Genomic DNA, 61,305 nt, shown 5'->3' on the forward strand with positions numbered 1-61,305 from the left:
TTTTATATATAGTCTAATTCTTTGTTATTAATTGTGTTACAGGAGCATATAGAGGTCTCAACTAAGGTGCTGTGTCATTGGGCTAGGTGCTATACAAACATATGGTAACAGACAGTTCCTGTCCTGAAGACCTGAATATTAAATAGACAATGGGTTGCACTGTTATCCCCATTTTACAGCTGGCTAGCTGAGGCACAGAGCTAGAAACGGAACAGATCCATTCCAGTTCATTGCTTTCACCACACACCCGACCTCCTTGGTTCTTTTACTGTGCCCAAAACTGGGGTGTTTTAGCACCTAGCTAACATGAAAAACAAAAAATGGAACTGTCAAAAATCTTGAGTCTTTAGGTTTAGTTAGGTTTGTGTTATGAATAGCTGTAGGCGGAATGACTTTCATTTTTCTTTTTGAAAACTTTCATTAGTTTGACTTGTGAGTCATGAATGACACCTATTAAGTTTGAGAAGACTGGGCTAAAAAAATTGGGGAATCACTGGCTTGCATGCTTTCCAGCCTGTTTGAAAATAGAGGAATCAATCTCTTATTAAATGAAGAAATGTTTGCATGCCTGTTGCTGTGCTTTTTGTAAATGGCCTATTTTCAGACTATTAAGTGCTTTGACACCTCGTGATTTGTGAAGTAAAGCATTTCCAGAATTTTGTTATTAGTTTGTAATTTTCTTTCTAGGTATGTAAAATATCTATATCTATATCTATCTATCTATGTATATATTTCCTGAAGATCAGAGCATGTGCTGAACATCATGGTGGCTTGCCAACCCCAACATTAAAAAATCATGAATTAGGCCCCAAACATGATGAGACTGTCTTAAAAATCATGTTTTTGCATAGAATATATTTTGGATTCTTTTTATTTACCTCTTGGTTTTGAGGGGTCACATATTCAAGCTTTTCTATGCAACCAGGAGGGCTAAAATTTACTTTAAAAAAAAAATTAGAGTGTTTCACATAATCACATGACTTTACAACTGAGGAGTTAAGAAAAACACCAAATATTGTGAGACTCACACTAAACTAACTGAGTTCACAGCATTGTGTTTAGGATTGAAAAAAAAAATCACAACCGTTAAATTTCTATACAGCACAGAACTAGACGGAATACCTGGGTTATCACCCTGACAGTACCAAGCACTGAAATTTTACTCTTCCTGTTTTGGTATAGCTTTTATTGTCCTATAATTGCATACAGACCTTATTTATGGCATAATTTATAGCCAGAATGTAGGAATATAGACAGATCCAGTAAAACTGAAATGCAGACAGTACTGCAGCGGGGTGAGATACTCAACTGGCATAAAACACAGCTGCATTTGGCAGGCAGGGAAAAATCTAGGCCATGGAGACATAGGGAACGCCATCTCTTATGAAAAATTCCACGGGATCTTTAATGTCACACAAAACAGGCAGTCTCATCTTCAGGCAGCAAAGTACTCAGAAGTGGAACTGGTATTCAATTTTGCATGCTGGTAATATATTTGTGTTTTGGGATTAACTGGTGAACACACCTTAAACTCTAGAACCACTACTTTTACATTTTTTCTTGAATTCTTTTGTTATATTCATGATGTTGGAAAGCATTCCTGTTACAATGTGGGTGCCCTCCAGTGGTCTAAATAGCTGTCAATTCAGTGACAAAGAAAGAATAACCCAGTGATGGGCCATGCTTTCAGAAATACATGTCTAAATTGTGTGTAAGAAGAGATTGAGCACATATGTGCTGCTGGGTACACGTGTCTTTCAGTGGCCCCTGGTATCCTTATGAGGAGTCCCAGAAGAGATGCAGAGTCCACTCAGGGGATACTCTTAGCTGACTGCCAAGTCGGTTCATCTGATCGTAGCTTGGCTTCACACGGGAAAGATGGGCTGGGTTACTTCCACTGGGCTGGTGGTGGGGAGAGAAAGATGGGTTTTACTGACTGAAAGCCAGGACATGGTGTTCTAAGGAAACATAAGACATACCCTGTTTGTTGATTTCTATATTTGTTTTGTGTTGGACTGTTTACAGGCTGTAAAGCTTCATGGAAAGAATTCAGCCAAGTGTGTCTCAGTTTGGTTAACTAGCCCCTCCCCGCACACCCAAAATAAACCTGATTCCCCAGAAATGTTTTTTGTGTGGGAGTGTTTTAAACCTGAGTCGCTGTTGAAATCTACAGATTTTCTGTTAATTGTGTATGCAGCCATCCCGCTGCACTGGTAGGTACCCATTTTGTGGATTTCACAGCATGTTGTGTAGTCACATTTTGTATGCACTCATATTTTTAGGCATCTGCTTTTAAAGTCTTGGTTCAGAGTGTTCGCTTTGTATTGCAAATCCTTTTGGAACTGCATTTTAATTCTTTATATTCTTTTTTTTTTTTTTCTATACTAAAAATGTCCAGGCTGATGGCTGGCAGAAATGAACAATTTTACTATTGTCATTTATTTATTTATTTATTTATATACTTTAAAACATGTTTGTGGTGCTTTTCTTCTGTATGAACTTGTGCTTTACTCTAGGCATTAGATGGTGTGGGGAGGAAATTATTAAAAAGCTTCATCTTATGACAAAATGCTGGCTTCCTAGAGATCCCCTGATCTGCTTACATAGATCCAGTAAAGGATCTACATTTTAAACAGAACAATACATTCATTTCTTTTTTATTGTTAGCAGCAAGACTTTGTATTGTCCATTACTGGAAAAATGTGATCCCTCTCCTCCCCCATCAAATTCTGGTATAGTAAAATCTGGAGTGTCCTTGTAATGGAAAAACTTTCACACCAAGATCTAAACATTTGATAAGAGACATTGGACCTGTTATCCTCTGTTGTAAGCCAGTGTAACATCCCCTAAATCCTAAGTGGTCTACTAAACACCTAGTTTCATATATTAGCTACTGAAGTTCTTATTATTATAAAAATAAAAAGGTGCAGCTGAACTGCTTTTATTCTCCTATATGTGACTCTGTTTTTACTTTTATTTCTGTTCATTGGTATTCCTTTAGAATGATCTGTTTGTTAGGACCTTTGACAAGCTGTGAGCTTCCTGACACAGAAATCAGCAACCCGTCTGAAAGAAACAAATATGAAAATCAGAGTCAAATGGTAATTCAAGAGTCAAAACTCAGCCAGGGTCAGTGTAGAGGAAGAGTGAATCCTTTCAGTGCAACTGTCTCATTGCACAGATTCACATCTCTCAGCACAGAAGATCCTGAGCAAGAGGTAATGAGCACATGGTAACACTGAATATTAATGTATTCTTCTTCCTTGTATGCATACTGCCATCAGGAGGTGCTCTCGCTGTGCAGTTCTTCAGTGACACAGGACAAGGGCAGCAAGGAGGTGACACGTAGAGGTGGATGAAAAATAAAACATCCATTTTCACAAAATCATCGGAAGTTGTTTTAGAGTTTCAAAGTGTGTGAAACAGAACCTTTTTAAAAATTATTTCCTAATATTCCCCCCTTACCCAAATTCTTACTGAAAAAATTATCATATGTTTTGATGATGTTTATCAAACTATTTCATGTGCAGAAAACCTGGATTTCAATAAATAATGTTTTAGAATTAAAAAAAATTGAAAAAAGTCACAGCTTTTGGTGAAAAGCCAAACATTTGGACAATGGTAGCAATATTTAATGAAAAATGTTATTTTAGAAAAAGCAGGGCAAATTTTCAATGGAAAAAACATCTATTCGTTCAAAATATTTTGACAAGCCCTACTGCTCTGCTTCTGATTTGGTTGGTGGTATAGACATTGCACAGCCTTTTAGAAGACTACTTTGGCCAGCTTTTCATTTTGACCCAGTTACTCAGCGGTGTTTAATTCCCATTTATTTCAATAGGAAGTAGGCACCAAAATACCTTTGAGGATCTGGCTGTCAAGCTGTCTGGAGCGGCTCAGGAGCGTGGGTACCAACCTCAGGACAGACTGTTAAGAAGCAGGGCACACACCCAAATTGGTTGATTGTTCTGTACTTAGATTTCACCAATCAAGTAACAAGTGTGAACTCCTCAGGCACTACAACAGCCTTAACATGGCATCACAGACAGTACCCTCAGATACTCTGATCTATCTTGCCACTCAGGTAAGCTTAACTATGTGATAGATGGTCTTTTACAACAAAAATTACAACAATATTCAGGTCACGCCCAGTCCCAAAGGACTGTCGCTTACCCCAGGTCAATTACACACTAGGTCCTACACCAAAGACAATGCTTGCAGCCAATCCTATAATAAGTTATTTAGAGATTTATTAATTAAGAAAAAGAATTGAGAGTTATTTACAAAGTTAAAGAAAGTAAACATACACACAAAAATGAGTTACAGTCTTAGGTTCCAAAAGGTAATAGAAGTTGCTGTAATATGTAAACTCAATAAATCCTGTAGGATTAACCCATGCCACGCATGGGGGATCCCTTGCTATACTTAGAAATCTTGCCCTTGTGAAATCCAAGCAGCATAGAGATACAGTTTCTTCTTGTCAGGGTTTTCGCCCGCCCTTTTCTTAGAGTTCAAGTTGATGGAACTTGTCCACCTGCACGTCTCTTCTTCACAGGTGTGGGACATGGAGCAACCCAATAGTGTCTTTGTTCTTTGATGTTTAACAATGGTTCATTTGGTTTCAATGGGCCTTTTTGGTGGGTAGGACCTAATTCATTCTGTAAAAAGCAAGCATTTTACATTATTTAATGCTCCTTTCCTGTTTGATGAAAATTACAGAGGATTACAATGCAAACACTTAATATAACCTTAGAACAAGGAGTACAGATGTTATAAATTAGATTAATACATGCGGCAGCCTACAAACATTTCATAAAGTCTAAACACTAAACACATTCTTATCAGGTTAACATCTCTTTTAACAATACTAACACACGGGTGTGCCAGACTGGTTTCCAGTTATGCATTGGTCACTGTTCATTAGAGGCCTCAGGGCCTTGGCATGAGCTGGCACCTGGCCTGCCAATGTCACACTGGCCCTTTGTCCTATTTGCTTTCGCACTGTATTTGAGACTGGGCTAATCACAGAGCTCTGCCCTGGCTTCATGCCTGCTTTCACACCTTTCTGGTCTGCCCCTGACCCAGTTCCATTACATTTTACCCCGTAGCATGCAGCAAAGGTTCAGATAGCTCCCATCATGCTGGGACTACACACGCTGTCAGATGAGAGGATTTTTGGGGCCCTTTGCACTATGGCAATTGGCGGCCTCCCTATTTCAGGGGGTGGGTAGGAGGCCACAGTGGAGGGAAGTGTTCAGGTCCTGTCCCCATGGGGTGGGAGGCACTGGGAAAGGAGTTCAGGACCTGCCCCTGTGAGAGCGGGGGATTGAGTGAGGGAGCGGTTGAAGAGTGAGTCCAACTTGCACACCCCTCAGTGTCCACCCCCCCCCACTTAGTGGCTCCTGTCCTACAGAGCTGGCCCAGCTCTCTCCTCTGACCCACTGGTTCTTGCCACAGCATGCAGGCAGGGCCCTCCACCATTCCTTATCCTGGCTTGTTTTGTGTGTGTGTGTGTGTGTGTGTTTCCTCTCTTCTGCCCCGCTCCCCCTCCCCTTCCCACTTGTGGTCAAGGGCTCCGCTGAGATGGCAACCCCAAGTGCACATTGCTTAATCTGGACCTGATTACACAAAGCTCATGTAATTTCTTTGCCAGGCCATCTGTCAAATCATAATAACATATTTGGTGTTGCCACATCTAGTGTTTAGATTTCAAAGGCAAGCTCCTGCAACTGTAAGCTTTTGTGGCATCTTTCATGCCTATTAATGCCATGAAAAGAAAGTGGCATGCAAGCAGTTAGTGGAAATCATGATTAAGTGGGCATGAGTTAGCTGCAGTGGATTGAGGATAATAATTATCATCACCTATTCATGATGCTGACACAAAAAGTACCAACAGTATGAAAGCAAAGACCAATGTTGTGGGGGGCATTTAACTATGTCTAATAGCACACTTTTTCCATTTTGCTCCTCAGTAAGATCTGAATTTGTAAGGGCTGATGGTGAGTAACTTGAATCACTGTTTCTTCATGCTAAAAGGTGAGTCTCTGGTCATTTCTGAGTGCTGCTGTGGTTTTGTTATGGTTCTGCATTACACTTGTCAGAGTAGCATTATGTCTTTCATAAACTGACAAAACAATTTAGTGGTTTCTTGGAGAACATAACCCTTAAAGGATTGTCCATAACTAGTCTGATGGGCAAGGCTGCTAATGTTTGCTTTGTGAGCTTTATATTAGCAGGGCTACGTGGGTGTATTGATTTATCTGCCTCATGCACCTGATTCTGTGGTGTCTGGTGCACATCAGTGACACTACCCAATACTAAATGTAAGCAAGGTCTGAGTGGCACTCTCTTCTGCTCAGTCAGCTGAAAGGGGGGGGGGCACTTTATTTGCATGGGCTTTGTATTTGCATGAGTACAATTAAGTATTTAGCATATTTTCACTGTATATAGATAAGCACACCTATGTGCTGTGCATAATGGGAAATGGTTAGCAGGGCTGGTTTTGGGCTACAAACCACTTTTGTGTTAACTGCTGGGTTAATGAAATGTTGTCCTTCAATTGTATGAACAGATGTCAGCAGAACTGTGCTTAGCCTGTTATGATAAAATATTTCACCCCAAACTAAACAGAGCCCCACAAGGTGGCGGACAGATGTTTCAGCATTGTAAAGGGGGGGGAAGGGGGTGAGGAGGCTCTTATTGGGATTGCGCTGGCCCTGGCAAAGGGCTACCCCTAGGCATAGAGTAACTCTCTCCTTCCATTGTTAAAAGGTAGAATTAATGACTCCTCTTGGAGTCTTTTGTTTCTTGAAAGCAGGGACATTGCCTTGGTGTCAGCAGAAGGTTTACCCATGAACTGAGAAATTCACTAAGAACTGAATCACTAAAGAGCTGAAATTCACTAAGAGCTGAACCAGTAGAGGTCCTGGGAAACCTTTCCTGACAACTGACAGAGCTCAGTCAGCAACAGTCAACTCCGGCAGAGAGGCCGGCACAGTCGGTGCCAGTCTGGTGCAGTCGGTGGGAGCCAGACGTGGTCAGTGCCAGGGTCAGCGGGAGCCAGGCGCAGTCGGCAGTTGGCGGGAGCCAGACGTGGTCAGTGCCAGGGTCAGCGGGAACCAGGTGGGTTGCTGTCAGCCGTCGGGGACTCAGCAAGGCCTGAAGGCGGTAGGAGACAGCAGCAGAGGGGGCTTGGTCAAGCCTGTGTCGGACAGCAGCCTGCATAGGGGGATGGGTGGAGCCACAACCAAGAGGTGAACATTGCAACTACGACGGTCAGTACAGAGGAAAGAAGGAAGGGAGAGGTGAAGGGTTACATAAATATAAATATTAATAGGTGATCTGTCTGATATAGCTTCATTTCAAGACAGTAAAATCCCTATTTATGGTGAATTGGGCTAAAAATATCCATTTAGCCAGACTACATTCCCTTTTGGTGATCCATTGGGTTAATTGCAGAGGATGTGTGCAAGCTTCTCAAATCCTTGTTAGCATCTGGAAAAGCCATTTGTTCCCTGTGCAACACAGGTAAATTGTTATTCTGGCTCTTTGCTCCAGATCTTTATATACAAAAAAAAAAAAAAAAAAGGCGAAACTTTGCTTTATTATAATGGTGTAAACCCAGAGTAACTTCCCTGACTTTCATTACTTCAGCGGAAATGAGAACAGAATTTGGGCCAGGGAAATTAATCCAGTGTAAATTTTTCAGTCTATTAAGCTAACTTGGTTATAGCCACTTTTAAACTGATTTCAGAGTCTCTACACAAGGGACTTGTACTGATTTAAATACTTTGATTTTGAAACTGATTTCGTTAAATTGGTGCAGTTTCTATGTGTAAACAAATGATCGGCTAGACACTGCTACATCAGTTACAAGAGTCATATTTTCTTCAAAACCATGAGGACTAGAAATGTAATTTAAAAAAAACATCTGCTGTAGTTACATGACTCCAGGAGCTGAGGCTGATCCTATAGTGCATAGGTCTGGCCTTGATCGTGTGTGCACACAGGTGTCACTGACTTAAAAGAACATGTAGAGGTAGTAGTTGTGTGTGACCAAAGGCTTGATGGGTTAAGGCCTCTTTGAAAAGGCCCTTTTTGTTAAGTGTAATAGTAGAAATCTAAGAACCCTGATTTACGTGACTACTCTGGAATAGAGAAAATGCTGTAGGCAAAATATATTTTGATTAATGAAATTATTAAAGAACAGTTTGTGTTAACAGGATGGTGAATAGCCCTTTTTGTGTGAAAAACTGTAAATCCTTATAATTTACTTCTTGGCCATTATAAAACAAGACACTCACCTTCCTTTGCATTCTCTGACTGCCATAATACACTGACTAGAATGGTTTATAAAGATGAACATCTCCAACCCTCGCTGCTTGACATCTCTAATCTGACCAACTATTACCCATATTGAAAATGTATCAGAGTTTGAAAGGAGAAAATGCAGAGAGAGAGTCATTTTCTTTCACTTGTCACATAGGGTATATTTACACTGCAGTTCAAGGTGTGATTGCCGCATGGACAGGCATGCATGCAAGATTTAATATGGGGAGTCTGGCTAAAAATAGCAGTGGAGACCTGGCAGGATTGTGAGTGCATATCCACAGTTCTGGGAAAGCGTCTACAACCCTGGCTGAAGCCTGTGCCACCGTGTCTTCAGTGCTATTTTTAGCCGTCCTAGTTAGATTAAGCTAGTGTGAATAAGCCTAGCCAGGCTCCAATCACGTGGCCTTTGGAACACTCCTGAACAATACAGGGAAAAAAAGGTCATGTGTTCGTGACAAAAGCCGTGGGCCTTTGTCTTCAGATTTTTCAAGAATAACCATTCTGGAAACAAAAATCTTACTTTTTAGGATTAAATTTCAAATAGAAGAGATAAGTTTGTCACATGAATCAGGCAATACTTCCTTTCCATTACTAAACTGTAATATTGCCTTTGAATGCAATAAGCTTTTGTTGCCTTGTGGTTAATACTATTCCATCACTCTCAGCATGAACGCCTTCTTTTTTATGCTTTACCCAGGTGGTCCCCAGTGTCTTTCAGCTTGCTGGGCTCACCATTTCTGGAACTCTATGTTTACATGTTTAATATTTGATATTCAAACAGATGACATGAATGCTTTTGTTTTTGCTGCTTCTGAAGAAAATTTTAACCCATAAATGGGAGCCAGCTATCTGAGATCTATTTGTTTTCAGTCTGTTTTGCTAATTTCATACTTGGTGTGTTTATTTTTCCATTACCACTCCTTCCGATAGCCTATTGTACCATTCACTAATATTTAGGAGAGGTTTTCTTTTCTTCCATCAGTTAGCCAGTGATAGCCTAGCAACCACCAAGCATGTGATGAAGGAAGTTCTATTTTATCTGCATTTTTACAGCCCTGTACAGATAATTCTCCTTTCCACAGCACCATCTCATAAAAGAGAGAGATTGCTTGAGAGAATCAGCCTCCATTGTTTGATACGACTTTGTCCAATTGCCATTCCACTACCCAAAATATGTGTGGCAAAGCGCTGATGCTGTTTGAAAGGTTTCCCAATTACCTGATAAAATGCATGAATTGCCTCCTCCAGACCGACTATGGAAACACACAGCAAAGGCAGGTGTATCACATTCCTTTTTATCAGAACTATATTATAATTTCTACTCCTATCAATGATGATAGCTCTCCATAACCTGCCCCAAATCCCGTGCATCCCATAGTGTCTGAAAATAACCTGTATTACATTGCTTACCATGAGGTGGACAGATCTCAGTAACATGAGCATTTACAACCTTTACACTATGGACAAAAATCAGTGGAAAGGGTGACTTCCTAGGTTATATTTTGTTTTTCCTCCGAATATTAATTTCAGGTTCCATTGTTTAGAAGATTGCAATTGAACAGGATAATGAATGCCACATCCTTAGTGCCACCTTGGCAGGAAAGAGATTGTGATGGCACCTGCTTGAGGTTCTCCAACCTCGCCAATAGTACCACGTGCATTCGTATCAATGACACAATCGGAAAAAAGGATCAGATAACTTGGACTGGGTTTATGGACACATTAGCCTGACTATCTATGTAAAGCAACCTCTGAAATAGGGATGCTGTGTTTACTTCCAAGGGATGTCAGTGACAGTGTATTTCTTTCTCATGCTCAGTATCATGTTGCAGGCTCCATATTGCATTTAATTATACTGCTATTACATTGGCTGGCTGGTCAAAGTACAGTCTGAGTTGTGCTCCTGGCCAGACCATTGATGACAACAATGCCTGTGTTGTTCTGTGGCTGTTCACGAAGGGCTAGACTGTGTCTTTATCTTACTCAGATGAGCATAGGAATAAAAGGGAGCAAAGCCCTGCCTCTCCACCCCCTTGCTTGGTTTAGATCTTGAATTCAGTGTGGAGCACAAGTCTCTGTTTTCTGGATGCTCCTCAATGCAAGCAAATGGGTGAAAACAGCTGAAGGGAGGAGTAGAGTCTTGGCTTCATCTTGCACCAGATCAGCTTCTCTGGCCAGCAAGCAGAAAAGTAAGCTTCATCCTCCCAAGGACAGCAGCAACTTCCTTCCTTCCCATCCCTGAGCAAGAGGCAAACAGGGCAGGAACTGCGCAGAGCAATTGTAGCTATAACATAGATTTTAATCCCACATTAATATCACAATGGCTTGCTCAATGAACGTCTGAATTTCAATCTGGGTTCTGCCAAACAGCTGGCCACCTTGACTGACAAACTCCAAACCTGTCAACCTTCATAGTGATAACTGGGAATTCTTAAGTAATCGATATAATTAATACATGATCTATAGATCCAGCTATACAGGTATGGGCTGCCACTTTCTCTGGGCTGAGCCTAAAGACTCAGTCTAGCGTTAATTGTTCCAATGGTTCTGGTGTGTCCACACTGCAAAAAAAAAAAAACAAAAACAAAAAACTTGGCAGGGCTTCTCAAAGCCCAGCTCAACTGTCTCAGGCTTGTGCTATGGGGCTGAAAATAGCAGTTGACCCAGGCTCTGAGGCTCACTGCTGAAGATTTATTTATTTGAGTTTTTTTTTTCTTCAGTTTTAAGAGTATTTTCTTGGGCTTGCAATCAGCCTGGTGTCACTATTGAATTTCCACCATTGGCCATTGTTTTTCCCCACTGTACACAGTGCCTTCTCTCTATTTTCAGTAATACAAAAGCAATTAGATATGTAGGAAGAACAGTATCACAACCATATATTTCCACCAAACCTATGGTAAAGAGTTGATGGTACCAATTTAGTCAGCCAAATCTGACTTATGCTGAGTAGCTCCAGACTCAGGAAATAATTCTATGGAAGTCAATGGAACTACTCAAGCAATACAGTGCTACTCAATGTGAGTAAGGGTGGCAGAATCAGGCTCTAATTTAGGATTTTCTATAGCACCCATTAGATAGTTTCTAAGCCCAAAGTTGCTAATGTGTAAATCTGGGTAATTCAGTTGAGGGTTAATAAATTTCTACATACGTAACTGAATAGTCCAGGTTGCATGTTTGTAGTAAATTAAAGTGATTGGTTGTATCCTCCTCTGGTGTAAATCTGTGTAGCTCTATTAACTTCAAATTCCCAGATATGTAAATATGTTGACTTCAACAGAGCTATGTTGATTTACATATCTGGGAGTTTGTATGAAATTTTCTTTTTAATATCAGGTTTGCACGTTTGCAACATTGTGGTTTCTTACTGGAAGCAGAAAACAGATTTTTGCATTGTTTATTGCTTGGACAGCAGCAGTTTTGTGCCATCTAGTGGGCAGTTGATAGAGTATACCAGATGTGTATTCAAAACAGAATACTGCACAAATATATCTAATATCACAGGGCCAAGTAGCTCCTCATCACATCTGCTCCTTAGCAAAGTGATTGGATAGATAATGTAAATCCTTCTTATAGATTGCAATCCTTGGAGCACTCCTCTTTGTGGCACTGCAGGCACATCACCCTCAGTTTCTTTCTAGTCCCCCCCATAACTTGTTTGCATTCCAAGGACTTAAAGTAATAGTCCCTTCCTGAGGTCCAACTTATTAAGTCTATAAAAATAGCCTCTTCTGGCTTCCCAGGTCCAAACCCTTCCCCTTGGTTAAGAGATTCCACAGTCATTCTTTGTGGGGCTGTACACCACTTCCCCCCAGTTAAGGAATTCCGGTTTCCCTTCTTGTTCAAGCCAGCTTTCCCAACAACAGTAACCAGGTCCCAGCCCTGTTTCAAAAGCTCCTTTTCTCTCCCCTGAGGTCAGCTAACAGTTGAATGCCTTAAATGCTGGCAGAACTTGAGAGAATCCATGGATGTGACCCATAACAGCAAAAAAGTGTGGCTGACCATATATAGACTTCCCAGCAATACAAAAATGGGTGGACATTTCAACATCTCGGCTAATCAGATAGCTCTTCAAATGCTACTCAATGGGAAGGTTAAGTGGTCATCACTTTGGCAAACTGGTCATCACTTTGGCAAATACTCCCGGGTACATCAAGCAATCTAGGTCTTACATCGCCCTTCTCTATGGAGAAATTGGACACTGGCATCAGTGCCTTGAAACAGGGAAATCAGCAGGCCTAAATGACATCCAAAGTGAGCAGATAAAAATTTCAGCCCACACATATGGAAATAGCTCCTGAGAGCATTCAATACCTGTTTCATCCATTCAGCACAAGATACTGAAAATCTGGCAACAAGCCAACGTGGTGGTCCTTTTGAAGCCTGGTAAGGAACCATTTGACCCCAAAAACATTTGACCTATCTCACTCCTGTGTGATATTTTAAAATTGTTTGAGTGACAACTGTTATATTGCCTTACCCCAGTTATTGAACCACTTCTTATCAACAAACAGGCTGGCTTTTACCTGGGTCGGTCATGCACTGGACAGCTTCTGAACATCACAAAACATATCAAAGATGGACATGAAAGTGGATTGACTGCAGGAGCAGTGTTTATCTCTCAGCTGCCTATGATATAGTCCATCATTGTGGGCTCCTTGATGAGGTACTAATGGTAATGAAGACCCACCACACACAAAACTTTTGCTTCAAATGGAGATCTAGATAATGCAGACCATTGTGAGCTTTAGTTTCAAACGGAGCCTAAGGCAATGACAGAAGAACAGCCTCCCTCATGGTAGTGCCTTAGCACCTACACTATTCAACATCTACACAAATGACCAGCCAAGCTACCCCAGCACAAGGAGATATGTGCATCACCACACAATACAACAGGAGTTTGGCATAATAGGGAGTATTCTGGTGAATGCACTTAACACGCTAGACAAGTACTTTGCAGCCAATCAACTGCGTGCAAACCCAGATAAGATGCAAGCCAGTGCACTCCATCTAAAAAACCAAGAGACCAAATGTCAACGCAACATCAACTGGCTTGGGACAAAACTTACTCATTCCATACATCCTGTATACCTTGGTGTTACTCTCAACCCTTCTTTAGAGACACGAGACAACTAAAGCCAAGGTTAGGATTCAAAACAACATTCTCAGCAAGCAAGTTACATCACACTGGGTGCAAACCAATCCACTCTGTGATCAACAGCACTGGCTACTCCTTGGCTGAATGCGCCTGGGCAGGGAGGGCACGATCTCCTCACGCAGAGAAGGTAGACCCTGTACTTAACACTGCCTACTGCTATCTTACTGGATGCTTTAAGCCTACCCACATCAATGACCACTACAGCCTCACAAATACTGCTTCTCCTGATGTATGCCAGGACGTTGCTAGTAGAGTCGAGCACTCAAGGCAATGCACAGATCCCAGACATCCACTACATGATATAATACCAACTCTGAGTTGACTGAATGCACGACAAAATTTTCTTGCCACCTTTAAACCCCTAATATTGTCACCCAAACAGACAAGGGTTCAGTTATGGCCAAGAGGTGTAGAGGACAATACTGTAGCCTGGGTGCTCCGGCTCCTAACAGTTGAGCACCTACACCTAGTGCAGATCAGCTCTGGACTATATGATGCTGCCTGAATCGACTCCATGTTGGAGCTGGCCAGTCTAGAGATGTGATGGTCACGTGGGGCTACATCGCTGGCCCTAATATCTGTGATTTTGGCAGAGTGCCTCCAATTGTGAAGCATCTCCTGTGATGCCAACTGCTTGAGTGCAAATGCTCTTTCAGTGACCTGGTGGAGTGCAACGACCCAGCAATCGCATGTGCACGGTGTGGTGGGAAGCAGTATAAAGATATGACAGAAAGAAGCTAACAGCTGGATTTTATCCTGTTCCGGTGTTAGCTCCCTGGTTAACACAGGGCCCCATCCCTCAGGTTGGTCTGCTGCTCCCTTAAACACCTATTCCCTTGAAGGCGCCATGTCATGGAACTGGCTTGGCTGGCTCTGAACCCCACTATGCCTTAAAAGGGACAAATCACCCTGTTCAGTTACAAACAAGCAACTACGTTTAAAGAACATTACTAAGGCTGCAAAGTCAAGCACTCAAAACATTTCAGTGGGAATTAGAAACCTAAATACCTTTGAGGATTTGGGCCTCTGTAGCAGAGGCAGGGATAGAATCCAGTTCTCCAGCACAGCATTCAGCTGCCATAGCCCAGAGACCATTCCCTTTCTTCCTACAACCCCCTGCCTCATTCACTGCACACCTTTCAACCCATCCCTCCCAGTACATGCAATAAATACATGCTTTCCCACCTCTGTAACAAACAAGGCAGGAGTACTACAGACAACAACCTCCTTCACCACAGAACCCCGATTCATCCCCAGAACAGGTCAATCCTCTGCACTGAATGAGCCAGGGGGCCTGTGGGAAACATAATATATGGTCAGGTAAGTGAAGACCGCATCACAATGCATATGCACAAGGTTGTCTCCCGTGGATCAGCCTTTTGTTCCCTCTGCATTTGCAGCAAATGGCTTCTTTCTCCATGATAGCTGGGCATGAGCAGGAAGAGCTGTTGAGAGCACAGGAGAGAGAGGCTCCCTGATGTCAGTTCTGGTGCAGAGCCCCAAGCAGCCATTACAGGGCAGTGCTCCACCACCCTCATCCCATAGTCCTGGGTTAGAGCATGTGCACTTGCTTTGTGGAGCTGGCACATGTGCAGTCTGCTCAACAATGGGAGCTGTGGGAGGTTTGAGCATGCTCATTGTGCATGGAGTCTTTGGAGATTTTAACTGATTTCCTAAGGCTCTACTGAGCATGTGTGAATTGCAACTTTGCAAAGGCTTATTACTTGGCCAAATTCATATGGATTTTCACACAAAGGCCACCTGATGGCAAATTTCAAGTCCCTGAGCCGAAGTACGGAGGCACTAGAGATTTTCAAAAAACAGTTATCAGAATGTTTTAACACAGACAAATCATTGTATTTTTCTCATTCTCAGAAGTGCTGAATCATTTTAGCTGAAATATTCCCCCCAAAAAATCAGCCTGAGGCAGATACTCAGCATGAGAAATTTCAGCCCAAATGGTTTGGCAAAGATATAAGCAACTGAAAAAAGTGTTTTATAATAGGAAGTGTTGGGCAACTGAAGTTGAGCTCTGTGTAGCTCGAAATCTTGTCTTGTTCACCAACAGAAGTTGAGCCAATAAAAGATATGCCTCACTCAGCTTGTTACTTTAATAATACACATCAGTGGCATACCGAAGAGGGAAGGCAGGCGGGCCATGCCCCCAGGCATGGGTCTGGGGAGCGGCACAGGTCAGGCCCTCCTCGGAGGAGCTGCTCCTGTCGCAGGCAGGCACCAGGGTGGCCTCCCAGCCCCTCCACCCCTGTGCTGGAAGGAGCTGTGGGAACCCCCAGAGCCCATCATGCCCCCCTGCTACCCCCACAATGGGAGGGAGAGCAGGAAATGGGCCCACAGACCCCCTCCCCTCCGTGGGGTGCTGTTGCTGCCACCAACAGGGTAGAGTGGGGGAGAGCGGGACAAGTGCCTGCAGACGCCCCCTTGCAGGGCGCTGTCACTGTCGCTGACGGGGTCCAGGGGTGGGGGAGAGTAGCACACGGCCTGCAGACTGCTCCCCTGTGCGGGAGAGTGGGAGAGCAGAAGATGGGCTGATGACCAGGCCCCATCCCCACTACACGGGGCACAGCCTACCGAGGGGGGGGAGGAGGGGATGCCAATGTAAGTAGGCCCCCGGGTGCCGGAGACCCACAGTATGCCAGATACACATTCTCAGGGGAAAAAAGTCAGTAAGGTTGAGAGTGACTATCAGTAATTTAAAGGTTAAAATAATATATGAGTGTTGTGATTTTTTTTTTATTTAAATCACACAAACAAACAAAAACCTCAATCAGTAGAAAGCCAGGAAATTCAAGAGCGAAGGTCAAACATCAAGAAACCCAAACTTTTGAAAGTATAGGAATGCATAGTTAAGGTCATCCAAGCAGCCTTCTCTCTGTGCTCATAAATGGAGCTTGCTCACTCTGCCTTTTGAGCCAGAATAGCGAGATCAGCGCGCAGAGGTCTCCTCTGTGCCCAGACCCATAGGGCACGCTCTGGCCCATTGTTTGGGTTACAGATTTGGCATCTGGTGAGGTCAGTACTATTCCGTATACTAACAACCTTGTATGGCCATCTGCATTGAGAGCCAAACCTTACTACTCAGTGCCTGGGGGTTACCCTTCCTGGGAAATGTTTGACTAAATTCTTGCTTGGGCAGGGGGGTGGGAGTGGGGGTGTAGTTGCTTTGTTTTTTGCTTTTAATAAATGAAGATCATGTTCTCAAGTAGTAAGCAGTACTGCCAACCCCAAAGATTACAAAATCATGCGTAGACCCCCGCAATGCATCAGACTGGCCCCAAAGTAAGGGGATTTAAAAAAAGATGATATTGTCTCACTGGAGGGAGGGAGTGTCAGTAAGTGTATCAGAAGGGCCAACATACGCAAATTTATTAAGCTGATTTTGGTCCCTGCTACAGGCGGCTTGCCTTCACATCTGTTCCCTCCAATCCCCCATCAGTTCTCTCTCCCCTCCCCAATTATGCCCCTCGCATCTGGCCAATCTCTCCAGCCACCACGCCCCTCCCCCATTGATTCTGCTCCCTCAGCCTCACCTTTCCAGCTCCTGGGCGCTTCACCCACCTCTCCCAGGCAGGGGGGGGCGGAGGGGGCAGCGCCATCTTCACTCTCCTCAGGTTGAGTATTACAGGCCAACACTTGCAGAAGCCGATTTTCAGTGGCTCATCTGAATTCTAAGCCCAGTTTTTACCTGAATTGATTGAGGATTGGGGTGGTCAGGTGAGGGTCGTCCCTCAACAATGGTTTACTGCTACTTGGGGTACGTCTTCACTGCAGAAGTAACCTGGGTGATTGGCACCAGGGACTAAGCACCTGGGTTAGCTGAGCTTGGGTGTGAGCAGCCACACTACAAATCCATCTGAGAGTTAGTGTCCTCAGTGGTGCTGCCCTCACTTACGTGTGTGATTAGGACTTCTGGGGGCACATCTCAGGCTTCTTAGTGCTGCAGTAAGCTGAGCTGCTCCATGATGCTTCCCAGTGTATTGTGGGAGAACTTGTGTGTATTTCTGGGCGCAGGGGGGGTAATTGTGGGGAGACACTGGAGGACTACTCACACGTGAATGGTTTAGTCTGTGCCCTCACTATAAAGTGGGTGGGTTACCAACCTGAGCAAATGCAGCAATTGGGCTTTAGCCTATACCAGTGGATAGCCAACTAGCCCAGGAATAAAACACCAACACACTAGGCCAGAGGTTTTTGTGCATGGATGGCAGCTGGGCTAAAGGCAACACCCAAGGAAGAGCCTGAGTTAATTCTGCACAGAAGATATGCTCTTGGAGAATAAAGCTATTGGGATCAACAGCAGGCCATTTCCAGCAGAGTCCTAGTTCATAATCAAATAAATAAAAACTAAAACAAAAAAAAAAACCCTCAAAGTTTTAAACACTCTGACTAAAAATCTCTCCACCTTGCAATTATTCTGCTGACCATTTCTTATGAATTTATAATCTCATTAAGTTCTCTAGTTATCCATGGAGTTCCAGGTAGGTGTGATGTGAACTAAGATCTCTAGTTACCAGAGGGTTCTAGACAGATATGATCAGAATTTCTAATGTAAAAAATAAGCAGGGGAAAAAAGCCTTCAAAAACAATAAAACCAGTCAACCAAATATATCATGCCACCATCACACATCCCAAAAGGAGCAAACTATGCACAGCCTCCAAGTTTTTTTTTCCTACCCTGCATAGGTTGCCTTGTAGCATGACAGTTTTCTGAACTGGAGTGAACGGGAGATAGTACATCAGCATACATAAGGAAAATTATCTTCATCATGGGCAAAATTACATGAATATCTTCCACTGGGCTGTTGTACTTACACAAGAAAAAGGACTAGATGCTTTTAAACAAAATAAAACTGAGAATTTAAGAAAAATTGTGGAATGAAATTTTTAAAAAATTGTAGAATCCATGTCCTGTCACGTACTTGATTTTTCACGGTTCCTGCCCATTCCTACTCAAATGGCTTATTAAAAACAAACACAGATATAAGCTTCCAAACACTGAGATTTAGTTAAACAAAATTGAATCAGGTTCAGGTTTATACACCAGTAATCTGAAAGTAAATGATATTTTATTTATTAAGTATTAAATCCCAGGAGCTGGTGGCATAGACCAGAAAAATCTCAATTTGATGGTGGACATAACTTGTGTTAACATTTGTTGGAGTCTAGTTTGTTTTTCTTAGCACTCTTTTATGTAATGTGAAAGCATTCAGATCTTTAGACCTGAGAATAGTATATTTTGTGAAAAGGAGGTAAACAATTTAGCTTGTATTTCTAAAACAAAATATTGAATGAGTCAGGGCAGAAATTGTATTTCACAGATGATCAGGCCAGAAAAGAAGGACCACTGTGATAATCTAGTCTGATCTTCTGCATATCTCATGCCATAGAATTTCACCCTGTATTTCCTGCATCAATTTGTGGTTGAACTAGAGCATCGTTCAGACAGGGTTGAGTAGCTGAGCCTAACCACATCGTTAGAGCCCGTTCCCCTTCCCCCGAATGAATTCACATAAATAAATGACATGCGGATCCCATATCCTGTGGCAACGGTCACTTCAGATGACTTGGCAATTTTTATTTTAAAATTCTGCAGGTCAGTTGACATTTACCACTGGGCTAATTTCTAATCAGTCATTGCACATTTTAAGAATATCACTGCATAAATGTCCATTGCTATGTCATTATTTTTTAGGCTACACAACCTAATTCTATTTATGATTACCCCAGCTCTTATCAAGATTCTGTATCTGATGTATGGGGAAGGAAAGGCAAGCAGCTAGATAAAACAGAAAGCCAAAAGCAAATCAGAAAATAAACCCTGATAAAATCTCTCATAGCAGAAAAGACTAAAAATCTAAACCAACACCACATTAAGCAAAAAATCAATATTTTATTGACTAGAAAACAGAGCGCTATATATTTGTGGTTAGTTATTATCCACATAGATTTTATGCCATTCTAGTTTGGCACTGGCCTATTTTCATATAGTGCACTTTTTAAGTCTACTCAATGTAATTACCACTTTCAATAAAATAAGGGAATGAGATCTTGATGCAACTGAAGTCAAAGAGAAGGCTCCTATTAACTTCAATAGACTTTGGATCATCTCCCAACAGCACACCTGTGCCCCTGAAGATGACAGGAGTAAGATATGCTTCAAACCAGGTTAAGAGAGTGGTAAATGGTACAAAACCTGCTCTCGAGTAGTTCATTGCACCGTTCTCAAGGGCCCAGTGTAATGATAGTTTAATGACATGAAAGCATGGAACAACAAAAGGAAGAAACATTTGTAACACTAATCTAGATGGCCTTTAATATAGATACTTTAACTTTAAAAGCTCAGCAAGCAGATGAAATCCTCTCAAAGTGACATAAATGAGATTTAGGAACAAAACTACATGGTTCTGTTGACCTATGTGAGGGCTCTATTGATTATAATGAAACTAATACTATTAAAAATCGTTGCTATAGTGCTGATAAATGTACATGGTTCTTAACAAAATGAGTAAGACATGCTCCTTGTTCTAAAGCACTGACAGTCTTAATATAGACAAGGCAAACACATAAGAAAAACACAATTCAAAGAAGTAAGAGCAAGGAGAAACTATTCATGATGAAGAGGATGGATTCCTGGAAAAGAGATTTTCAGGGATAGAGAGAAGTGCTTGGCAGACAGGAAGGTGACTGTCAGGCCATGTCTACATCAGGAAAAAAGGTGTATGTTTAGTATGTACTAAAATCCTGGTGGAGACAAGACAGTTGCTAGTTGAGGGAAACTCTTTATACGTTAGCATTCTATCTGATTGTGGGAAGTCATTGATTCTGGTGGCAGACTAAAGTGTCGTTTTATTTATTTATATCCTGAAAAGGTTACATAGCAAAAGAAAAAATACTGTAAATAAAACTAGCTAATTTTGGTAAAGGGACTGGAGTTCAGCTCGGCAAATCACTAGTCTTTATATATATTTTAAAGAAGGGATATAAGCCTTGATGCTTCATATGCTTATGCTTGGGCATAAACCAACCACTCAGTGGTAGGGGTTAGTAAGTAACTGCCAGTGCAGGCAACATATGCCATAATTGTGCACTGTGGATTTTCTTGAATCTTCATCTGGAGCAGTTGGTGCTGGCCACTGTTGGAGATGGGATACTGGATTAGATGGGCCCAATGGTCTGATACAAGCTGGCAATTCCTCTTTTCCTTAATCAGAATGCATGAAAAAATGTAAAGAAATATTTTCCCCCATGTAATTAAATTTATATCTAGTGCTAAATGTGTCATAGCAGAAACAGAAATTTATGCTACAAGCAAATATGAAGCAGAAGTAATAATGTCATTTACAGCCACCTTTTCCAAAAACCATCTATGAATATGCACATGCAGTTTTGGACACACAATTATTTGCATGGTGAAGCCCCACAGTTTTTGCAAACTGCTTAGTTAACATTCAGTATATCGAGAATCAGAAAACTGGAAAAAAAAAATGCCTGGGTTGTTGCTTAAGCGTAGAGTTGTGTAATGGAATTCTGACAATGTACAACATAGAGCAAGCATTATACAGCTTTTTCATTGCCCTGAGGTATATTTGGAGGTGAAAACTGTAGAGGAAATGGCCTTCTGTCCTCTCACCTCAACCTCTAGGCTATGAATTGGACTCGACTCTCTCTGCTGGTGGGCATCCATTTCTCCTAATCCTTTCTGTCTCCCAAGACAGAGAAGTAGCATCCCCTCTGGAGTGATGGAAGTCATGCAGGCGCTTTCCTTTCTGTACAACCCCTGAGCTCCTGCACATAGCAGAATGACTGCTTTTCCAGCAGCCTCGTTTGTTTGCCCAGCAGCTTTGAAGTACAGGGCGGGGCGGGGTGGGAGGAGGAGAGGACATTGTTCTGATTAAATATTGTGCCCCAGTGGGGAAATGCATCTCCCCTGCACCACCACTTTACACCTTAGTGTCTGCATCAGTAGAGTACTGGTAAAATCTTTCTTCATTAAGGTCATCTATTATGTCTTCCACATACAGATTTTTCATACTCATTCTTGGTTTATGTAACATAACATTCTAAAGCTCCCAACAGCAGAGTGCACTGTATTACAAGGAGAAACATATTGTATTTACATTAAAATATATATAGAAATTTCTTTTGAAATGTTTTCTGAACCAGAACAATGTAAAAATCTTTTTGCAAGATATAAGGCATGCATGCAGCAGCTGAGCACTGTGATAGAATTGAACTGCTGTTGGAAAGTGACTTGAATGATTAAATAACTCTTATGGTCTTCAGATGAATTTCTGACTGTAGAGTAATGAAGTACATGATTATAGAGTGTGAAAATAACGTGTCTCTCTCTAACTATACAGCAGAGCCACATTCACGACAGAGAATGTCATCCCGCTGTGTGAGGAATCCTTGGCCCACCAACGAGATGGAACATTTCACACAGTTAAAGCAGTCGCTGTGCCATTGGCGCTCTTCAAATGAGATAAATTTGGCCCCTCCAAGAGCTAAAAAAGAAATTAGAAAAAAAGGGAATTAAATATATTTTAGAAGACATCAGAAATTCAATAGATAGATTTTGGATATATCAAGTTGTCTTTCACACTGAAATCTACAAACATTCCACATTCTGAGATAGCCTGTAAAAATAGATTTGCCCAACATATGAATGGTAGAAACTAAAAATTAGACGTGGGAAAAATGTTTGCAACAAAGCCCAAAACTATGAGACACCTGCCTGTTTTCATATCCCATTATGACCTGTAAACATGTACGTGGCTCATCAAAACATCCACTAAGGTTTACAAACCTTTCCAATTACTCTGCACCCAGTTTCCAGCAAACTGCCAGAGAAATCATGGGTAACATATGGTTTTGTGTGGTTTCATTGTAAACCCAAGTGAAATTCAGAAATTTCTCTGATTTTCATAATCCAGGATTCAAACTGAAATTCAGTAGATTTGAGGTATGTGAAACACAAGCTCCCAGAAAAAAGCATACCCTCAACTGCACTAGTGGATTGTGGAATTCTATAGGTTAATTTGTGAATTAAGATTTTGTCTGTCTCAGATATTCCTTAATGTGTTCCTGTCCCTCCCACACCTGCCCTGTAATCTTATCACAGTTGATTGAATTTCCAATCACTTCTTTGGTGTATTTATATGAGTAACATGCATCTATAATTAGCTGGCTCCATTACACTTCATCACTGGGCTAAAGGTGTAACCGATTCGCTACTAATAGTCTCAACTAATAGTCTCAGAATAGTCAGAGTGTTGACCTGACATTGATTTATAAAGCTTTTAAACACACAGGGCCAATCATAATGCAACTTTTGCATAAGTGGCAAGATCTCTTTCATTTGATAAATGTGACTTGGCTGCACAGAACAGGTAAATCTAATTTACAATTGTACTAGTTTTATATCTAAAAGAACCTGATTACAAAAATAATGTATGATATGTTTGTGTGCTCAGTTGCAGTAGGATGTTATTAAGTTTCTCTTCATGTACCCTTAGGGACCTGAATCACTCAGCTTCACTTTGCAGCTCTTCCACTCCAAGAATGTACAAGACATTTATATAAAGCACAAAAGAAATCATTTCAGCACATGAAAATAATGCAATTCTTAGCTAGTGGTGAATAATACGTGATTTGCATGTTCTAACAAGGTATGTTGCATGTAATACGGAGGGGAGCCAGATTCTGTCTTTATTTACATCAATGGTACTCCAAGCAGTAATAATGAGGCTGAAACTGATGGGGTTGCATTTACATAGCTAAGAACAGAATTTCATTCATGGAGCTCACTTTCACATGGTTGTGAGCCTATAGACAATCCCTTCAGTGGGGTAAGTTTTATAACAAAGAGCTTTATAAAGAGAATAAAATAGATTTTGTTTCTTCCTTTTGAGTGCATTGGAGGATGAATTCAATAGGGTCCTCTTTTGTGTCACAAGACACTGTGGGACAAATATTCAGCTGGTGTACATTGACATAGCTTTATTAAAATCATCTCCTCATCAATGACGTCAATGGAGCTATGACAATTTACACCCCCTGAGGATCTGCCCCCCATGTGTATGTATGTATGTACACATATACATATATGTACTTATATGATCACTCAATACCTCACAAACATGAATGAATTTATCCTCACAACACCCCTGTGAGGTTAGGGTTATTATTATCCTAATTTTGCAAATGGGCAGTTGAAGCATAGAGAGAATAAGTGGCTTACCCAAAACCACACAGAAGCCTGTCAGAGCCAGGAACAGAATTCAAATCTCTCACATCTCAGTCCCATGCTTTAACCACAAGACCATCCTTTCCTCTCCATTTAGTGGAGAAATAAGAAAAATGATAACCTCTAAGGGTATGTCTACACTGCAAAAAACAAAAAAAACAACCTGTGGCGAGTCTCAGAGCCCAGGTCAATTGACTCAGGCTTGTGGAGCTCAGGTTGCAGGGCTAAAAATAACACTGTACCCTTATAGATTATCATTTTTCTTAATCCTCCAGTAAATAGGGAGGAAAGGATGGTCTATGTAGCTGAAACTTGCAAGTGACCCGTAGCCCTTGCTGCAGAAAGGAAGGCAAAAACCCTTCAGGATCTTGCTTGAGCATTTCAGCAAGACCCACCAGCCGGACACCTGGGAAAGAATTCGCTGTGGTAACTCAGAGCCCTCCCCATGTAGTGATCCATCACCAGCCATTGGGAATATTTGCTACTAGTAGTCTCAGATCAGTTACATACCATCCCCTCCATAAACTTGTCAAGTTCAGTCTTGAAGGCAGTTAGGTTTTTGCCCCCACTGCTCCCCTTGGAAGGCTGTTCCAGAACTTCTCTCATCTGATGGTTAGAAACTTTTGTCTAATTTCAAGACTAAACTTGTTGATGGCCAGTTTAGATCCATTTGTTCTTGTGTCCACATTGATGCTTACCTTAAATAACTCCTCTTCCTCCTTGGTGTTTATCCCTCTGACATATTCATAGAGGGCAATCATAGCTCCCATCAGCCTTCATTTGGTTAGGCTAAAGAAGCCAAGCTCTTTGAGTCTCCTCTCATAAGGCAGGTTTTCCATTCCTCAGATTATCGTAGTAGCCCTTCTCTGCACCTGTTCCAGTTTGAGTTTATCTTTCTCAAACATGGGAGACCAGAACTGCACACAGTATTCCAGATGAGGTCTCACCATTATACCTTGCCTAATGGTAGTAGCACTCTCCTATCTATAATGGAAATATCTTGCTTGATGCATCATAGGATTGCATTAGTCTTTTTCATGGCTACATCACCATGGCAGCTCAGTCATCCTGTGATCAACTAATACACTTAGGTCTTTCTCCTCCTCTGTCACTTCCAACTGATAAGTTCCCAGCTAATAGCAAAAATTCTTGTTGTTAGTCCCTAAGTGCATGATCTTGCACTTTCCATTATTAAATATCATCCCATTTCTATTACTCCATTTTCAAGGTCATTCAGATCTTCTTGTATGATATTCCGGTCCTCTATATTGGCAATACCTCCCCATTTTGTGTCATCCACAAGTTTTATTAACACACTCCCCCTTTCTGTGTCAAAGTCATTAATAAAAATGTTAAATAAGATTGGTCCCAAAACTAATCCCTGAGAAACTCAACTAGTAACCTTCATCCAGCCAGACAATTCAGTTTTCAGTGTGACCCATTGTAGTCTCCCCTTTAATCAGTTCCTTATCCAACTTTCTGTTCTCATATTAATCCCCATCTTCTCTAATTTAACTAATAATTTCCCATGTGGAACCATATCAAGTGCCTTACTGAAATCCAGGTAGATTACATCTACTGCATTTCCTTTGTCTAAAAAAAAATCATTTATCAGTGGGTATATGTACTCTGCAATGTAAACCCAGGGTTCGAACTCAGGCTCAAGCCTAGCCCACTTCTGTCCACACACAAATCACACTAAACCAGGGCTTGGACCAGGATCCCAGTACCTCAGGAGGGTGAAGTGTCTGAGCCTGAATCAAGCCGGGACCCACAGTTCAAAACCTATTTCTTTGCAGTGCAGATGTAGCCCCGCTGGACTTGTGTTCTGGGAGTCCACCAAAAGTATTCCACAATCCCACAGGCTGACTTTGCCCTCCAGACAGGTAAGTTTGGTGGATAGTCAAGTTTTCCCACACTACACCATGAATGAACTGCTAGAGTGGCCACATTTTGAGAGAGTGCTGGGAAGTCTGGGATATGGAAGTTTGTACTCTGGCCCATATAATGCAGTGTCAATCCTGGAGCCTCAAATTGGGACTCAAGGTTCAACAATTCCTAACCTAGGTTACAAATGAGTGTAGATTCTCAAGCCTTGTGTTAACAAACCCAGGATCTAATAATGCAAGTTCTATTTATCCTGAGCTTACATTGCAGTGTAGTCATACCCACTGAGAGCTTTTTAAACTTTTTAAGCTTTTTAAGCACTCAGATAATTAAAATTCACAAGAAGTGCCTGGAGCTAGGATTACAGATGTGACGGAGAGACTGCCAAAACTTATCAAGTCCTCAGACCGCTACCCCTTCCTACTTCTCCACGTGGGCACCAATGACACTGCCAAGAATGATCTTGAGCGCATCACTGCGGACTATGTGGGTCTGGGAAAAGAGATAAAGGAGTTTGAAGTGCAAGTGGTGTTCTCATCCATCCCAGGTAGACCAAGACCAGGGAAAAGACCCAGGTAGGGACCATCGCATTGTGGAAGTAAATGCGTGGTTACGCAGGTGGTGTCGAAGAGAGGGCTTTGGATTCTTCGATCATGGGATGTTGTTTCAGGAAGAAGGATTACTAGGAAGAGACGGGATTCATCTAACGAAGACAGGGAAGAGTATCTTCACAGACAGGCTGGCTAACCTAGTGAGGAGGGCTTTAAATTAGTTTCGGTGGGGCACGGGGACCTAAGCCCGAAGGTAAGTGGGGAAGAGGGACACCACAAGGAAGCAGAAGGAGGAGGGTGCAGCAGGGGAGGCCTCCCAATTCATACTGTGAAAGTAGGCCAATTGGCTACTTATCTCAAGTGCCTGTACACAAATGCAAGAAGCCTGGGAAACAAGCAGGAGGAACTGGAAGTCCTGGCACAGTCAAGAAACTATGACATGATTGGAATAACTGAGACTTGGTGGAATAACTCTCACGATTGGAGCACTGTTATGGATGGGTATAAACTGTTCAGGAAGGACAGGCAGGGGCGAAAGGGGGGAGGAGTTGCACTGTATGTAAGAGAGCACTATGACTGCTCTGAGCTCCAGTATGAAACTGGAGATAAGTCAGTTGAGTGTCTCTGAGTTAAGCTTAGAAGCAAGAACAATAAGCGTGATGTCATGGTGGATGTCTGTTACAGACCACCAGACCAGGAGGATGAGGTAGATGAGGCTTTCTTTACTCAACTAGGGAAAGTTTCCAGTTCACAGGACCTGATTCTCATGGGAGACTTCAATCACCCTGACATCTGCTGGAAGAGCAATACAGCAGAGCACAAACAATCCAGGAAGTTTTTGGAGAGTGTCGCTGACAATTTCCTGGTGCAAGTGCTGGAGCAACCAACTAGGGGCTGTGCTTCTCTTGACCTGCTGCTCACAAACAGGGAAGATTTGGTAGGGGAAGTAGAAGTGGGTGGCAACCTAGGCAGCAATGACCATGAGATGGTCCAGTTCAAGATCCTGACAAAAGGAAGAAAGGAGAACAGCAGGATACGGACCATGGACTTCAGAAAAGCAGACTTTGACTCCCTCAGGGAACTGATGGGCAGGATTCCCTGGGAGGATAATATGAGGGGGAAAGGAACCCAAGAGAGCTGGCTGTATTTTAAAGAGACCTTATTGAGGGCACAGGAGCAAACCATCCCGATGTGCAGAAAGAATAGCAAATATGGTAGGTGTCCAGCTTGGCTTAACAAAGAAGTCTTTGGTGAATTTAAACACAAAAAAGGAGCTTAAAAGAAGTGGAAGCTTGAACAGATGACTAGGGAGGATTATAAAAATACTGCTCGAACATGCAAGAATGAAATCAGGAAGGCCAAAGCACAATTGGAGTTGCAGCTAGCAAGGGACGTGAAGGGGAACAAGAAGGGTTTCTACAGGCATGTTGCCAACAAGAGAAAGATTCGGGAAAGTGTGGGCCCCTTAGAGAATGAGGGAGGCAACCTAGTGACGGAGGATGTGGAGAAAGCTGAGGTACTCAATGCCTTTTTTGCCTCTGTCTTCACAGACAAGATCAGCTCCCAGACTGCTGTACTGGGTGGCACAGAATGGGAAGGAGGCGAACATCCCGCAGTGCTGAAGGAACGGGTCCAAGACTATTTAGAAGGCTTAGACATACACAAGTCCATGGGGCCGGATGCAATGCACCCGAGGGTGCTGAGGGAGTTGGCTGAGGTGATTTCAGAGCCATTGGCTATTATCTTTGAAAGCTCGTGGCAACAGGGGGAGGTCCCTGAGGACTGGAAAAAAGCAAATATAGTGCCCATCTTCAAAAAAGGGAGGAAAGAGGATCCAGGGAACTACAGACCGGTCAACCTCACCTCAATCCCTGGAAAAATCATGGAGCAGGTCCTTAAGGAATCCATTTTAAGGCACTTGGAAGAGAGGAAGGTGATCAGGAAGAGTCAACACGGATTCACCAAGGAAAAGTCATGCCTGACCAACCTGATTGCTTTCTATGAAGAGGTGACTGGCTCTGTGGATGTAGGGAAGGCGGTGGATGTGATATACCTTGACTTTAGCAAAGCTTTTGATACTGTCTTTCACATTATTCTTATCAGCAAGTTAAAGAAGTATGGGTTGGATGAATGGACTATAAAATGGATAGAGAACTGGCTAGAGCATAGGGCTCAACGAGTAGTGATCAATGGCTCCATGTCTAGCTGGCAACCAGTCACAAGCGGAGTCCCCCAGGGGTCGGTCCTGGGGCTGGTTTTGTTCAACATCTTTATTAATGATCTGGAGGATGGGGTAGATTGCACCCTCAGCAAGTTTGCGGACGACACTAAGCTGGGGGGAGTGGTAGATACCCTGCAAGGTAGGGATAGGATACAGAGTGACCTAAACAAACTGGAGGATTGGGCCAAAAGAAATCTAATGAGGTTCAACAAAGAAAAGTGCAGAGTCCTCCACTTAGGAAGGAAGAATCCCATGCACAGCTATAGACTGGGGTCCGACGAGCTGGGCAGCAGCTCTGCAGAAAAGGACCTGGGTGTAACAGTGGATAAAAAGCTGGATATGAGTCAGCAGTGTGCCCTGGTTGTCAAGAAAGCTAATAGCATATTGGGCTGCATTAGGAGGGGCATTGCCAGCAGGTCACGGGAAGTGATTATTCCCCTCTATTTGGCACTGGTGAGGCTGCATTTAGAATATTGTGTCCAGTTTTGGACCCCCCACTACAAAAAGGATGTGGATAAGCTGGAGAGGGTCCAGTGGAGGGCAACAAAAATGATTAGGGGGCTGGAGCACAGGACTTATGAGGAGAGGCTGAGGGAACTGGGCTTGTTTAGTCTGCAAAAGAGAAGAATGAGGGGGGATTTGATAGCGGCCTTTAACTACCTGAAAGGGGGTTCCAGGGAGGATGGGGCTAGGCTGTTCTCGGTGGTGGCAGATGACAGAACAAGGAGCAACGGTCTCAAGTTGCAGGGGGGGCGGTCTAGGTGGGACATTAGGAAAATGTTTTTCACTGGGAGGGTGGTGAAGCACTGGAATGGGTTACCTAGGGAGGTGGTGGCATCTCCATCCTTAGAGGTTTTTAAGCTGAGGCTTGACAAAGCCCTGGCTGGGATGATATAGCTGAGGTTAGTCCTGCTTTGAGCAGGGGGTTTGACTGGATGACCTCCTGAGGTCCCTTCCAACTCTAGTATTCTGATTCTATGATTCTATTTAATTGCAAGTGGAATATTTTGTGTTAGTTAATAGACATCTGACCTGGGACAGCTCTGATAACTTTTCAGTGGCTGGTCTACTTTAAATGGTTGGACTCACCAGTAATGGGTTTGTTGCAGGCTGCACACTTCTTTGCATAAAGATTGCTGAAGCAGTCTAGGCAGTATGGATGATCATCTCTGGAAATAAACCGTTGCCCAGACAGCTGCTCCTTACATCCAGCACACAGAAAGCATTCTTTGTGCCATGGCTGGTCATGATAGGTCACTCCTCCAGTAGTTATCATCTGATATATCAACAAAAAGGAAATAAACAAAGGAATGAAACCATGTATAGCAATCAGATGCAAAACCAAATGCTTAATTATTTCCAAAAGTGAGATAATATTGAGCTCTAGTGTAAACTAGGAATTCCCAAAAATGTGTTTTTTTTTAAATAAATCCTCTTATTCCTTTTCTGCCTGTCATATATGTATATAGTCTCAATTGTTTTTGGTTTGGATTTTAATCCTGACTGGATCTGACTGATGTGAATATGTAGCTGCATAAATTATTCATGTTGGTTCCCTGGCAGGCTAGCCTATACAAAGGGTAGGTTGGCCTGCCATGAAAGTCTCCTATGGCACATGTGAATGTATACTTTACATCATGCAATCCCCAAAAATGGTAGTAGATTATGGAATTTTGACAGCTAATCTCACATTTGAATTAAGATAATGTTGCCTCAAAATTGAGACATGTTGAGGACAGGAAGATCATTATTTTAAAAGGAAGTGTAATATGGGAAAAATACATTTAATGTCAAAGAACTGGTTTTTTTATTCAATACTAGTACCAAACTTCTGATTTCCTGTTACCTGTTCCCGGTTGCTCCAGACTGGTTATGCTGGAAAGGAGTGCCATTTCCAGTTGCAATACTTTTTCCAAATGTGAGGTGGCATGCAGTAGCGGAGTTTATGAGACAATATGTAGGTTTCTTTTTAGAAATTGAGTTGAGGGGTACTATAAAGTAGTGGTACTGTAATGGCATGACACCCACCTCTCCGCAGAGATCCATCTAGTTAGGTGTGTCTGCAGTCTTTAAACAGTTCCAGACCTGCTATCAGGCCATACCCCTAGGGCTTCTTCCTTGGAGGCAATGGTTTTACCCTCTCTGGGCCCTTCTGGCCCGAGCTGGATCACTAAGTAGTTCAGATCCCATTCTGAAGGTTTATCATTTTCCAATTGTAGGTCACTTCCCCAATGGCTTATGGGGGGACCCAGGCCCACCCACTACTCCGGGTCCCAGTTCAGGGACCCTAAGAATAGCAGCCACACTCCACCATGTTCCTTTAACAACACTGCTCTTATTTACCTTGGGCCACTTCACCCGGCCCCAGTCTTAATCAATGCTTCACCCTTACCTCAGGGCTCTTCTATGTTTAGTCCCTGCAGCCAGCCAGGACTGAGCTGTCCATGGTGCTGCAGTTCCCTTTGGCTAGCCAGGTGCACCATCTCCCCTCCTGTGGCTCCAGCAAGGAATTGACTGGCTCTGCAGCTTCTTTTTATATGACCCTTCTGGGCCCTCACTGGCTGCTTCCCTTGCAGCCACTCTAGGCTGCTTGGAGGACTCGTCTACTGCTCTTTTACTGGGATGGGTGTGGCAGGACCCTGAGGCCTCCAGCAGGGGGCCTTTGGGCCTAGTCCACCCCATCACAGGGAGCCACTATTCAATATTATGATTTACACAGAATGGCTATGAATACACAGCTAGACCAGTAGACAGGGCATGTTGGATAATTTTTTAATTTAAACAAAAATCAAGGCATCAACAAGTGCCTGGAACTACAGTTTTTGCTGCTTTAATTGCTCACAACATGTTCTTTGACTATACTGCTCAATAAAGTGAAGAGATAGTAACACTGGCTAGTGCTCTGCATAAGAAAAGTAGGTGATATACCAGCTTCCTTAGCGGCTCTTGAAATGCACATGACCCTTGTTATTCCAGGCTTGACCTCCTCTTAACCACACTATATCTGCATTTACATTAAAATTACAAAAACTTAAAGTTTCCTTTTCTGGGACCCAAGTTATAGATTCCAATTAATAAATTAAGCTCTTTGGGACCTATTCTGCTTCCACTGAATTATATGAGTTTTGCTGCCATTGACTTCAGTGGAAGCAGGATCAGGCCCTTTGATGTAGCAAAATTGTTTTCACTATTAACCCCAGGGTATTTTTAAATCCCCAAAATCTTTTAGTGGCAATTCCTGGTCATTTTACATAGATGCGTAGTTAGGGAGACCAGACATCCTGATATTATGGGGCCTGTCCCAATATTAGGGGCTTTGTCTTGTGACTGCAATTATACCCTTCTGAAAAAAAAAAGCGTGTCTCAATTTTTCACACTTGTTATCTGGCCACCTTATGAGTAGTGCTGCTGGTCCTATATGTGATCCCTACAATATATGGACTAGCATGGAGTGCTGTATTTTTCATGGAACAATTTTATGCAAAATTATCTTGGGCTGGATGTATCAATGCAGGATATATTTAAAGGCACTTTCAAAAGGATAATTACGGAGGAATATACATCTGAGGATTTTGCTTAAACTATAGGGATTCATGAAGGATACAAGTTTTCTACTGACAAAATAATAAGTTCAGAAATTACCAGGTAATTGATATAATCTAACTGTTTTCTGGGTAAGAAAACAGTACTTTAAAACCAGGTGTTTGTGAGACAAATGAGAAGCAGAATTGTGTCAAGCAAAGCTCTTTAAAGTAGCTAACCTGAAATATTGTGATGTTTTGTGTACCAGTCATGTTTCATCAGTCACAGACTACTTTAGTCTTGAAAAATTGATGGAAGAATGAGTTTAGTTATTTTTTATACATGGGCAAGGAAGTGAAACATAGAAACTTTTGGAATTATGCTTTCTGGTATCCACAGGAAAACAGAATGAGACTTGAACATTAAATGTTCTTGAATTGGGGGAATTTTTGGACATTAAAAGTATTGTCATGAGTTTAGTAAATCCTTGTTATAGGTTGAGTTAAAATGCTATTGAGATTGATGGGTGTAAATGCACATTTCAATCAACATATCTGTCAGGATGAATTAATCAGAAGCCCCCCAGCTAGGACAAAAAGGGGTTGTAAACCCACCCAGAGGTTTTTGGATTGAGTAAGTAGAGGGGCTTGGAACGGGTGTATACAACAAACAGAAACTGAAAACAGACAAGAAAAGAGAGAGAGACAGGAGCAAAAAAGCAAGAAAGCCAACAATTAGCCTGTCAGCACTGTGGAAAAAAGCTAGAGGTGTGCTTTTGGATCTTGTATTGACTAAAGAGACTTGGGGTTGTAATCTAAGAAATTGCTCCTTTTCTTCTTGGTTCCTCTATGTTCAGAGCCACAGGACTTTGTGCATTCTTTATAAATAAACAAAACTGCATCAAAGAAAATACCAGATTTCATCCATTTCTACTCTCAACTGGAACATCCCCAGGGCTCCAAACTTTGACTAGCCACTTGAGTCGAGAATGGACAAGAGTATTTTGCTTTTATTTTCATTACAGATTGTTATTTATTCCAGTTTCCCTCTGGTGCAGGCTTAATAGAAAGATTTTCAAGTGAGAATGTGAATGCTTTCCTCAGTTTAGGTGGTTTGATTGTGCCCATGAAAAATGTAAGTACCTGACACCAATCATGAGAACAAATCAGCTGCTATCAGAACAGTAGGTTTCTCAGGAACAAACACAGTTCTAAAGAAAAATTATGTTCATAAAAAAGAACGTTATTTTGATCAATAAGCTATTTCAGGCACAGACTGTCTTATGTTAACATTTAAAAGATAATGATATATACATATAGATACATATGAGGTCTTCTCCTGGCAGGGACCCAGTATTTTGACTCTACACTGTGTGCAGAAGAAAGGCCTACACTGAACCTGGGTGCACTATCGTTTTAAATTGAGTTTTGGTATTAGCACAAGCAATAGGCCAAAAGCATGTGATTAAAAAGGACGAGCTCCTGAGAAAGAAGAATTGCTTGTGTTATATCTGTGGTGAGCTATGAAATATCAGCATAATCTTATTTAAGGTTTGAGTTGAGGTAATAGAAGTAAAGAAAATATAACTAATTGAATAGAGGTGCAATAATAATTGGTTTGTTTCCTTTATTGTAAAGGAAGTTTTACTTTAGTGGTCAGAAAGAAATATGGCAAAATGAGAGAAAGAAAAAACCTTGGTGAGTGAGAAAGAGAGAGATAGAGACCCAGCCATTAATCTCATCCTGAACAGGCCAGATTACAGCAGTCAGTCCTAAAAACTCCCTCATCTGGCATTAGCTAAGGTCTGATAGCCAGCAATAACAGCACTTGTTTGCTATAGTGTATAAAAAGACACGTTTCGTAGAAGTTTCTTTGTTAGATCTTTCCTCACTCCTCTAGACCATAATGCGAAAGTAACTTCCCAGCCTGACTCTGTTGTATTTGGCCAGTGCTTGTGTGATGATGAGCCAGCAGAGGCTAAGTAACCAGTAGACTGAGTGACCCAAAAGCAACCCTTGTGGACATATTAGAAAAGTATTGAAATGGTAATCAGGGCCATTCCTTATAGATAGTTAGCAAAGTCATGTTAAATAGACTAGACTCCTTGAAATCTAGGCCGGTATTGTTAGAGGATTAAGAATAAATACTAATAGTATTTGTCTGTGTTTACCTATATCTTGTTAGAATAGTTCCAGAGGGGTAGCTGTGTTAGTCTGTATACAGCAAAGACTAATGTCTTCAAATATTAAATTTGTTAGTCTTTAAAGTGCCACAGAACTCTCTTTGTCTATATCTTGTTAGAAGCTTAACAATGTGATCTAATTAGCTTGTGGATGCTAAACTTCTGTTCCTGTCTTTAATGGTCCATTACTGTATTCTGTTGATTCAGAGATCAAAAGGGGATATCATCATTTAGATGGAGCTTGTGGTGTAATAATATTATTGTCTTCTCTTTGAAATTTGCGACTACACATAATTAAAACTACCTTTGAACTGTTTGAATGGTTAATTGCCTTATGCTAATGAATACAACTAGTTACCGGTTTATGCCTAGGAAACACAGATTAACTTGAAAGCAGCAATGTACATTACAAAAACAATGAGAGTTCTGTAGCACTTTAAAGACTAACACATTTAATTTCAGCAGGCATAAGCTTTCGTGAGTTTCAGCTCACTTCCTCAGATGTAGTTGGTAGAAATGATACAGCAAATAGGAAACATATATAGAAGGCAACATATGCATATCCAAGGGCATAGATAACAATGGGATAGGCGGATAAAAGCCGGGTACTTGAGGCATAATGACAACCATTGAATAGGAGGTTGTCATTATGCCTCAAGTAACTGGCTTTTATCCACCTACCCCATTGTTATCTATGCCCTTGGTATAAAGAGTATAAACTCTTTAGGCAGGGAGCACTGCCTGTATTGCAATGTCCACACTACTATTTGTAGAACATTAGCTTGAGCAGAGCTAATGCAAGTCGATCTACATTGGCTGGGAATCATATCTCCCAGATGCAGTGTAGATATACCTAACTTTGTACGGCGCTCAAACAATGGGGCCACTTCTTGATTGGGAGCTCTAGGGTGCAATTGTAATACCAACAATTAACAGCAACAGAAGCAATTAGGACCCTAGGTTTGGATGATATGAGAATTCTGTTCATGACAGGCTCATTTTCAACCCCTCAGCAACTCTTAGGTAACTTTTAAAAACAATTTGCAAAAATATGTTATTTGGCCTAAGAAAGAAGTAGACAGAATAAGTAAACATTGTAGTAAAACATTTTTATACGCTGTAGCAGAGCAAAGCACACAGTGTGAACTTCCATTCTACTACACCTGTTGTCTGCCTATGCTCTGATATGAAACGATCAACTTTATCTTTGTTCTTAGATTAGCTCCCTTGGTGCCATCCTGTGAAAAGGTCACTTGCAAGCCCTGTGGCTACTCTCTGCACTTCCTGCTGTTTCATGTAGGTTCAGAAGCATGTATAATGTATGGCATTTATAGAGGTTATTTTAACTTTGCAGTTTCTGTAATCAAACACTGCCTATAGTGTTCTACTCTGCGTGATTTTTGAAACTGGGTTACCCTGTCCAGAATTAGATTAAAAAGAGTGCAGTAGTGCCTTGTAGTGTCTAACTCTTCCCCTTGGTTATGTTTGGGTAATTACCTTCTTGCAGGAGTAGCAGTGGTGAGCAAACTGCTTCTCAAAACATGGCACACAATAATTCTCATTGTCTTTGGTTATCAAAGGTTTTGTTCCTAATGGTTGCCGGCAGTATTGACAAACAAAACAAGTTTCATGCCAGCAACTTCCTTTAAATTCCATTTTACGAGAACCTGAAAAAAACAAAATAAGCATGTTAAGTTAACGTTTCCACTGAAGTTAAGTGGTCATCTTCCCATCCAGGTGAACTTGCATAAACTGAATTTTTAGAATTTTTACTAGTATCAAAATATTTTAGGACAGGTTCTTTTGTGACACACTTTATTAATTCCCAAAAGTTTTTCTCTTGCCAGTCATCCCAGTGCCATTCTACTGTGCACAGGCACCACACTGAGTTGAGCACTTCACTTTTACAAATTAGGGATGAATTTCCTTAGATATTTTAACATGCCCATGAATTTCTTCTACTTTTTGAGGTCTTTTCATGTACACAAATTTACTCTAACTTTCTAGTGTCCGATCAAACACCTTTGCTAATGAATATGAGTCCGGCATAGCTAATCTCATTCAGTCCAGGCTGACATTTGTTTCTGTTCAAATTCAAGTTAATTTCTTTGGCACAAAGAAAAGCTCCACGCAGACTCTTAGTGTTGCTGATCATTTTCACTCCAAATCACTAATAATTATTTCCACTCCATACAGAATATCAAAGGTAGGGGGCATGATGGTCTGGTACATCTCAGGTGCTAAGGCAATCCCAAAAGGAAGCTGTTGTTATAACTATCTACCAAAGGAGATTTGAAAATTCAGAGTTTTGCACTTTATTTGTTGAGTCAGACCTGCCAAAACCCTTGGCTTTTTGCCAGTGATTATCATTGACCCCCCACTCCGAATGCATCTACAAAGCCCTAACCCATACACACACACACACTATAATGCTTCTTTCCAGAGACTCCAAACTATAAATTTCTCCTTCTCATCTGGTAGTGCCTCAGTGTTGAGAGAGCAGAGACCTCTAATTGTCTCCCACAAAATTCCTTGTAGTGGAGGAGAACACATGCTCCAATAGCTGGCAATTCCTCTCCTCCCTGCAGGGAGTGCCTGCATCCTGGATAAGGGAAGAAGCTGCGGAGTCAGTTTTGCTTTCATATCACAGAATTGGCATTTCCCCTGAGCATGCAGCACCCACCCAGAGTGGGTAAGAGGACCGGTCTTGCTGCCCCTGCCTATTGGGGCGTATCATCCTAAAGTTAGTGATCACAATAATATGAGATGTTCATGGTGTACAAGGCAGAAAAAGGCAAGCTTCACCTTGTCACCCTGCCAATGTACTTTTACTTTTCTCTACTATATCCACACAACAGTTGGCTAGCACTCATGCCATTTCTTTTTGCCAAACTATAGGGCAGTTTGTAGTGTGGAGAAATAAGCACTAAAGGACAATAGTGGTAAGCACTAAAATCAGCCCTGGTCTATACCAAAAATGTAGATCAACATACCTACATCACTCGGAAAAATTACACACCCCTGAGACGTGTAGCTATGCCGACCTACCCGCTGGTGTAGACATGGCTTGGTTGATGGAAGAATGCATCTGTCAATCTAGCTACTGCTGCTCAGGGCGGTGGAGTAACTACAGTAACAGAAAAACCCCTTCTGTCTCTCAAATGTGTGTCTACACTACAGTGTTACAGAGGTATAGCTACAGCACAGTAGCTACACAGTAGTGCAGACAAAATCTCAGATATCATTTTGCTTTGTCATTTACAGTAGGGGCTTGTCTACACACAAATGGTGCCATTTTAATTATGCCAGTGGTGTTAAAGTGGTACAACAGCCCAGTGTGGACACAATTGTACTGGAATAAAATGTGCTTATATTGGGGTATGCCTACACTACAGAGACAATACTGGTATAGCTACAGCTCTATTGCTATGCTGGCACAACCTTGTAGTGTAGAAGCAGCCTACACTAATGGATGGGGTTTTTCCATCACTGTAAGACCACCACCTCCATGAATGATGGTGGTTAGATCGACAGAAGCATTCTATCAACACAGCTGCGCCTTCGCTAGGGGCTAGGGTGAACTAGGTACATTGGTCATAGGTGTGGATTTTGTTTAGCTCTGACCATTGTAGCTATTCTGACCTAACTTTTTAGTGTTGAGCAGGCCTTATGCCTATAAGGTAAAGGAAGTGCACCATAGCACCTTTACATTAGTATAACTGCATCCACAATATGAGTTTTACCAGTACAAAAAAAAAAAAAAAATCACATCCCTAATCAAAATAGCTACACCAATACAATGTGTAGACCAGGCCTCAGTATTTTGAAACCAAGATGTCCTGAAAAATTAGCCACCCTTCCTTTCCCAGTGAGTTCTCTTAATGTTTGCCAGATCCTATTTGCTAAAGCCCTAGAAAAGCCAGTTCATCTTGCCACCTATTGGCTGCCATTGTCTCTTCAGCTGCATTGTCTTTTCAAGAAATCTCCACTCTTGCATTAGCATTGGATCTGCCCAACTGATGCAGAAACACCAGCCTGGTAAATCCTGAACAGAGTTGTTTGAAAAAAACAAAAAGTGATTTAGTGACGAATTTCAAAATTTCAAAATGGTTTAAGTTTTGCAGGATTTGAAACAGACTAATTGCCCAGGGTTTTTTTATGATTTTTTTTCCCACAAAGCTGTTGTTTTTACTGAAATCATTTTTGAAACTGGTTTTCAGTAAATAAACAAACCAACAAACAAAAAAATCCTGTTGTCTGGTAAATTTAAAATGTTGATACCAATTTTAAGAAATGTAATCTGATAAAAATGTAAGTAAGACCTAATCACAGAAAATATCACAAAAAAATCAAAAACATCTCAACAATTTCTAAAGAAAATTTTTGTTTTCAAAGAAGTCATTTTTCAACACCAAAAATGTCCAGGCAGAATATTTTAACCAGCTCTGATCCCTGAAGGGCTAGGTGACCTAATGGAAAAATCCAGGTGGTAGTGCTCCCAACACGCATACTAACATTCCCACTGTAGCAAGTCTAATTGTAGATTTCCTGAAAATTGCCAGTGTAGGCAAAGTCAATGGGTCTATGTGGGCAAATCTGATTCTGTTTCAAGATTGTAATATTCTTTGAGGGGTGTAATACATGCAATGTTCGATCATAGAAAATGAGAATGGATCCACCTCCTCCCATTCCACTAACTCAGTGGTTCCCTGTCTTTTTGAGTGAGAGCTCCATTAGTTAGCACTAGGTAAAACACCCCCCCCACCTCTCTAATCCACCCCTTCATTGGCCATAAATACATAAAACCCCTATAAACACATATAATGATAACAACACTAAATTACATAATAATAATAATAAATGACTCTTACCTGAGGAAGAAGCTACCCCTTCCCTGGCACAGCTACCACCGCATGCCCCGTGTGGCCCCACCTCTTCCTATCTCCAGTGGACTGAGGGTAATGGAGGCAGGCTCTGGTGGGTTGACCAGGGCTGCTCCAGGCCCCCACCAAAGCGGAGGAGCCTGGCTGGTGTGGGGCTCGGGGGGTGGGGGTGGGGGACTGCTCCTCCGCTCCAGCCAGCGCAGAGCTCGAGGGCTAAATGACTTCAATATTACTGAAGTCTCGTGGACCGCCTGGAATCTTTGGTGCCCCCCCAGGGGGGTCCCGCCTCCCCAGGTAAATAGAAGGATTAGATGAGGGGAGATATTCCCCTAAATGCTGTACTGTAAGCCAAGGAATTATGCTTTGTTTATTCAAGTGCTTGTGTTTAATTAAAAGTGCAATATAACCATTTCATTGAGTTAGTGAAGAGGCCTTGTTATCTTACCAGGCATAATGGTCTTCTGACAGTGGAAGCACTTCGATGAATACTCATTAGAATAGCACTGAGTACACAGCAGGAGCTCATCCTTGGCAGCAAAAGGCTTTTCCACCAAAGAGTGATTGCATTTGGCACACTTGAAGCATGCTTCATGCCAGTGGCGGTCTTTATAGGCAAGATCCTTTGAGAGAATAAATACATGTTAACGGAAAGCATTTGTTTACCCTGATAGCCCCCCACTTAAAAAATAATAATAAAAGTTCAACAAAAAACACTTGGATAGTGACTGGACCAGTGGCTTGTGCCATTGGCTAGAGGGTAATTGTCAAAGATGACAAACATAATCTATCCAGAGTGGAAAGACTGTCAGGATATTGGCCACAAGGAGCTGCTTTGGCTCAGGCTGTAGCTGTTATTCCACGTCCCCCACACTTGAGAAGTATTTTTTGTTTAATTGGAAGGATTACTTTGTATTTTAAAGGTGACCTTCCCAGAAAACAAATGGGTTTCATCCCTTAAATAAACATCACCAGACATTTTTTTTTTCCTGCATGGTCTCCACATTAAAAATTCAGGTCTTCTTTTACCCTTTTTCTTCCCCCTGGAAGACTGGACAACTGAAGAACTCAAAGGGTTTTGACCTCACAGATAGCGAGCAAGTGAAACCTGTTTAACTGAAGGAGGAAGTGATTTTTACTCTGATTGTTAAACCCTTTGTGTTTGTTTGGTTTTTGTTAATACCTATTTAACTCAATCACCCTCTAAAAAGTTGGAAGGACATTTTAAAAAAAAAATGATTCGACATGCTTATATGCTGAGAAAGCTAACAAGATGCTTACATGTTTTTCACTTTGTTTCATTAAAAACAAGGAAGATAAGATTTAACACTCCTGATATTTCTAAGGTTAAAATCAGAAAGACAACAACACATCCTGTAAGAAGTAAACCAAATCCTTCCAGGTCGTCTTTCCAAATAATGAAAGAAGTACAAAAGGGCACAAACCCATTACCTTTTATTGCCCTTGTAAGTCCTCCTTAAAGTAATAAAAGGGGAAATAAAATGCATAAGACTTGATTTTAAGAGGTGCTGAACACCTACTGCTCTCTCTAGGTGTCAGTAAAACAAAAACTGTTATCAAAGAGCAGCCCGAGGCAAAAAATATACAAAGGAGAGAGGATGAAGGCAGAGAGCTCAACCCCTAATTCTGTGAAGAACAACCAATTGTCACTGTAAGGGGGAAGTTTTTTTAGCTTGAGTGTTGCCTGTTGTACACCCTTCATTTCACTTCTATTATATTTTCATTCTGGCTTTCCCTGTCTCTCAGGCCCTCTCTACACCTAAAACTTAGGCCAACCTATCTATGTGGTTCAAGGGTGTGAAGTCACGCCCTTGAGAACCAAAGGGTGTAGTTAAGTCAAGCTAAGTCCTGGTACAGAATTCTTCCATCCATCTAGCTACTGCCTCTTGAGGGGGTAGATTTACTACAGTGATGGAAAAAACATTTCTGTCTCTGCAGCAGGTGTCAACAGTGTAGTGCTACAGTGGCTAATTTGCTTTAAATTTAAATTTTGGGTTAGGGAGGTCAGTTGGGCTTCAGAACACAGGCTTTTTTGGCCATGTAGAAGAGTTTGCTGTTGAAAATGCTGGCCATAGAGTTTTGGGACTCTAAATTGTTTTTGGCTGTTTTTCCTTGATAATTTCCTTTATACACATCTGGGTTCCATCTTTCAGCTCTACAGGGGCCAGTGACCCCCCTTCCCTGAAGAGAGACGGCCCTGTCCACCACTATCTTCTGGCCTCTTGGAGCTGGCTCTGTTTATGTAAAGGATTCATAAAGCCATCAGACTGAGCCCTCTAGGGATATCCTCCCAATGCAGGGTGTTTCTCCAGGCTGACAGAAAACCCCTAGATCAACAATTGCAGAAATCTTTGGCATAGGGGACATGCTGTGGCACTGATGCAGAGACAGAGATGTGGTTGTGGCTGGGCGGCTGCTATGCCCTGGCTAGTCTGAGCTGTTATACCCTGCACTCGGGGTTAAACCATCGCCAAGGCAGCCCAGGATAGGACTGGCTTAAAACTGAAGTAAAAAAACTTCCACTCAGCCCCAAGCCCTGTGCCAAGGTCAGCTTCAACAAAGGGTGAACTGGGTCCTGATAGCATTGTATAGGTTAAGTGCATGGTCTGGGAATTCCTGAGTTCAAATCCTGGGTCAGACACCGACTCCTCTTTGGGTCTTGACAGCTTGCTAAGGGTATGTTTACACTAGAACAGAATGTGTAAATTCCAGCTTGAAGAAATACCCACAGTGGCTATGATCCAGCAAGCATGCTAAAAATAGAAATATAGCCATGGTGTGCAAGCAGCATGAGGAGCTATCTCACTGAGTTATGTACCTATGGTATTGGATGGGATTGCACTTGGGATGACTAGCCACTTGTGCCTCTGCAACTACACAGCTATGCTTCTAGTTTTAGTGCACTAGCTTGATCACAGCTAGAACAGCTCTCTCTCCTTGAGCTGGAATTTACATCTTCCAGCTCCAGCACAGAGGTACCCAAATCTCTGCCTTAATTTCTCCAGGTGTAAAATGGGGATAATAGTTACTTACCTCTGTCACAGATATGTTTAGAGGATTCATATTTTTGCAGTGCTTTGATGATGCAAAGAACAATATTGTTTGTTATATTACTTAGAGCTGGGTTGAAAACCCTGGACCCAAATATCCAGATGCAGGAAGAGGTGGATTAAGATCTCAAGTTATTTCATGGCAAACCAACACATTCCAGATCCAAATGCATCTGATTCTGAGATTATTAAGATCTGGGTCAGAAGATTACAGCTAGATTCTATTCCTATAATAATCTGAACCACAAACCCATGTCTGGCTTCAAATTTTGTGGCTTGGGTCCATCTCTGTATTTAAATATGATTATGCACTAAATTTGCACCACGAGTCCTGATGTGATTTCTGAAGTCAGATCTCCTGCTGAGCAGAACAGCACCCTACTTTTCCAAACTTTATGAGAAAATCTGGTCTATGGAACAAGTGAGTCTGGGCACGTTTCTGACTGTGTTTTGAAACCATGTGAAACACAGATGTTTTGATAGTCTCACTTTAAGTTTCTGGGTTCATTTGAATATGAAATTCAAAGTAAAATGCAGGGGTTGTGAGTCAGAACCAAAGAAAAAAGCTGACAGATGCCAGCTAACTGAATCTACTTGGGATCTCACAGCTCTAACGACAGTGCTACAAGGGGCCTAGATTCAAGGAAAGCAAAGTCCAGAAAGCTGAAGTTTGTTCTGTCTGATTGTGTCTGTCAAGGAGATTTCTTTTACGAGACAAGCCAGGCACTGAGAGATAAACAAGAAATTAAGCTGTCATACTGCAAATAAGATATTTTAATCAAAATACACCCTCTCAAGGCATCTTGTTTACAAACAGCATAACACAAAAATGATAAATATTGTTTCCTTCCAGCTGAACTCCTGCGTGTTGACTAAACATTTGCAGTAGAAACGATTTATAGACAAAGTGAAGTTGTTTTTCACTGGACGTCTCTTGGAAGTATTTATTTTAAAGTTTCCTGTGATCTTATCTATTGAATTGCAGGGACAGCAAGAGAGGGTAGAGGAGGGAGGGAGAGAGAGAGAGAGATTGCAACTACTGAGAGCGCTAGAATGAAAGGTACTGAGAGCGCTAGAATGAAAGGTAAAGTTAAACGACCCAAGGTATCATTCTACAATAACCAAGCCTTTCTGACACTACAGGAATGACACTCAGAATAAGCAAAATCATAACCCCCTGCAAGCAGAGCTTTCATACCTCCCAAAAGGGAGAAGAGCCAGAGACTCTATGATGTCCACTTGGGAGTTCGCTATTGCTAATTGATTTTATATGGAAGGTGCCTAGCTCTACAATAGAGGACAGAGGTATAAAACCCTAACGTTGCTAAATAAGATAATACTTGTTGTGTATTTTGTGTCTTGCCTAACTGCCTAGGTTGCCATAGCAACAGAGCTTAGCTTGTTGCCATAGCAATAGAGTTAGACTATTACGGGGTAGCTCAGCCAGTCCTGGCTGGTTTTAGTGTTAGTTCAATAAAGATGTTCCCTGTGTTGCATCTCTCTGTGATCCTGTGCTGATTTCTCTCTCTGAATACAAGCAATAAAAAGGAATTCAACATAACAATACTTTTCATCATCATCAGAAGAAGATACTACAAAATATTGTGGAAGTGAATTAAACAGTTCTGTTGTTTCTTGGGTGGTCCAGGTCTCCACACCTGTGTGTGTGTGGGGGGGGAATTCGGCAGACTTGTGTGACACAGAGACCTTTGGGTGGAACCCACCCCCAAAGAGATGGATTTAATGCTCTGTGATTTTAACAACCTCAATAACTACAAAAAAACCGAGACCAAACTAAATACTTACCTTGGCATCACATTCAATGTGCTGCTTGCATTCTTCACAGGAGTTAGCAAATAGGCTGTCATAACATGTAACACAGTAAGAATTTTCTTCTCTCAACATGTACCTCCTGCCAAGAAGGGATTCCATGCAATAATGGCAGTGATTACTTGTCATTTTTTTGGTTCTTCAACTGTTCTGGGAGAAAGGAAAATTAATTAATAACGTGAATAGCGTGAATTACGTGAATAACGTGAATTAATAACGTGAAAGAGTTTAGGCCCAAATAGTATCATTCTGGTGCAACTTAGAGCAGTGATTGCCTTGGTTACTTGCAGTGGTTGGGATTCCTAACCCTGGAACCATCCCGCAACAAAATGGTAGCCTTTAGAAATGCACAATATTCAGGAATTGGTTGTCTTCTTAACCCCGAACAAGGAGATTGCTTCAGTTGAGTCTGTTAGTATTTATACTAATAATTCTGGTGTCTGCTTTCACATCCTCTGCTGTTAGTACCAAAACAGATCAGGCAAGAGGAGTGGAAAGAAATCAATTTAAATTTCTTACCCTATCCCACTTTACTCCTAAAAGAGAACTATTCTTGCAGAAAACGAATAAACCTTAGCGTTTGCTCAGTGGTATTATAGTCATAAAGGAAGACCCAGCAGACACAAAAAGGTGGAACACACTCCTGCACATTGCATGTAGTTTGGGATGTCAGAAATACATGGGGAAAATCAATAATTAATTTGAAAGTGAGTTTATCCCCACACTAGCCATATTCAGAGGATTTGATCAAGAAGAAAATAGGTGGAACATAAAGACACAAAGCCTTATACAGAAAGTAACCAGGTTTGTGAGCTCCCCCCAATCACTAAACCATATTGGAGAAAATGTTGGTTATGTACTGCAGTGTGAGGAGTAGATTATCTAGAAAATCACACAAAGTGGACAAAAGCTATTTTCTGAAATCAAATTGACTGTGTAGTTAATAGGCCAAAGAGAAAGTAGGTTTGTGCCAAGACGTTTCAGACTGTCTCTGCCCAACACCTCCCCAGTGTAGAATATAAAAAGAATAGTTAATGGATTTTGTGCTTTAAGATAGAATAGTAAAGTATATAGCTTGGGAAAAGGGCTGGAAAGACCTGCTAAGGGCTGTCCGGGCACTAGCACAGCACAAATAGAGGGCAGACATGAAAACAAAAACTGACCAGAGCTGACTACACCAGGCTAACACTTGAAAGTGCCTACAAGTCAGGATGACTCAGCAGAAATGCTCACTGATTTGTTAAGCTGACCGCAAAAGTGACACTGTTCACTGATTGGTTATATACTGATCAAGCTGATCAGTTTGGTGATCAGCCTGTGGGTACTTAAACCTATAAAGTCAGTTGCACTTTGGACTGTAGCCTGCTGGGATCCTCGATAGCTGGACTGAGCCCTTCTATGAACCAGCAGCATCCAAGGGATGGCTAACACTTATCAGAGTCAACTCGGCCCAAGGGGCTTAAGGAGAGAAGCGTTTTTGGTAATGTATGAAAGTACACTTGCTTTAAGATAACAAATTAACATCTGTCTGTTTATCTGTCTGTGAAGAGTAACTAGGATTTTACAAGTGACCATCTGTCTGTAAGCACGAGGTAGTAAGTAATAGAATTGTGTACTATAAGAGAGAGTTTGCAAGTGACCATCTGTCTGTAAACACAGTTTACAAATGACCATTTGTCTGTAAACATGAGGCAATAAGTAGTGAAATTATACAAATGACCATCTGTCTGTATAGGGTAACCAGGAGTTTACAAACGACCATCTGTGTGTAAACATAGTTTACAAGCGACCATCTGTCTGTAGGCATAAGGAAATAAGTAATAGAATTGTGCACCATAAGAAATGAATACATGCATGGTAGAGTATTAGGCCTTTGTATCTTTTTCTGATTTTGTGTTTGTATTAGTTATGTCTATGTACTTTGTTCTTTACTAATTAATAAATAAATGAGCAATATTTCTTCGGTTAAAACCTTGTTCGCATTCTTGTTCGGTCACCCCTGCCCCTCGGCTGAGGCAACTCCTCTGCTTCCAGAGACCCACACTCCTAAAGCTAAGGCCTTTCAGGCTGCTCTGAGTCCATGCCCAGAATGTTCCCAATTTCCTTGGCAGTTCATTTCTTTCTGCAATGTATTTTACTTTTTGAAATCCAATGTTCACCTTGAGCAGATAGAAGATGAACAAGGAACTTCAGGTTAGCTGGCGTGCTGCACTGGAAATTCTCTCTGTAATACTAAAATCAGTGACGATACAGGGAGATTTGAGCAGCCTCCTTCCCTAGGATGTCTTAAAAGAAAAGAGAGAGGGATAAACCAAGTATAACCAACATAAACCCTCAATCAAACCAAGTTTCCTTTTGTTGTTGTTAGAAGAGATTCATCTTTTGTTTTTCTCACATGCTTCTGCATTGCCAGATTCCATGCAGAACATAACTTGGAAGTGCCAGAATACTGTGAGAAAAGTGATATTTCCATGTCAACCAGATGCAGGAAATACCATAAATCTTCTGAGAGCCCGATCTCATGCTTTTCTCAGTTTTACAGGCCACAGAGGGTTTGAATAAGCATAGAAACTTTGGGTACTTTGGCGTCTGAAACTCTGAACCTTTTGAGGCTTGTAGAGAAAGAGTCTTATTTCAGTTTTGTTATTGCTAGTTGAATCACCAATACTTTTGCTGAAATTGGGTCATGGGTTCCTGGGAATGAGGGAACCAGACTCCAAAACGTTCACAGTAAAGCAAAACTCTGAAACATCTGCTGGACTCATTGAATTGCACATTTGATTAGCTTGTAAGTGTCATTCTGCAGTTAATCTCAACAATCATAATGAGTTACAGAGAATTTAAGAAAACTAGGTCTTGGAGTGTTTACATCTCACTGACTTTTGGCAGCTGGAACTGAACTCTTGCATGTGTGAAGTAAGGAGTAAGTTACATCTTAGAGGAACAAGATGCAAAGGGTGAAAGCAACAAAGAAATAGAATAAAAAGAAATAACTTCTTCCTCAGATGTTAACTTTAGAACTGGATCTCTTCTATTCAGCGTATTCACACCTATATTTTCCCATGCAATCACTGTGCAGTTCCTATCCACACTGCAGCTTTAAAGAAGTGCTATTGCTTTTTTCTTCCTTCTTGAGAACCATTAGACATAATCTAAAGAAAGTATAACTACTGTTCGTCCACACTAACAGTAAACTCAAAGCCAAGGACTCTGTTTTTATTCTGTTCCCCAAGGGTTGTGGCATGATCGTGAAGAAGAAGCAGGAAGGATGATGGAATGCTTAGTTTAGACCAAAAATAATAGCTCGGTCATTTGGCACATGCTGTGGAAAACTTGTTGACCCTGCAAATTGAAAACATTTTTAGTTGAATTGATTTACTATTTTTCTAACCACACTAAATCACTGCACTAGCCAGGACAGTGTGCAGTAAAAAAAGTCAAATAATCTATAACTCAACTCAGTGGGAATCAAGTGCTCCCTTAATAATAGTACAGATTTATTTTAAACCTTGTTCTTGGGTTATAATATAACAGGAGTCTAAATCTTGACTTCCACATGCTTGGGTCCCAGACAACACCTTCTTTTAGCCCAGCAAGCAATAGTCCAACTAGGCAGACTACCATGTTGCAATTTTTTAAGATGTCTCATGTGCTTTTCCATGTAGTGCACCCTGTGCCCAATTATACTAATACCATAGCAAATATAAATTAGGGAGAGTGGGGACGATTCTGTAGATAATGGATAGACTTTGTTTATTACCACCTCTGGACATGGGTCAAAAAATGCATCAACACAGATTCACTCCAAAATGATCCCAGTTTACACTCCCCTCCCACCAAACATGAAATACATTGTGCTCTCTGCCATTTATGTGATCCAAATATATGAAATACAGATAGTACTCACAGCAAAGGTATTATTGTTATTAATATCATTTACCAGATCCTCAGCTGCTATAAATCAACATATGTCTTGGCTCACAAAATGCAATTGATTTTTTATTTAGGTATTTAGGTTGACAATTAGTGGATTTACAGTGAATATAGGCTTGAATGTAATAAATAATATACCAAAAAAAATCATAGCTGTAGCTTCCTGATCAAAAGGGTTTCTGAGTTGATGAATACTTAAGTTGCAAAGCTAAAATTATGTAACATGTAAGAAAATGAAGAAACATTTACCTGGAGTACTAAAATTAACAGATTAAATACTTTGAGCATGCTTTTCACAAAGTATGGACCTAGTCCTGTATGCACTTGTGTTGATTCTTTTGCACTAAGAATTACTGAAACTAGCTGTGTATTAGGCATTTGCACAAACAAATGGATCTAAGTACTGATCTTATGCACAACGGCGCCCTTTGCACATACCTTTATGATATGTGTCAGTGCAAATGTAGACATGCAAAGGCAACACTGACCCTGCTTTATAAAATTCTGACCTTTTATTTCTATTCTTCTGTTGAGTCACATACATGACTTCTATTAATATTAATATTAATAGGAGTTAGAGAATATTGTTATAATTTACAATAAATGAACATAAGTATAAGAGTATATAAACTCTATTCCCTCCACTTCAGTTTTCTTCAAGGAGTAGTTCACTAGATTTTTAGGGTTAATCGGTGCTGTAAATTTCTCTCAGGTACTTATATGGCACCCATCACTATAGTATTTTTAATGTATTTTTCACAATACAGGTAGTCAATTACTCTTATCATCCCAATTTTACAGATGGGAAATCGAGGCACAGGGAGGCTGCGATCAGCTTCTGGTCACATACAAAGACAATACACGAGCAGGGACTAAGCTAATGTCCAAGCCACTGGGCTTCTCCTTCCTCAGTAAGTAAGAGAGAGACTTTGTGAGTGAACCCATAACTGCTTTGGAAAATGCTGACAGCAACATATACCCTACACATAACAATCATTAAATGGTAGGGGGGCACATCTTGGAGCCTTTCCTCAAAGAAAACTCTCATTGACGTCAATAAGAGTTTGCCTGAGTAAGGACTTCAGGATATGGCCCTTGATAAAATGATACCATGTTTGGATACAAAGCAGGAATGGTATGACAAAGAATGACACACTTTGCAAATCTCATGACAACCATCTGGATGGTCTTTTACCAAGTACTTTTACCATAAGACAACATAAAAAAATAACTAAATCCCATCTCTCTCCCTCATCACTTGCCTCTACCCAATAAATAAATAACATTATGAGCATTGGGTAGTTGAAATGGAATATATTTCTGGTGCTTTGATCTTAATCTCTACAGAAATATGTTTACTGCAAGTCAGCTGGCAGCTAGGCTTTGTGTTTTGGGGGGTCAGTTCAGAATTCTCCAGAGAGCTGATGTTATGCACTCTCATGGAATGAAATGCTGACTCCAGCATTCCATCTGGTTACTTGTTTCCTAGACACAGTAAAATGTTTAGTTTTATGTATTTCTTGGGGAAAATAATTTAGTTTTCTAGCTATTATGGGGCCAAAGGTAAAATGCAGTTTGTTTTAATGTACACTATAGACATATAATGTAAGTGACAGTATTAAGAACTGCAGCTCTAGTATATCCTAAATGAGGACAAGAGGAGTTACCATGGTAACTCACAAGGATGCAGTACTGGTGTCTTTGGGGTTGAAGCTGAGACTGCAATCTGAAAGTACAAATTATAAAGCAGGCCATAACTGAGGCAGGCCGTTCTGCTGATTGTTTAACAGTAGACCACAACTAATGTAAATGTGCCTGGGAATTTCTGCATAGTTTAAATGTTTTATGTAAAGTCTGGGGACTAAGATGTCCAAAAATCTTGTAGAGTTACAGAGAAGTGATATTCACTAATGAGAAGGTTTTTGAGGCTGACCCAAATCTGGTCAGAGATGAATCAGTGAGAAAGGGGATAGTATTCTCTTCTGGCATTGTTTAAGTAGTGCAGGCACAAATTACCATTTTAATGTTGAATGTTACATTGATTTTTCTGTAAATATGTTGTTCCTGTGTAGAATACATGATGTGTTTGGGTTTTGTACACTATACCTAATTATACAGAAATTAATGTTTATAAATGAGAATGTTTTGATTTGTTTTATGCTCCCCTAGTGGAGTATTTCCTAATCTGCCTTCATCAGTTTGCCCTTGAATTACATCTTTAAAAAAAATAAATCAAATACAACACATGAAGCAGGTTTCTCTACTTAACTTTCAACAGGTACGAACAAAAAAGATTTAATGGTGGCATTAGTCATCCTAACAACACTCGAGGGGAAAAAAACCTGTTACTAGGGCCAAGTCTGTACGTTCATGAGACATCCCAGGCAATATAGTTTATCTACATTATTTTCGGCCGAGTGTGTGTCTTCTTCTATACCTGCTTGAAACACAGATTTGCTCTTTTGCATATTCATCCTGAGTTTATTTTCCTTACTCTTCAGGTGAAGGTTCCCGAGCATTCCACCATCTCAAAGAATTGTTGCAATAATCATTGGCAAATTGGGGGTAATGAGGCTACTCCATCTTGAAGCAAATATTATCCTATTGAAGTTTAAGTTCTAAAAACCTTCTGCAAGGAGCAGGCAAAGGATTTTGTTCGTCCTTTCCTAATTTCAGAAATTAACTTGAGCGTCTCACTTTCTTTTTAGACTTACTGTCCAGCTAGAAAGGAGTTCTTTCCTTTTCAGTAGAGCTGCTCAAAAAAGGGTAAAAAAAAAAAAAAAAAAGGAGGGAATTTTGGAAATTTTTACTGGGTTTTTCAAACCAGTAAAAAAATTAGAAAAATATCAGTATGTTGAAAATTAATTAAAAAAAAAAAAAAGAAGGGAAAAAAACCCCAAAACCCCTCCACCATCTCAATTAATTTTTAAAACTGAAAATTAAGTTTAGGACAAATAAAATTGTTGAACACTCTCAAAATCTGGAAAATTTCAACCAGCTGTACTCCTGAGTTATGCTTTGTGCATGGATTCTAGGCATCTTGATTTTCCAAAGGCAGCAAGGGAAGAAATGGAAACTAGGAGCAGCATATAATTCAGGTTAAGCATGAATGGAAAAGGAAAAAACTGTTGGTCTAAAAGGAGGATTTAACATATCGCTAAATCCATTAGTTTCTTCTTAATTTGTATTGTTTTAGGCCTTGTCTGTAAACGTGATCTCTGCCACGAGCGTGGCTGTACCAGACACAACCCATAGCGTAGAAATGGTTTACACCAATTCAGTGAAATTTGCACTGGTGTTGTTTATCCCAGTTTCAAACGAGAGCAAGTGGCCCTAGTGTAAACATGTTTACGTTAAGGGTTTGCACTACTACAGCTACCCTGAAATCACAGCAAAGACAAGGCATGGGTGGCCAATGTACCTGCAATCTTTCTCCCTATGAGTGAGAAGACAGGATGGAGTAAACCTGACTCCCACTGCCTGTACAGCAAGCTATTATTCCCTTGATATATTTCCTTTAGCTAGACTTTAGAGATTTCTGCAGTCTATCCAATATGAATTAAGTATGAAGTAAACCTATTGTTTAGAGACATTAGATTTACAAAAGAGCATGTGTCATGTGCAGCAGTTAGAAGCAGCCTCTGGAAAGGAGGTGGAGATAGAAAAGCTGTTGACTGGCTAGAGCATTAAACACAGCTTATTTGCTGGACTTTTGAAATGAACTCAACGTCTGAGCATCATAAGCTGCAATTTATTAAACAAAAATATGACAGTAATGCCCAGAGACTCCAGTCAGACTCAGGGCTGCTTTGTCCAAGCTGCTGTGTAAACACTAATGTTTGGTTTGTCATCACTATTTCTGTTCCAAAATATATGTGTGTGCTTTTCGGCGAGATACACTGGGAATATAGCATCCTGCATTGCACCCTCTCCTTTCTCTCACAGCAAAGTAATGCACCCAAAGAATCCAACCCCCACAACTGCTCAAAAACCAGGGCACTGCCAGTTAGATCTGGGCAAACCATTGATTTTTTTGATTCACCGGCAGTTATGAAAAACGAAAGTTTCAGTTGGGGGTTGAACCGAATCTGAAATTTTTCAGAATATTTGGTGGCATTCAGACTACTCTTTCTTTCTCAATTTTTAACTAGAATGGATGTTTGCATAGATTGACAATTTTTCAAGAATCTAAAAGTTTGAAAACATCTCTTATTCCAAATGAATAAGGAGGTCTAAGTAGGTGGGGTGAAAACATCCATCCAAACTTTTTCTTCAATGGAGAATTGGGTTTTCGATTAAATTAAAAGTTAGCAGAAAGCGTCTTTTCTTGCTTTCCTTGAAAATGTACAATTTTTCATTAAAAAACCCCAAATCCCCCAAATTGAAAATGTTTTGGGTTTGACTCATTTCAGCCAAATTTTGGGGGTGGGGGGGTTGACAAAGTCAAAAATTTTCTTGCAAAACTCCCTTATTTTCCAACCAGCTCTAGTCCTAACCATGTGGGAAATTGAAAGAACTCCAGTTCCACTAAGATACATTCTGCATTGTTACTTCAGGTGGAATATCATCTACAGGTCTTTCTTTAGGCAGCTATACACTAAATATGGCCTTAGACTAAGGGTTTAGGCCTTGTTGCTAGAAGAAGAATTTCTGGCTGGTTGGCTTCTTTAATCAGGGCAAAAAATTAAAAAAAAAATGTGATAAAGTTTGAAAAAATTTTCAAACCCCTTCCCCTTTTTGCTACTCTCAAATTCTAAACCAGTGTTAGTCTTTAGGGAAAAGAACTTCTTGGGTCAATAAGGCTACAAAAGAAACAAGAAGTTCTGGGTGCCTTCACAATTCACCCCAGGATTATTTCAGTGACTTTGCTCTAGCAGAAGGCAATCTATTCACTGCTCTGCTCCAGCTCTCAACTTTTCTGGAGAAGGAACACAGAACAATAAAGAGCTTTACATGAGCAATGATGGAAAAAACAGTCAGTCTGAGCTAAACATGCTCATGTTAGATACCAAAGTATCCATTAGGGCAATAGATCTAAAACTGATGCAACACCGACTCAAGGGCTACAAGAAGGAAGTAGGAATTGCCATAACATCCATCAGGTCCAGTATTTGGTCTTCAATAGTGGCTAAAACCATCCCCAGAAAAGTGCAAGAAACCTTATGGCAATAATCTGCTATGCAATAGACAGCTATGCAATAATCTGCCCGTGGGAGAAAATTTCTCCAGAATTCCCCTTCCAAAATTTAAATAAATTTAAATAAAAAAAGTCACGCTTTAGATATTCTTGGATGAAAAACAATCTGTCCCAGTAGGGTGGTTGAAAATTTTGTCACGGTTTTTCTTTTAGAAATTTGGATTTTTGACTAAACAAAACTCTTAATGGAAAGTGTTTTCTTTACTCTCTCTCTTCACTGGAAAATGAAAACCTCAGTAATGAAAAAATTTTGGCCAAAAAGTGGACATCTTTTATATCAGCTGAAAACTTTTTCATTACTAAAAACCAGAATATTTTTGGTTTCCAGTTTTTTTGTTTAATGAAAAGTCAAAAATTCCCATTTAAAAAAAAAACATTTTCTGGCCAGCTCTGTTTGCAGTCTATGGCTATGTCTACACAGCATGGGTTTTTCTTTGCTATGTAGACATACCAGAAAAGACAATTTACATTTTGAGATGAGTACCCAGCAGCAAGTGGATGTTTATTTGGATCACAGATGGCTAAAAAGGATAAAAAACTGATGCAGGAGATTGGTCTGGAGAAAACAATGCAACTCTTATATCTATCAAATTGAACTCCAGGATAGAATGAAGAGGGGGCGAGAAAGTTTAAGAATTTTGGGCTCAATCCTGAAAGCTTTACATGAGCATTGATTTAGGTTGTGAATAATCAATTGATCCTAAACCTTTGGAGATGAATGGAAGAAAAGCTCCCCCCAAAATTTAGGAATTACTCAAGCAAAAGCACTCAACCAGAGTTTAAACAGAAGGCAAAAGTTGCACATGAAGACTTATAAGGTGAAATCCTGGCCTGGGAGTTTTGCCACTGATCTCAGTGGGTCCAGAATTTCACCCATAGTGCATAAACCAGAAAAATATCCAACCCCTTTACCCCAAGGAAATCCCAATCCTAAAAAAGTTAAATAATATCAGTGACTTGATTATCCATTATACAATCCACTGTCAGAATGGTATAAAGAAAGGTAAAAATGCCTGCATAAACTAGCGAAACCCCACTGAAGCAATGGCAGTTTGTTAACAAGGTACTAATGCTACTTGGCAGGAACATATCTACCAAAAAAAAAAAAAAAAAAAAAAAAAAAAAAAGATTGGACACCTTCTTGGGGAAAAAAATAGGAATGATGCCTCAGATATGGTGGAGAGCAACAAATTTGCAGGCAATTAAATGAAACAGCCTTTGCCACAGATGAGAAGCAACAGAGCATCAGTAGATGGCACGGAAGCTGAATATAACCTTAAAAAACTTACCAAAAAATTAGGTTGCCTCTTTCAATGTTCAGGAACGTCGGCAACAGGGACAAAAATCTTCATTTTAGTTCAGGGACAAAAAGGAAGATGAAAAGTGCCCTATCTCCTGAGAACAGGGAGCGTAAGCTAGTTAACCCCCCTTTTATAAAGTAAGCAAGTAATTATAAGATTCACTTTTTTCCTAGCTTGGTTCTCTAAAAACTAATGACACACTTTAAAACAGCTTTGAAAACAGCAATAAGAAAAAGACTGGAAACATCATGTATGTCTTAAAGCAAGACATAACTGAAAGTTACTTCGGTCACACTGTAGAAAAAAACAAATCACTACCAAATACAAAAAATAGAAAGTAACCTCCTACAAAACCAAAACAGAAAAACAGTGTATTAGAGCAGTCTGGTATTTTTACTCCTTTTTCCTCTCCCTGCTGCACTATGATGACTTGACCTAATTTTCTCAGGGATAAATAAACGCAGTCAGCTTCAATAAAAAATGAAACTTCACAAATAAAAATGAATCAGATACAAAGCTTTCTGATCTCAACTCCAGTTAGAGGGTTGCAGCCAACTAGGTGACATCTCAGGAAACAAAGAAAGGCAAAGACTAACCGATATAGGCTAATTTAAGAATAGTGGGTTATAGGATCCTGTACTCTGTGTGGTGCAGAGGAGAACTAAATGGGCCAGAGAAGCTGTGTGTGGGACACATGCACAAACATACTCATATATACATATATACATAAAATATACATATACAAAATAAACATACACATATATAAAATATACATATACATACATATACAGATATAAAATTTGTGTATGTATGTGCTCTGGGATCAACCCCTCTCCTCCCTGGTCCTACAGACTATGAAACCTCCCCATATGAGAACTGGTCTTTGGTAGAGGGTGACAAGCCCAGTATGGATAGCTAGGATGAAGCTAAGGATCAGCTGTTTTCTGCAGCAGGTCCTATATGCACTGTGTGGATTTCCAGGAAATCACTGTGGCAGTTAAAGCTAGAGGAATCAGCAGCTACCGACATCTACAACTACAGACCTTTTGGAAGACAGTAACACTGCTTATAAACAGGTTGTTAGGTGGATCTGGGCCATGACCGATCTGTTCTGCAGTGGGAGTGCTTTGGAAAGACCACAATCTCTGTATTCCTCTCTTCTGTAATTGAATTAATTAACTGGTTATGGGACTCAACCAAAAATCATGAAAAACTATAGTTTAACAGACATGAGAGAATCCCCGGGATTTTCAGGAAAAAACTCCACACTCAATTAAACAGAAAAATAACTTTTCTGGGTGGGAATTCAAGCGGAGATAAACATGCACTCTTATGATTGTTAACCGAGATATCCTGCCAATCCTTCTGGCTGTACATTACATCCATTTGATGTGTCCTGTGGCAAATTAGGGCTTGATCCTGGAAACGCCTATGCACATATGTAACTTTACTGATGTGAGTAATCCCACTGACTTCATGTGAGTCAAATTATGTAGGTGTGGATTTGCTGAATTAGGCCTTCCTTTGTCAACTCTTCCTATTAAGGACCACGTCTTCCAATTTTTTTCTACAGCACGAAGCACAAGGGGGTCTCAGTCCCAAATGGAACCCTGCGTGCTACCACAACACAACTTATACTGTAGTAATTACTAGTCCCTCCCTGTGATAACTCTAATGATTACAGAACTAATCATTTGCTTTTGGCATGTGACTATAAAGGGACATAGCAAAGACTAAGCTGCATAGCTCCAAAGGGAAAAGAGAGGGTGCTTTTTTCTTTGTTTTTGTATCAGCCCACACAGACAGACTGGAAGAAATAGAAGGTTCACGCAGAGCTAGAGCAGTGATGGGAGATTTAAAAACAACACCCGTGTAGGAAGTGGCCTAAAGCACTATTTTTCTGCTGCTTAATGAAGCACCCATGCCCACAGTCTCTCTGCAATTTAGATCAAAAGAATCTTTTCCCCCAAAATAGGATTATTTTACTCTGCATTCCTCTCCGGCAAATTGAACAAACTGACTTGAAAGGACTTCCTTCGAGAACCTGAGTTCAAAATATGTTTCTTTCCCATACTATGCGAGCTAACTTCGTTACCACAGAAAATAGCACAAGGAACTCAGTCAACTGAGCTTCCTGTCCTGCCGAATTGATGGAAATCCTACTCATCATGTTAGCCCTTAATAGAAACCCTAAGGTTAATCCAGCAAATTTAATCACAACATAGACAATTAATACCCAGCTTCTCATCTAAGAAATAGTCCTCCAAGAGCTTGCTCTATATGGTCCAATCTTAGTCCTTTTGATGTCAATTGGCCTACTTAGTAAAGATCAGAGGTGGGGGCTCTTTCACTTTTTGCTCCTCTTTTGCCAGTTAGGAAAAAGAATCTTAATGACTCATACTTGGGTACAGAAAAGCTTAAGTTTTTTATCTGTAGTCTTGTGCATCGACTGAGAAAAATAAAAGTGTGAACTGAAAATTTCTTAACACTAAGCATGTGAGCTGGCATTAGTGGTGAGTACTGTCCTGTTTGTTTCACGTTAAACAAGATGTAAAGTTGCGCCCTGGCATTGGCTCCCTGTGAGAGCTCTGTTTTAATCTAATCTATCGCTATAGGTATCTGAGAGGCAGCAGCTGAGCAGCTCATAGGGTAACTGGGACTCAGTCCTGGGTTCTATTCCCCAACTCTGCCACTAACCTGGTGTTGGGACCTTGGGCAAGTCACTTCTCATCTCTGTGCCTGTTTCCCCTCCTACCCTTTGTCCGCCTTGTCTATTTAGGTTGCAAGCTCTTTGAGATTGTTATGTGACTCAGAATCCTAACATCTGCACATCAGACTTAATATACATTCCTGTGTCCCAAGAAGTATGTGCTTATAAACTGAAACTGGAAGCTCTAAACACAAACATAGCTTTGTATTTAATCTCCATTTAACATGACGTGAGGTTAGTCACCCTTCAATTACTGTGTTGCTGTTTTTTGTTTTTTATGCCCTGGTAGCTGCAAAGATGTGTGTTGAACAAGATCTTTCTTTGCCATAATGTTATTTTCAAAGTGGATTTCTTACTGTTTGTGATAAGCTTGTCTTTCACAAAATCCACGTTAAATGGGGACTCGTTTTTTGTCTTATTTTGATTTGTAGAAAATCAGGGATAAGGACTTGTCCAACTCCAGAAAAGTGGACATTTGGTTAGGACAAAGTAGAAGGGTTAGAAATCATCATTCAATGTCTTCAAAATACTGATGCAAAACAGGAATCCATAAACTAATCTCTTTAATACAAGAACATTTTAGATATGGATAATTTATTTTAAGCCTATCATGGAGAGATGAATCTGTCAAGAAAATAATAATGATTATATGGGTCTTATTCTTAGAAAGAGAAAAATCATTCCTCTGCAAATCTCAAATGGAGCTGAGCAACTTCAAATACACCGGGCCTTTCTTATTCCAAATTGTGAATAAGCATTTATCTCTAGTCAGTTGTGTGAGTTTGGTGAGGACAGTCAGCAGCAGCCGTTTCATGGATGAGGACACAATCACCTGTCACGCTCACGTAACATACAGATCTATGGCAGGTGATTCAAATGATGATTCCTGCTGCATTTAATAGCTTGCAGAGATAAAATGAGACAGGAGATGGGCTCCTGATGAACAGCTGTATGCTTAGCAGTTACATATTGCCTTTCACTAAGGGATCTCAATGCACTTTACAATCATTAATAAATTAGTCTTCATAGCATCCTTGTGAGATAGGTATTATCCGCACCTTACAGATGAGGAAACTAAAATCCTCATTTTACAGGTGAGGCACAGAGAAATTAAGTGACTTTCCCAAGGTCATACTGCAAGTCTGTAGCAGACCCAGGCATAAACCTCAGTCCTATGCCTTAACCAGAAGACCAGCCTTCAGTTCACCTTACTATCACAGTAATGCCGATGGATGGTTCCAAGTGCAAAGGCTGCCCGGTGGGTAATTTCAGATAGAATTATTATTAGGCAGTAAAAACTTGTAAGAAGAGGGTGCAACAAAATGTTCAAGTCATCAACTTGAAAACATGAGTTATGAATTTGGGGTTCTAGAAATGTTACACAAAATGTACAAAGAACCAGGGTCACCTACCTGATGGAACCAGGAGAATTTACCAATATTTAGATGGATGTAGAACAAATTCAGGTGGACCTAGAACAAATTAAAACACAAAAGTCAAAATGCAGCCAACCATGGTGGACAGAAGTACCCTGGCACTGTGAGAGTAAATGGAGAGTTATAAGTTACCATTTTGGTGGTCATGACTAAGTTGCTTGAAGAGTTATAAGCCAGTGTACAACACTGATGTATTTCGGGAGACCTTCGGGAGATTACCAGACCTAGAATTTTATCTGGAGTGGGGACCAGGAAGGAACACTGAAATGATGAAGAACTTGACCGGGGAAAATTAAAAATCAACACACCTCAAGGACAGAGGCCTGCAAAAGTCAGGACAGAGAAAGATGCCAATGGAAGGAAAGTTTTGAAGATATCATTAACTAGAGTCAAAGAAAAGCTTTAGCTCTAAGAAAAGGAAACTGGAAACAATGAGGAATGAGACTGCTTTTTTGGACTACACTGTACAATTTATTATAAGACTATATTCCTGCTATAGAATTCTATGGGATAGTTTAAAAATATATATCCAATTCTCCATTAAATTCCCTATACTTGTGGAGTAACTTCTATGCTGCCCTATTAAATTTCTGTGAAACCTTACTAATTTCATCTCTATTCAATTCTATAAGATTTTTCCATAAGGTAAAGTTTAAACATATGAGCAGAGATTTTCAAAGCCACCTAAATATTTGTGGATGCTTAGTACCCCAAAAAATGAAATCTACCAGAGAGAGACAAGTAGAACATAAGTTGCAATGCATCATTCCACTATCTGCAAACTCAGTGTTTGGAGCTCCATAGGGCAGCTAAACTGGGAAGGGAGATGATTCGGTGGGAGCTCTACACGACATCAACTCCCAGCAAACCAGCAGGAAAATGTCTACAAAAATTAATGAGGATCTATTCCTAAGGTTCATGGCTCCAAACCTCAGATGAGATCTTGGCACCATTGTAGTCAATGAGAGTTTTGTATTGACTTGAATAGTGCTAGAATTTCACTCCTTGCCTTAAGACTTTAAATTGTTAGAATAACTCTTCTGGAGAGTTTGCATTTTCCCCTTCTCTATATCCACAGTTATCCAATACTATTAGACTTCAACTTTTATGAGAAGTAAAATTCAACCATAAAAGCAAAGCACAAGAAATTGAAAAAAAAAACCCCAACAACCTGGCTTTATTAGCATGTGGCCAAAAGAACAACTGACTCGGAACCTACAACATCAACCAATAAATAAAGTCCTCAAACTCGTCTGCCTGCAAATAACCTTGAGACACTATGGGTCAAAACTGATCAAACTCTCTTTCAAACAGCCCATGATTTCATCTCTCTCTAATATTACAAGAAGGTTCATATGCCATCTTAAATTTCTACAAATTAGGCAATCATAAATCAAAGTGACTTTTGTGACAGTGCAATAAAATTTTATGGCAAAACTGTCAGCAATGTGATAACATGAATACATAAATCTGTTCTAGCTTGTTCTATTAAAATACTTCAAGAAATGTCAAGTAATCACACAAACCAAAGACAAATGTGGGAATAAATATTAGATACGAACAAAGCAGACATCACAAAGTTGTTTTCTTAATATAAAAGATTCTGTGTCAAGGTCTAGTAACAATTCTGCAGAAAATAGAAAGCTACAAAAATACTATATTTTAGAACACTGATATGATTACAATCTAAATTGTTTGATAGTTTTATCAAAGTTTGATTTTGGGGCTCATTAGCAAAAGAAAAATGACAATGCGCTACATACATATAATCAGATAGCACAGCAATTAATATATGTTGTTGACCTTCAATTATGGCAAATTTCAATCTCATTATCTATAGAGCTTTTTAATGCTACAGTGTGAACAGACATTTGCAGAATGCTTTTAACTAAGCATTGGCATGTCCTTTCAATATAGTTCTTAACACGTCAGGTCCCAAATCTGAGGAGGTGATTTTAAAAAAAAGCTTTAAAAAGACTCAAAAACATAACAAAATAGTGGAGGAAAAAGAATGAAATAATGTTTGATTTATATGTATATCATAACTAAACTTTGCTATTACCTCTAAATTTTCAAGTTCATTTTACATTAAATAAGCAACAAGACAATTCACTGCATGCGATGAAAGTAACTTTGGGTCGAAAAGTGACCTACTTCATAATAAAGGTACAGTTGAGCTCTCTCTCTCAATGGTAACTATGAAAGCTGGCTAATAGAAGAAAACAGCATCTACATTTTATTGGTTGGTTCTTTGGAGTTAGTAAATCCTAGTTATCTAATTTTTTAAAATTTATAAATTGAAAACAGTTAAATCTGCAACCATCTTGGGAGTTCTTCATGGCACATACAATCAAGACTGTCTGAATATGTTCATGGAATTCTGTAGGCAATCCTCAGAAGATGCATCAAACGTATATGGCCTCAGCCACTCTAAAGGAAAATGTAGTACTGTTCTTAAGGAAAATGTATCTTTTGGTTTATGTCACAAATTCCATCAGTTATATAAAATAATTAAATTAAAATACTACTAGAAACAGAAAAAAAAAATCAGAATTAATCTATTACCGAGGAGAAAAGGTTCTTGCTTCCTAAACTTTCCACTGGTCATCTGGTCTATTGGCTTAAATATTTAAACATTGTCAAATAAAACAGGAGTAAGGGAAAGGAGTTACTACAATACTCACATTTGGTTTCAAGCTGCTGCTTCTTATGCCTTGTGTAGCAAAATGAAGGGGGGGAAAAGATTAGTTTTCACAGAAATAAGCATTTATCAAGTCCAAAAGAAACAGAATAGTCTGCCAGGGCTGTTTGAGAGTCCCATCGGATTTTGGCTC

The 61,305-nt window shown here is 40.6% G+C and overlaps 1 protein-coding gene across 1 annotated transcript; it reads right to left on the reverse strand.

Moving 5' to 3' along the window:
- Positions 1-19,392: 19,392 nt before the first annotated feature.
- On the reverse strand, positions 19,393-44,023 carry FHL5 (four and a half LIM domains 5). Its single transcript, XM_067530001.1, has 5 exons — positions 43,871-44,023; positions 39,442-39,616; positions 35,611-35,780; positions 29,499-29,685; positions 19,393-22,008 (listed from the first exon to the last, which is right to left on the reverse strand). Exons 1-5 carry the CDS (start codon positions 44,021-44,023, stop codon positions 21,857-21,859), a joined length of 837 nt encoding a protein of 278 aa, XP_067386102.1. The 3' UTR covers positions 19,393-21,856.
- Positions 44,024-61,305: the final 17,282 nt, after the last annotated feature.

The sequence above is a fragment of the Emydura macquarii genome, unplaced genomic scaffold (assembly GCF_026122565.2).
Source record: "Emydura macquarii macquarii isolate MOO-44397 ecotype Brisbane River unplaced genomic scaffold, CSIRO-AGI_Emac_v2 contig_3019, whole genome shotgun sequence".
Lineage (NCBI taxonomy): Eukaryota > Metazoa > Chordata > Testudines > Chelidae > Emydura > Emydura macquarii.

Coding starts and splice junctions, on each gene's coding strand:
- FHL5 (XM_067530001.1), bottom strand. CDS start 44,023: ATGACAAGTAATCACTGCCATTATTGCATGGAATCCCTTCTTGGCAGG. Junction 39,617..43,870: donor ACATTGAATGTGATGCCAAG/GTAAGTATTTAG, acceptor ATTCTCTCAAAG/GATCTTGCCTATAAAGACCG. Junction 35,781..39,441: donor TCAGAAGACCATTATGCCTG/GTAAGATAACAA, acceptor TGTTTTTTTCAG/GTTCTCGTAAAATGGAATTT.